Source organism: Salvelinus fontinalis, chromosome 18 (assembly GCF_029448725.1).
Source record: "Salvelinus fontinalis isolate EN_2023a chromosome 18, ASM2944872v1, whole genome shotgun sequence".
NCBI classification, from domain to species: Eukaryota; Metazoa; Chordata; class Actinopteri; order Salmoniformes; family Salmonidae; genus Salvelinus; species Salvelinus fontinalis.
This window is the reverse complement of record NC_074682.1, coordinates 15466476-15536685: the sequence shown is the minus strand read 5'-3', so window position 1 is coordinate 15536685 and position 70210 is coordinate 15466476. Positions and strand designations below refer to the sequence as shown.

The 70210-nt window shown below is 42.3% G+C and overlaps 6 protein-coding genes across 11 annotated transcripts; 3 read left to right on the top strand and 3 right to left on the bottom strand.

The window, feature by feature from the left end:
• Positions 1 to 10125: 10125 nt before the first annotated feature.
• Positions 10126 to 12185, bottom strand: LOC129815046 (transcription factor MafB-like). Its single transcript, XM_055868350.1, has one exon. It carries the CDS (start codon positions 11902 to 11904, stop codon positions 10912 to 10914), a length of 993 nt encoding a protein of 330 aa, XP_055724325.1. The 5' UTR covers positions 11905 to 12185; the 3' UTR covers positions 10126 to 10911.
• Positions 12186 to 12228: 43 nt separating this feature from the next.
• On the top strand, positions 12229 to 16679 carry LOC129815045 (DEP domain-containing mTOR-interacting protein-like). 2 transcript variants are annotated; one of them, XM_055868347.1, is made up of 9 exons: positions 12229 to 13532; positions 13925 to 14103; positions 14360 to 14483; positions 14734 to 14912; positions 15062 to 15274; positions 15418 to 15555; positions 15837 to 15907; positions 16016 to 16120; positions 16210 to 16679. In XM_055868347.1, the coding sequence occupies exons 1-9, from the start codon at positions 13447 to 13449 to the stop codon at positions 16336 to 16338; spliced, it is 1224 nt and encodes a 407-aa protein (XP_055724322.1). In that variant the 5' UTR covers positions 12229 to 13446; the 3' UTR covers positions 16339 to 16679. The 2 variants fall into 2 exon arrangements, with proteins under 2 accessions (XP_055724322.1, XP_055724321.1); XM_055868346.1 differs by having other exon boundaries at positions 15415 to 15555.
• A 3798-nt stretch (positions 16680 to 20477) lies between these two features.
• On the top strand, positions 20478 to 27394 carry LOC129815043 (activity-dependent neuroprotective protein a-like). The gene is made up of 4 exons (XM_055868344.1): positions 20478 to 20863; positions 23858 to 23974; positions 24189 to 24281; positions 24535 to 27394. Exons 2-4 carry the CDS (start codon positions 23867 to 23869, stop codon positions 26788 to 26790), a joined length of 2457 nt encoding a protein of 818 aa, XP_055724319.1. The 5' UTR covers positions 20478 to 20863; positions 23858 to 23866; the 3' UTR covers positions 26791 to 27394.
• Positions 27395 to 27721: 327 nt separating this feature from the next.
• On the top strand, positions 27722 to 31768 carry LOC129815044 (bcl-2-like protein 1). The gene is made up of 3 exons (XM_055868345.1): positions 27722 to 27880; positions 30061 to 30730; positions 30979 to 31768. Exons 2-3 carry the CDS (start codon positions 30215 to 30217, stop codon positions 31120 to 31122), a joined length of 660 nt encoding a protein of 219 aa, XP_055724320.1. The 5' UTR covers positions 27722 to 27880; positions 30061 to 30214; the 3' UTR covers positions 31123 to 31768.
• Positions 31769 to 41095: 9327 nt separating this feature from the next.
• On the bottom strand, positions 41096 to 46001 carry LOC129815042 (GATA-binding factor 2-like). The gene is made up of 6 exons (XM_055868343.1): positions 45611 to 46001; positions 43419 to 43655; positions 42766 to 43269; positions 42510 to 42655; positions 42218 to 42343; positions 41096 to 41922 (listed from the first exon to the last, which is right to left on the bottom strand). Exons 2-6 carry the CDS (start codon positions 43630 to 43632, stop codon positions 41635 to 41637), a joined length of 1278 nt encoding a protein of 425 aa, XP_055724318.1. The 5' UTR covers positions 43633 to 43655; positions 45611 to 46001; the 3' UTR covers positions 41096 to 41634.
• Positions 46002 to 52066: 6065 nt separating this feature from the next.
• On the bottom strand, positions 52067 to 65647 carry LOC129815041 (host cell factor 1-like). 5 transcript variants are annotated; one of them, XM_055868340.1, is made up of 28 exons: positions 65493 to 65646; positions 64137 to 64331; positions 63234 to 63382; positions 62927 to 63087; positions 62576 to 62784; positions 62380 to 62464; positions 62136 to 62242; positions 61741 to 61920; positions 61277 to 61603; positions 60944 to 61092; positions 60660 to 60839; positions 60285 to 60509; positions 59766 to 59873; positions 59443 to 59659; positions 59225 to 59355; positions 58720 to 58858; positions 58367 to 58578; positions 57876 to 58211; positions 57296 to 57728; positions 57075 to 57211; positions 56582 to 56843; positions 56138 to 56431; positions 55946 to 56034; positions 55711 to 55845; positions 55443 to 55628; positions 54994 to 55291; positions 54806 to 54869; positions 52067 to 54674 (listed from the first exon to the last, which is right to left on the bottom strand). In XM_055868340.1, the coding sequence occupies exons 2-28, from the start codon at positions 64324 to 64326 to the stop codon at positions 54635 to 54637; spliced, it is 5043 nt and encodes a 1680-aa protein (XP_055724315.1). In that variant the 5' UTR covers positions 64327 to 64331; positions 65493 to 65646; the 3' UTR covers positions 52067 to 54634. The 5 variants fall into 5 exon arrangements, with proteins under 5 accessions (XP_055724315.1, XP_055724316.1, XP_055724312.1 ...); XM_055868341.1 differs by having other exon boundaries at positions 61367 to 61603; XM_055868337.1 differs by having other exon boundaries at positions 57296 to 58211; positions 65493 to 65647.
• Positions 65648 to 70210: the final 4563 nt, after the last annotated feature.

Sequence of the window (70210 nt, the reverse complement as noted above, 5' to 3'; positions counted from 1 at the left end):
CAGTTCACACACTGCACAGAGGGTAAGGTCAACACTGTGAGGTCATATACTGTATGAGTGGAGGAGAAACAGTCAGCCAGGTTAAAGGTTAAAGCCATTAGTATAACACCTGCTCATCTGAACTCTTGAGGAAAAAAGTTAAAGGAAAAAAGAACACAACACTGAGGCAACACTTTTTTTCAATGTTCAATCTATTGAAAATCTCTCTCTTGGATGCTATTTTATTGTGTCTACTAAACAGCCCTCAGTGAGTAAATGTAAATATCTTACCAAAAACAACTACACATTTTTTATTACAAAGTTGAGCAAAAATGATACAAGCCTATTTAGGATAAATGTTAAATACATTGGCTAGTACGGTATGGGTACACATTGTTACGTAGTACTTACAAATGTTAAATATCTTTGCAACTTGCCCAATTTCAGAGATTTACAATAAAACTATTGTGATCAACATTGAGGGAAGTTTTAATACAATCAATTTAAGTTTGTTTACAAATCTAATGGATGTAAAAAACAACAACAACACCAACCATGTTGTACAAATGTGTATATAATGTGTAATTAAGCAGTCATATAACAGTACACTTGCTTACAGTTTGTAACTACAACATGTTTTAACAACACTTGATATAAAGTAAGACAATAGTCCACAATTTAAATGAAATGTAAAGCCATTAACATACATAAAGTATTCAGACCCCTTGACTTGTTCCACATTTTGTTACGTTACAGCCTTATTCTAAAATTGATTAAATAATGTTTTCCCCTCATCAATCTATACACAATAGCCCATAATGACAAAGCGAAAACAGGTTTAAGAAATGTTTTAATTTGAGACTCGAAATTGATTTCATGGAACACCAGGTTTCCATTGATCCTCCTTGCGAAGTTTATACAACTTGATTGGAGTCCACCTGTGGGAAATTCAATTGATTGAACATGATTTGGAAAGGCACACAGCTGTCTATATAAGGTCCCACAGTTGACAGCACATGTCAGAGCAAAAAACAAGCCATGAGGTCGAAAGAATTGTCTGTAGAGCTCCGAGACAGGATTGTGTCGATGCACAGATCAGGGGAAGGATACCAAAGCATTTCTGCAGCATTGAAGGTCCCCAAGAAAACAGTGGCCTCCATCATTCTTAACTGAGCAATCAGGGGGAGAATGGCCTTGGTCAGGGAGGTGACGAAGAACGCGATGGTCACTCTGACAGAGCTCCAGAGTTTCTCTTCTTCCAGAAGGCCAACCATCTCTGCAGCACTCCACCAATTAGGCCTTTATGTTAGAATGACCAGATGGAAGCCACTCCTCAGTAAATGGCACATGACAGCCCAATTTGAGTTTGCCAAAAGGCACCTAAAGGACTCTCAGACCATGAGAAACAAGATTCTCTGATCTGATGAAACCAAGATTGAACTCTATGGCCTAAATGCCAAGTGTCACGTCTGGAATAAAACTGGCGCCATCCCTACGGTGAAGCACCTTTGGCAGCGACTACAGCCTCGAGTCTTCTTGGGTATGACGCTACAACCTTGGTACACCTGTATTTGGGGAGTTTCTCCCATTCTTCTCTGCAGATCCTCTCAAGCTCTGTCAGGATGGATGGGAGCGTTGCTGCACAGCTGTTTTCAGGTCTCTCCAGAGATGATCGATCCGGTTTAAGTTCGGGCTCTGGCTGGGCCACTCAAGGACATTCAGAGACTAGTACCGAAGCCACTCCTGCATTGTCTTGGCTGTGTGCTTAGGGTCGTTGTCCTGTTGGAAGGCGAACCTTTGCCCCCAGTCTGAGGTCCTGAGAGCTCTGGAGCAGGTTTTCATCAAGTATCTCTCTGCACTTTGCCCCATTCATCTTTGCCTTGTTTCAGACTAGTCTCCTAGTTCCTGCCGCTGAAAAACATCCCCACAGCATGATTCTGCCACCACCATGCTTCACCATATGGTGTCAGGTTTCCTCCAGACGTGACGCTTGGCATTCAGGCCAAAGAGTTTTTCTCATGGTCTGAGAGTCTTTAAGTGTCTTTTGGCAAACTCCAAGCGGGCTTCATGTGCCTTTTACTGAGGTGTGGCTTTCGTCTGAAAACTCTACCATAAAGGCCTGATTGGTGGAGTGCTGCAGAGATGGTTGTCCTTCTGGAAAGTTCTCCTATCTCCACAGAGGAACTCTAGAGCACTGTCAGAGTGGCCATCGGGTTCTTGGTCACCTCCCTGACCAAGGCCCTTCTCCCCCGATTTCTCAGTTTGGCCGGGCGGTCAGCTTTAGGAAGAGTCTTGGTGGTTTCAAACTTCTTCCATTTAAGAATGATGGAGGCCACTGTGTTCTTGGGGACCTTCAAACGACCTTCAAACAACCACCCCTCATCACTGTCAAAAACGCTCCCTAAAGCACTTCTGCGAGCAGGCCTTTCTAATCGACCTGACCCGGGTATCCTGGAAGGATATTGACCGCATCCCGTCAGTTGAGGATGCCTGGTTGGTCTTTAAAATTAATTTCCTCACCCTCTTAAATAAGCATGCCCCTTTCAAAAAATGTAGAACTAATAACAGATATAGCCCTTGCTTCACTCCAGACCTGACTGCCCTTGACCAGCACAAAAACATTCTGTGGCGTACTGCACTAGCATCAAATAGTCCCTGCGATATGCACCTTTTCAGGGAAGTCAGGAATCAATACACACAGTCAGTTAGGAAAGCAAAGGCTAGCTTTTTCAAACAGACATTTGCATCCTGTAGCTCTAACTCCAAAAAGTTATGGGACACTGTAAAGTCCATGGAGAATAAGAGCACCTCCTCCCAGCTGCCAACTGCACTGACGCTAGGAAACACTGTCACCACCAATGAATCCATGATAATCGAGAATTTCAACAAGCATTTCTCTACGTCTGGCCATGCTTTCCTCCTGGCTACCCCAACCCCGGGCAACAGCTCTGCACCCCCCACAGCTACTTGCCCAAGCATCCCCAGCTTCTCCTTCACCCAAAGTCAGATAGCAGATGTTCTGAAAGAGCTGCAAAACCTTGACCCGTACAAATCAGCTGGGCTAGACAAACTGGACCCTCTCTTTCTAAAATGATCCACCGCCATTGTTGCAAACCCTATTACTAGTCTGTTCAACCTCTCTTTCGCATCGTCTGAGATTCCCAAAGACTGGAAAGCTGCCGCGGTCATCCCCCTCTTCAAAGGGGGAGACACTCTAGACCCAAACTGTTACAGACCTATATCCATCTTGCCCTGCCTTTCTAAAGTCTTCGAAAGCCAAGTTAAAAAACAAATCACTGACCATTTCGAATCCCACCGTACCTTCTCTGCTGTGCAATTTGGTTTCCGAGCTGGTCACGGGTGCACCTCAGCAACGCTCAAGGTACTAAACGATATCATAACCGCCATCGATAAAAGACAGCACTGTGCAGCCGTCTTCATCAACCTGGCCAAGGCTTTCGACTCTGTCAATCACCACATTCTTATCGGCAGACTCAACAGCCTTGGTTTCTCAAATGACTGTCTCGCCTGGTTCACCAACTACTTCTCAGATAGAGTTCAGTGTGTCAAATCAGAGGGCTTGTTGTCTGGACCTCTGGCAGTCTCTATGGGGGTACCACAGGGTTCAATTCTCAGGCCGACTCTTTTCTCTGTTAATATAAATGATGTCGCTCATGCTGCGGGTGTTTCCTTGATCCACCTCTACGCAGACGACACCATTCTGTACACATCTGACCCTTCTTTGGACACTGTGTTAACCTCTCTTGGGTAGGTGGCAGTATTTTCACGTCCGGATGAAAAGCGTGCCCAGAGTAAACTGCCTGCTACTCAGTCCCAGCTGCTAGGATATGCACATTATTGGTTTATTATTATTAGTTTGAATGATGTCTGTGAGTATAACAGAACTCATATGGCAGGCTAAAACCTGAGAAACAATCCAACCAGGAAGAGGGAAATCTGAGGTTTGTAGTTATTCAACTCTTTGCTTATCCAAGATACAGTGGAAATGGGGTCATATTGCACTTCCTAAGGCTTCCACTAGATGTCAACAGTCTTTAGAACCTTGTTTGAGGCTTCTACTGTGAAGTGGGTGCAAATGAGAGGGGAATGAGTCAGAGGTCTGCCAGAGAGCCACGAGCTGACCAGGCGCGTTCACGTGAGAGAGTTAGCTTGCGTTCCATTGCATTTCTGAAGACAAAGGAATTCTCCGGTTGGAACATTTTTGAAGATGTATGTTAAAAACATCCTAAAGATTGATTCTATACATCGTTTGACATGTTTCCACGGACTGTAACGGAACTTTTTGACTTTTCGTCTGCACCTAGTGATCACGCGTCATGAATTTTGATTACTGGTCTAAACGTGCTAACAAAAAGGAGGTATTTGGACATCAAACAAAACAAACATTTATTGTGGAACTGGAATTCCTGGGAGTGCATTCTGATGAAGATCATCAAAGGTAAGTGAATATTTATAATGCTATTCTGACATCTGTTGACTACACAACATGGCGGATATCTCTTTGGGTTGTGTTGGTCTCTGAGCGCTGTACTCAGATTATTGGATGGTGTGCTTTTTCCGTAAAGTTTTTTTTAAATCTGACACAGCGGTTGCATTAAGGAGAAGTGGATCTAAAATTCCATGCATAACAGTTGTATCTTTTAGCACTGTTTATTATGAGTATTTCTGTAAATTGATGTGGCTCTGCAAAATCACTGGATGTTTTGGAACTACTGCGAAAAGCAAAACATTACTGAACATAACGCGCCAATGTACACTCAGATTTTTGGATATAAATATGAACTTTCCCGAACAAAACATACATGTATTGGGTAACATGAAGTCCTATGAGTGTCATCTGATGAAGATCATCAAAGGTTAGTGATTAATTTTATCTCTTTCTGCTTTTTGTGACTCCTCTCTTTGGCTGGAAAAATGGCTCTGTTTTTCTGTGACTTGGCTCTGACTTAACATAATCGTTTGGTGTGCTTTCGTAGTAAAGCCTTTTTGAAATCGGACATTGTGGCTGGATTTACAAGTGTATCTTTAAAATGATGTAAAATACTTGTATGTTTGAGGAATTTTAATTATGGGATTTCTGTTGTTTTGGATTTGGCGCCCTGCAGTTTCACTGGCTGTTGACGAGGTGAGACGCTACCATCCCACATACCCTAGAGAGGTTAACAAACCCCCAAACGAGCTTCAATGCCATACACACTCCTTCCGTGGCCTCCAACTGCTCTTAAACGCTAGTAAAACTAAACACATGCTCTTCAACCGATCGCTGCCCGCACCCGCCTGGCCGACTAGCATCACTACTCTGGACGGTTCTGACAGAATATGTGGACAACTACAAATACTTACAGGGATGTGAATAAGTATTTGTCCTCTTCCTGATTTCTTTTTTTTTGCACCTTTGTCACACTTAAATGTTTCAGATCATCAAACAAATTTAAATATTACACAAAGATAACCCAAGTAAACACAAAATGCAGTTAAGTGATGATTTTATTTATTAAGGGGAAAAAGCTATCCGACCCTGCATGGCCCTATGTGAAAAAGTAATTGCGCCCTAAACCTAATAACTGGTTGTGCCACCCTCAGCAGCAACAACTGCAATCTAGCGTTTGCGATAACTGGCAATGAGTCTTTCACATCACTGTGGAGGAATTTTGGCCCACTCTTCTTTGCAGAATTGTTTTAATTCAACCACATTGGAGGGTTTTCGAGCATGAACCGCCTTTTTAAGGTCACACCACAGCATCTCAATCGGATTCAAGTCTGGACATTGACTGGGCCACTCCAAAACCTTCTTCTTTTTTTTTAAGCTATTCAGAGGTGGACTTGCTGGTGTGTTTTGGATCATTATCCTGCTGCAGAACCCAAGTACGCTTCAGCTTGAGGTCACGAAATGATGGCCGGACATTCTCCTTCAGGATTTTTTGGTAGAGAACAGAATTCATGGTTCCATCAATCACAGCAAGTCGTCCAGGTCCTGAAGCAGCAAAGCAGCTCCAGACCATCACACTACCACCACCATATTTGACTGTTGGTATGATGTTCTTTTTCTGAAATGCTGTGTTACTTTTACGCCAGATGTAACGTGACGTACACCTTCCAAAATGTTCAACTTTTGTCTCGTCAATCCACAGAATATTTTCCCAAAAGTCTTGGGGATCATCAAGATGTTTTTTTGCCAAAAGTGAGACGAGCTTTTATGTTCTTTTTGGTCAGCAGTGGTTTTCGCCTTGGAACTCTGCCATGGATGCCATTTTTGCCCAGTCTCTTTCTTACGGTTGAATCGTCAACACTGACCTTAACTGGGGCAAGTGACACCTGCAGTTCTTTAGATGTTGTTGTGGGTTCTTTTGTGAGCTATTGAATGAGTCGTCGCTGCACTCTTGGGGTAATTTTGGTAGGCCGGCCACTCCTGGGAAGGTTCACCACTGTTCCAAATTTTCTCCATTTGTGGATAATGGCTCTCACCGTGGTTCGCTGGAGTCCCAAAGCTTTAGAAATGGCTTTGTAACCCTTTCCAGACTGATAGATGTCAATTACTTTGTTTCTCATCTGTTCCTGAATTTCTTTGGATCGCGGCATGATGTCTTGCTTTTTGAGATTTTTTGGGCCTACTTCACTTTGTCAGACAGGTTCTATTTAAATGATTTCTTGATTCAGAAGGTCTGGCAGTAATCAGGCCTGGGTGTGGCTAGTGAAATTGAACTCAGCTTTCCAGAAAATGTGATTAACCACAGTAAATTCATGATTTAACAAGGGGGGGCAATTACTTTGTCACATAGGGCCATGAAGGTTCGGATATATTTTTATCCTTAATAAATAAAATTATCACTTAAAAACTGCATTTGTGTTTACTTGGGTTATCTTTGTGTAATATTAAAATTTGTTTGATGATCTGAAACATTTAAGTGTAACAAATGTGCAAAAAAATAAGAAATCAGGAAGGGGGAAAATACTTTTTCACAGCACTGTAGGTGTCTGGCTAGACTATAAACTCTCCTTCCAGACTCATATTAAGCATCTCCAATCCAAAATGAAATCTAGAATCGGCTTCCTATTTCGCAACAAAGCCTCCTTCACTCACGCTGCCAAACATACCCTCGTAAAACTGACTATCCTACCGATCCTCGACTTCGACGATGTCATTTACAAAATAGCCTCCAACACTCTACTTAGCAAACTGGATTCAGTCTATCACAGTGCCATCCGTTTTGTCACCAAAGCCCCATATACCACCCACCACTGCGACCTGTATGCTCTGGTTGTCACGCCCTGGCCTTAGTTGTCTTTGTTTTCTTTATTATTTTGGTTAGGTCAGGGTGTGACATGGGGGATGTATGTGTTTTGTCTTGTCTAGGGGTTTTGTATGTTTATGGGGTGTTTACTAGTCTAGGTGTTTGTATGTCTTTGGTTGCCTAGATTGGTTCTCAATTAGAGGCAGCTGTTTATCGTTGTCTCTGATTGGGAACCATATTTAGGCAGCCATATTCCGTTGGGTATTTCGTGGGTTATTGTCTATGTATTTGTTGCTTGTGTCTGCACTTTATATATATAGCTTCACGTTCGTTTTGTTGTTTTGATTAGTTTGTTTAAGTGTTCTTCGTTTCGTTATTAATAAATAGAAGAATGTATTCGTATCACGCTGCGCCTTGGTCCTCCTCTCTTCCTCCATACAACGAACGTGACACTCATAGGCTGGCCCTCGCTACATATTTATCGCCAGACCCACTAGCTCCAGGTCATCTATAAGTCTTTGCTAGGTAAAGCTCCGCCTTATCTCAGCTCATTGGTCACCATAACAACACCCACCCGTAGCACGCGGTCAAGCAGGTATATCTCACTGGTCATCCCCAAAACCAACACTTACTTTGGACGCCTTTCCTTCCAGTTCTCTGCTGCCAATGACTGGAACGAATTACAAAAATCACTGAAGTTGGAGACTTATATCTCCCTCACTAACTTTAAGCATCAGCTATCTGAGCAGCTTACCGATCGCTGCAGCTGTACATAGCCCATCTGTAAATAGCCCACCCAACTTCCTACCTCATCCCCCATATTGTTTTTATTTACTTTTTTGCTCTTTTGCACACCAATATTTCTACTTGCACATCATCATCTGCACATCTATCACTTCAGTGTTAATTTGCTAAATTGTAATTACTTCGCTACAATGGCCTATTTATTGCCTTACCTCCTTACTCCATTTGCACACACTGTATATAGATTTTTCTATTGTGTTATTGACTGTACTTTTGTTTATCCTATGTGTTAACTCTGTGTTGTTTTTTGTCGCACTGCTTTGCTTTATCTTGGCCAGGGTCGCAGTTGTAAATGAGAACTTGTTCTGAACTGGCCTACCTGGTTAAATACAGGTGAAATAAAGAAATAATAAAGAAATAAAAATGCTGCAGAATTCTTTTGGTACCCTTCCCCTGATCTGTGCTTCGACACAATCCGGTCTCAACGCTCTACGGACAATTCTTTCGAAAACCTCATGGCTTGCTTTTTGCTCTGACATGAACTGTCAACTGTGGGACCTTATATAGACAGGTGTGTGTCTTTCCAAATCATGTCCAATCAATTGAATTTACCACAGGTGGACTCCAATCAAGTTGTAGAAACATATCAAAGATGATCAATGCAAACAGGATGCACCTGAGCTCAATTTCCAGTCTCCTAGCAAAGGGTCTGAATATTTATGTGAATATGTTTTCTGTTTTTAATATTTTATACATTTGCAAATAATCCTAAAAACCTGTTTTCGCTTTGTCATTATGGGGTATTGTGTATAGAGTGCTGATCATTTAAATAAGGCTGTAATGTAAAAAAAAATGTGGAAAAAGTCAAGGGGTCTGAATACTTTCCGAAACCACTGTAATTTCATTAACACTTCCATTGTTTAACACCTCCCTACTTTGAACTGCAAACAGACACCATGGTTTAACTACTCCCCCACCCCTCCAATTTTGCCAGTTACCCACTGATATGTATAAAAGGGCTATGTATACCTGCAAGAAAGTGGTAAATAAGAGGCTGTTTGAAAGTGGGTCATATACACATGTTACAGGTAATATACCACATATTCTGTCTGAAATGGGCATTATCTCCACCACACAGCCCCAGCCAGTGAGTCTTCAGTGTCTTCACATCCAGTGGTCCCTCAGGAAGCAACCATCAATGGTCAAATGTCAGCATACAGAAAAAAGAGACACTCCACTTTCATTTGTCACAAGCCAAATTATTGCATTTGTATGCAAAAGTGTTTATTATTAGGCCTAAGTTTTGTATAATTTTTTTTCTATCAAGTCAGTTGACTGTGTGTAAAACATAAATAAATAAAATGTTATATTTTCATTATATAGCCAATAACCTTGATCCTGTTAAATCACAGTCCCAATAACCTGGAATGTTATAATGTACATTGGGGACTTTCACTGCTCTTTATTGCACACAGGTGAATGAGTAAAATGTTGAAGGAATATGTCATAGTTATCATAAATGCTGTATTAGGCATCATGAGCTGTTTGCGTGATTTAGTATATGCACAGACCAAACTTTTAAAAAGGCTTCCACAGCTTTCTTGGAGCCTGATGTACAATGCGTATACTCCAAGTGCAAAGTTCACACTTGTTTTCTCAGATGGAATGAATCCTAGACGTTATGGTATGGTGAAAGAAAGGAGTGTAAATGGAGAGACATTTGTTTTAATCAATCAATCACTCAATAACCTTTTTTATAAAAACACATTTGTCACAGCTTTGAATTTGGTGTTTTATGGAGCTCCTTCTTGTTGTAATGACTGTCCTTCTTTCCACATCAATAAGCCTAATTAAAAGTGAGCAAGATGACTTGCGTTCCTTTACATTTTGTCTGCCTGTCGCACTACACTTCTCCTTTATACAGACATGAGTAAAATAATAATCATACTGCTAAGTGTTAAAACAATATGGCCACATAAAGCAAACCTTTGTCTCTATAAAAAAAATATATATTCTGGAGAAAGGAAATATTACGAAATCTAAAGCCACTAGCTTCCATGATCTAGTCATGGAATCAATGAAAGAATACATAAGTGAGCCAGGAAAATGTTTATAAGTGGATCCAACAATTACTCAGACTAACACAAAGAAGTATTAATGGCTTTATTGATCTAAAGCAGATGACAAATGATTTCAATACAGCTGGATAGGTAACAAAAAAAATATGGTCATTTGCAGGCAATAACGCATCATAATAAAAAAAAAAATGAATCTAGCTCTTTTTCTTGAACAATTAACAAACATGTCTGTGAAAGAAAAACAACACAATTTTAAGCCACATCTGACCAGCAGAACCAGGTCCTCAAAATGCAATGTGAGTCAAAGGATGTCCAGCACAAGGAGACATCATCATCAACCATGTATGCATTATATTTGTTAGAATAGAATTATCACAGAAAAGCACTTGAGTGAAGATCTTAACACAAATAAGTAAAACCATTTCCAAGTGTTTTGATGGATGAATCAATTTAAGAGAAAATTGAGAGTCGGCCTAGTGGCCTACATGAAGCAAAAAATTAATATTGTAATTCTCGTATGTAATGTACTTTCATAAATCAGACTGGTTATTCAATTTAGCAAAAGTAAGAGGAACTATTTCAAGTATGTTCGTGAAGATGTGTGTGTGGCAAAGTAGCCTACAACAGCCAAGTTTAGGCCTACTAAATAGACAGTTCCATACATGTCCAGCATGCATGATTGATTATAGATTAATATTACAAATCTGACTTATTATCGTAATAATTTTAAAAGCTGAATTAGATGATAGGTTTGCATCAAGAACTAGTATGAAATCATTAATATTGTTCAAACAAATAAGCATATCAATAAAAAAAAATCAGTAAAATAGATTTTGTGGCTGTTACAAAGAATAAACTCACATAAAATACTCGGGCGAGGAAGGATTGTCACTGGTTGACCCAGTTTCATGGTAACCATTAGAACCAGTCAATTTCTCGCATTTGAGTTTATATGCGTCCCTCTCGCGTGCCAGCCGGTTGAGCTCGTTCTTTAACTGCTCCACCTGTGTGACAAGGCTGGTCTTCTCATGCTCCAGAACGTGCTTCAGCTGAACACGTTTGTAGCGGCAGGATTGTGCATAACCGCGGTTTTTCAGGGTTCGGCGCTTCTGCTTCAGACGCATCACGTCGTCCTTGGTCAGACCCCTCATGTGCCGATTGAGCTCCCTCACTGACATAGACACCAGCTGGTCGTCGGAGAAGCCGCTCTCCACGTTGAGTCGTCTGTCGTGGCGATTCTGCTGATGGAGGTGGTGCGCACTTAGCTGCGAGTCGGGTGAGTGCGGAGCCGAGTAGTCGAGGTCGTGCTTGTTGGGGTTATATTGATTTTGGCAGTGCATATCTTGCATATCAGGGGGACCCGAGAGGGCGTCGGGTTGACGGTTAAGTCCAGGGTACTGCTGAGCATGACCGTTGAGGTTATGTGCCGCCCCGTACCCTTCGAAATCCGATTGGAGAGCCTGTTGGTGACCGTGTGGAGAGGGTTGGTGCCCGTGGACTGTGGTACCGATGAGGGCCTCCACTGCGTCCTCAGGTGTCAGGCCAAAAGTGTTGGGATACATTTGCTGAGAATAACCTCCACTGCTGGGCGTCCAGTAAAGATCATCATCAGGGTTCCTCTGCTCACCCGGATTATAACTCGGTGATGAGGGCACCGAACTGCAAGGGGTGCTGACCGGGGTGGAGGAGACTGAGTCCGGTCTCTGGAGATCGCTGCACGGCCCAAAGAATGAGCGGTCGATCCCCTGCATTGTCTCCTTCTTCACATCGAACTTCATCAAGTCGAACGCACTGACATAACCCAAAGGGTTTTTCGGCAGACCCAGGTTTGTATGCGATTCGGCGGTCATTATTTTCTGGATCTATTTATCTTGGCCACATCCAAGGGTCACAAAACTCAATTCTTTCATGCAGTCTTTTGCAACAATTTCACTATTGGAAGACGTTTTATACAATCATAAGTCCGTCAAATGAAATCTACAGTGAAAATACGCGTGCGCAAAAATGGAAAGAAACCCGTCTTCTTCACTCAAAAGTTTAGAAACACATACAGTAGCCTATTAATCGGACAGAAGAAAAGTGCTCAGAGTCCACGGCGGGGCCAAGAGCTCTCTGCATGTGTGTAGCGCTACTGGTTTATGCTTGCGAGCGCACTTTCTTCATAAAGAACCGTTGCATGATGTCACACGATATAGACTACACCTCCATGCTCCTCTCCAATAAAAAGACGGCGAGAAGGGCAATTTGCATAATAGCTGATGTATGTGTTTTGACAATCCAGCAGAGGTTGAATGTAGAATGTAGCCCACATTTTTTTTTTTTTTTTACATAGACCTGCAGACAGACATATTGTACACGTTTTCTAGGCTACTGTGGCCTACTTCTTTATTTAATTTGTGCATTCGTTTTTCTTTCTTTCACACTTCTCCTCGCCAATTGATGTATTAAAAGTGTTTATTATGAAAGACCGTTTAGGAACTGATGCTGGAATGCAAAACATCTGAGGACTAAATAGGCTATGTTAATTCTGTGGGCTATATGTCCAGGGATATATATATATTGTAGTCAATAGGGCTAGTAAATAAACATTTAGTCGCCCTAAATGACCATTCGACTTTCCATATAAATAACATAAAAGCATCACGGTTTTAAAGTCACGGTTATATTTGGACTACGGTGCTTATATTTAAGGGGAAGTTCATTCTGCAAAAAGACAATTAAGAATTCTAATAGAGCTGTTGTGCTTTTTTGAATAATCCACCACCACCCATAATAAACAAATAGCCTATCCTATCTCTAATCCATGAGTACCTCATTGAAAATAAATGTTTATATTCCACTTGCATGTGTTCTATTTGATTTCTCCTTACATTATATGAAAACCACAAAGGGTTGATCATAGAGCTAGAAATAGGCTAATTCTAAATAACTGTATTTCTATGGGGTTTCTCCTGAGAGTGGGCAGCCAAATGTTATATTTATGGATCTATGCTGACCCCTTGAGGTGATATGAGGTAAAACATCATTCTTGCCCCTCAGTTTATACTGAACTGGGAATGAAAACTAGTTGTCTCATAGCTACCCCGTTCTTTTAAAATTAAAACAAAATGTGAATGTTGGCTTTTTTTATAATGACCTTGCCAAAAGAATGTAAAGAGCATGCACATTAGCCTATACCAGGTAAGTATGATAATGGTGGCTTGTGATTTTCTCAGCACATCACATATTGTACTTTCTTGTAGCCTTCTCTCCCTCTGTTTGTGTGTGTGTGTTTATACATAACATCTATCCAACATGGTCAGAGGGTGCTGCTGGGCACTAGTTATTTGGTAAACATACAGGCTTCTAATGAAATGAGTAGTTGTTTTTCAGACCAGTGACAGTAAAGGAACATGGAGAAAATGGGAAGCAGCATAAACAGAAAATCAATGGCCAGACTGCACAAGGCTAAAGTTATGATTGCTGGAGAACAACTGAGGTATGAGAGAGAAAGTGTGTGTGTGAGAGAGAGAGAGAGAGAGAGAGAGAGAGAGAGAGAGAGAGAGAGAGAGAGAGAGAGAGAGAGAGAGAGAGAGAGAGAGAGAGAGAGAGAGAGAGAAGAGAGAGATTGGCTTTCTTTATGGTTATGCTACCTGTTGAAACGTACTGTGTGGAAATCTGACAAGCTCCTTCCAGATATAGTAGTTTGCATATTTTCTTCAGCTGACCTTCCAATTTAATGTAAACATTTAATTATAAGAGATACAATATATCATATAAGAAATGTCAACTGAAACTGATTCAATTCATGTTTGAATATATTTCTTAAGGTGCCCTTGTCTACTTATAGTAGTTATAGCTGCTTTATTCAACATTTTACCTCACTGCAAGGTTGAGGCTGCATGATGGCAAACTGATCAAGGATCGACGGTACCATCTGCGCACTTACCCCAACTGCTTTGTAGCCCAAGAGCTTACAGACTGGTTGATCAGCAACAAGGAAGCTCCCGATCGGGCCACAGCAGTCTGCCTCATGCAACACCTGATGGACCATGACATTGTGCACCATGGTAGGGCACCACAATAACATTCCTCAGGGGATATAAAATGCATAGTAGCTTTTCCAAGAGCTTATAGCCCTGACACAGGACAAAGTGCATATCCAACTCCTATAATGCTGTTTCTCACAAGAGCATAAGAGCTTTGCCAAGATACTAACATTGATAATTGATATGGGAGATCCAAAATGCTGAACCATAAAGTAGGGCAATGTGAAGACACTCTCTAGACGTTTCCTTTGTCTCTCTTCCACTCTGATCTCTTTAGTTTGTGACAAGCACCCTATATTCAAGAATGCAAAATTGCTGTACCGTTTCCGTAAGGATGATGGCACATTTCCATTTAACACCGAGGTGAAGGTCTTCATCCGAGGACAACGATTGTATGAGCAGTAAGAACTACTTTGTTCACCCTGGGGGTCTCTATCTGGTAGGAACAAGTGTCCTTGCTGAGGTCAAACCTATCTTAGGGTAACCACATCATCTGTATTATGTTCTCAGTATGTGCTAGTTATAGTGATTATGGACTGAAACTTGAAACTTTACCAACTGGATACACAAGTTTGTGTGTAATTGTTCCATTCATTCTGTCTCTGGAGTGCAAAATGGATGTGACCTGATTTGTGTGTCTGTGTTTTGTAGTCTAATAACTGGCAGAGACTCCATTCTGCAACTAAGGGAGGAGCAGGGTGTTGCATACCAGCGCTCCATCCCTGGCTGCCAGTTGATGGACTGGTTGTTACAGAATGGAGAGACAGAGAGTAGGCGCCAGGGTTTGGAGTTCTGCCGTGCTTTGCTAGAGCATGGCATCATTCAGCATGGTGAGTTATGTTACCTTTTAACCTTTGGCTGATAACATTGGAGGTAATACTGTTTCCATAGCCTCTCACAGTTGATCGCCTACTCAAATTACTTCTATCAGAAAATTAGTATGATACTTTTCCTCTCTCCTCTTCCCAATTCCCATTAGTGTCAAAGAAGTACGACTTCTTTGACAGTAGATTACTGTATCAGTTCTGCATCAATTTTCGCCGCCGGCGCCACCTGTCTGAGCTCTTGAATGAAACTGAGCGAGACAAAAAGGAAGGTGCATCAGTGCATGCACTGGAGGACAACCATGCCGACAGCCCCTTTGTCCTGCCCAAGATCCCCCCACAAGAGGAACGCAGTGGGTTTCAATCTGGTAAATGCAAACATAAAAACAAAGCAAGAGCTCTAAAATACTTCATATGCACATTTCTTCCAAGGTTGCCTATAGTGTTGTGACACAGTGGATGAGTTGTTTATGCACACATGCATGCGTTTATGTCTGACCTTTCATAGCAGTGCAGCCCAATAAACCATTGAAGATGATACCCAATGTGCATCAGGCCATTTTGAACTCTCTGCAGCTACATGCTAGTGGATATTTACCCCCTGCCACACTCTCCTCTGCCCCAGTGGTGAGATGCAATCCAAAATCAGGTCAGATCGTCCCTCTGTTCTTTTTTGACATAATTAGTTCTGTTCAGGCTTACACAGATGTAGTCTCCCTAAGCAGTTAGTTTCTGATGAAGGCCATTAAGGGCAAAACATAATGTTTTTACCGAAAAGTATAACAACATTTAAAAATAGTTCATATTGAGCAAGAGCGCCTACTTTTTCTGACCTGCCAAGTCGCCCAGAGGGCAACATGGTTTAGCAATGCTATTGATAAAATCATGTATTTAAACACCGAAATGAAAACTCTACATTGGTTTTGACAGTACTTAAGAGGAATGTAACATGTGAGGAGCTACTGTCCCCTGGTGCACCCTTCATCAAGAGAGTGTTGACGGTGAGCTATAAGGCCAATATACTGTATGTCCTTCCTCTTTCTAGTCTTGTCTCTATTGGGGAAGTAAATATGTATTTAGCCCCCTCATACCAGTGTTTTGCATCTCAGGTGATGGGAGATGCAGTGGGCTGGGGCTTTGTGATCAGAGGTGTGGCTCCAGTTTACGTCCAGGCAGTCGATCCTGGAAGCCCTGCTGCTGCTGCAGGGGTTAAGGTAACACAAACTAAAATAGTTACACACACAGTAATATATTAATATGTGTTTATCATGACATTCTCCTGTACTTCTACTTCTATGCCTAGGTGTGTCAGTTTGTGTGCCAGGTGAATGGGCGGAGCGTTCTCCACCTGGATTACCTCCAGGTCACCAGGTTGGTGATGACCGGACCTCGCACTGTTGTGTTGGAGGTCATGGAACCACTGGGGTCTTGAAGTCCCTTCAAAATCTTCCAAAATCAGCCTCCAAAATCTCCTGAACTAATAACTCCACTATTGTGTGCTGTGTGCCAAATGGGAAAGTTGTGGTATCTTTGGCTGCATTTAGACAGGCAGCCCAATGATGATCGTATCCACTAATTGGTCTTTTGACCAGTAAAATCAGATCTTTTCACACCAGAGCTTTTTCAGCGCAGATCTGATTCGTCAAATGATCAATTACTTAAAAAGATTAGAAGTGGGATGCCTGTCTAAACCCCGCCCTTGTAGCCTACAAAAAGATCTGTAAACTACTTCCAATTTCTTAGTAGTCTTGAAATAAAAATTATCCCAGTGCATGGCTTTGTTGTTGAGCATCCATGGCTGTAGATAGCTGAGTTGTAGATTCAGCCTGTTAAATATTATTACGTCTATTCATGATGTAGCTACAGTAGCTAGCCTAGAGAGAAATTGGCAGTGCCTGCCAAAATTATACTGAAGAAAAATATAAACAAGGCTATATGAGCTGAAACAAAAGATCCCAGAAATGTTCCATATGCACAGAAAGCTTCTGTCTCTCAAAAAAAAAATACATCCTTGTTAGTGAGCATTTCTCCTTTGCCAATATAATCCATCCACCTGACAGGTGTAGCATATCAAGAAACTGATTCAACAGCATGATCATCACACAGGTGCACCTTGTGCTGGTGACAATAAAAGGTCAAACTAAAATGTGCAATTGAATGTTAATTTCTCTACCATAAGCCACCAACAACGTTGTTTTAGAGAATTTGGCAGGACGTCCAACTGGCCTCACATCCACAGACCATGTGTATGGCGTCTTGTGAGCAAGCCGTCTGCTGGAAACAGAGTTCCCCATGGTGCGGTGGGGTTATGGTATGGGCAGGCATATGCTACGGACAACAAATACAATTGCATTTTATCAATGGCAATTTGATGCACAGAGAACCATGACAAGATCCTGAGGCCCATTTTCGTGCCATTCATCCACCTCCATCACCTCATGTTTCAAATAAAATCAAACTTTATTTGTCACAAGCTCCGAATACAACAAGTGTAGACCTTACCGTAAAATACTTACTTACAAGCCCTTAACCAACAGTGCAGTTCAATAAAGAGTTAAGAAAATATTTAGCAAATAAACTAAAGTAAAAAATTTTTTTTAAAGTAACGCAATAAAATAACAATAACGAGGCTATATACAGGGGATACCGGTACCGAGTCAATGTGAGGGGGTACAGGTTAGTCGAGGTAATTTGTACATGGCGGTAGGGGTGAAGTGACAATGCATAGATAATAAACAGCAAGTAGCAGCAGTGTACAAAACAAATGGAGGGGGGAGTGTAAATAGTCCGTGGCCATTTGATTAATTGTTCAGCAGTGTTATGGCTTGGGGGTAGAAGCTGTTAAGGAGCCTTTTGGTCCTAGACTTAAAACAGTCTATGACTTGGGTGACTGGAGTCTCTGACTTGGGTGACTGGAGTCTCTGACAATTTTTTGGGCTTTCCTCTGACACCGCCTAGTATATAGGTCCTGGATGGCAGGAAGCTTGGCCCCAGTGATATACTAGGCCGTACACACTACCCTCTGTAGCGCCTTAAGGTCAAATTCCGAGCAGTTGCCATACTAAGCGGTGATGCAACTGGTCAGGATGCTCTCGATGGTGCAGCTGTAGAACTTTTTGAGGATCAGGGGAAACATGGCAAATCTTTTCAGTCTCTTGAGAGGGAAAAGGTGTTGTCATGCCCTCTTCACAACTGTCTTGGTGTGTTTGGACCATGATAGTTTGTTGGTGATGTGTACACCAAGGAACTTGAAGCTCTCGACCCGCTCCACTACAGCCCTGTCAATGTTAATGGGGGCCTGTTCGGCCCGCCTTTTCCTGTCGTCCATGATCAGCTCCTTTGTCTTGCTCACATTGAGGGAGAGGTTGTTGTCCTGGCACCACACTACCACTACCAGGTCTCTGACCTCATCCCTATAGGCTGTCTCAGCATGATAATGCACGGCACCATGTCGTAAGGATCTGTACACAATTCCTGGAAGCTGACATGGCCAGACATGTTTGGGATGTTAGCTGGTTGGTGTGTTTACAGACATATTTAATTCCCAGTCTGCTGTCCCCACATGCTTCAAGATGGCCACCATTGTTCCTGTACCCAAGAAGGCAAAGATAACTGAACTAAATGACTACCGCCCCGTAGCAATCACTTCTGTCATCATGAAGTGCTTTGAGAGTCTAAAATCATATCACCTCCACCTTACCGGTCACTCTAGACCCACTTCAGTTTGCATACCGCCCCAAACAGGTCAACAGACGATGCAATCGTCATCACACTGCACACTGCCCTATCCCATCTGGACAAGAGGAATACCTATGTAAGAATGCTGTTCATTGACAACAGCTCAGCATTCAACACCATAGTACCCCCCAAGCTCATCATCAGGCTGGAGGTCCTGGGTCTCATCCCCGCCCTGTGCAATTGGGTCCTGGACTTTCTGACGGGCCGCCCCCAGGTGGTGAAGGTAGGAAACAACATCTCCACTTCGCTGACCCTCAACACTAGGGCCCCACAAGGGTGCGTGCTCAGCCCCCTAATGTACTCCCTGTTCACCCGCGACTGCGTGGCTATGCATGCCTCCAACTCAATCATCAAGTTTGCAGGTGACACAACAGTAGTGGGCATGATTACCAACAACGACGAGACAGCCTACAGGGAGGAGGTGAGGGCACTCGGAGTGTGATGTCAGGAAAACAACCACTCACTCAACGTCAACAAAACAAAGGAAACAGTAGAGGGAGCACCCCCCTATTTACATCGAAGGGACAGCAGTGGAGAACGTGGAAAGTTTTAAGTTCTTCGGTGTACACATCACGGACAAACTGAAATGGTCCACCCACACAGAGAGTGTGGTGAAGAAGGCGCAACAGCGCCTCTTTACCCTCAGGAGGCTGAAGAAATGTGGCTTGTCACCCGAAATCCTGACAAACTTTTACGGATGCACAATCGAGAGCATCCTGTCGGCTGTATCACTGCCTGGTACGGCAACTGCACCGCCCTCAACCGCAAGGCTCTCCAGAGAGTCTGCACAACACATCACCGGGGGCAAACTACCTGCCCTCCATGACACCTACAGCACCAGCTCGGCCATCGCTCATCCATATATTTATATGTACATATGTAACAGTATAACTTAGTATAACCACGAAGCATCGTTACCCATCGCTCCACAAAGGCCACGGCCCTTGCAGAGCAAGGGGAAACCCTACATCTAGGTTTCAGAGCAAGTGACGTAACTGATTGAAACGCTACTAGCGCGTACCCGCTAACTAGCTAGCCATTTCACATCCGTTACACATAGTCTCATTCACCTCTTTAGATTTGTGTGTATTAGGTAGTTGTTGGGGAATTGTTAGATTACTTGTTAGATATTACCGCACTGTCGGAACTAGAAGCACAAGCATTTCGCTACACTTGCATTAACATCTGCTAACCATGTGTATGTGACCAATACATTTTGATTTGATGTGGATGCTCTGGATCAACGTGTATGACAGCGTGTTCCAGTGCATGACAATATCCAGCAACTTCGCACAGCCATTGAAGAGGGGTGGGACAGCGTTCCACAGGTCACAATCAACAGCCAGATCAATTCTATGCAAAGGAGATGTGTGGCACTGCATGAGGCAAATGGTGGTCACACCAGATACTGACTGGTTTTCTGATCCACGCGTCGCCCCTACTTTTTTTTTTATACATCTGTGACCAACAGATGCATATCTGTATTCCCAGTCATGTGAAATCCTTAGATTGGGGCCTAATGGATTTATTTCAATTGACTGATTTCCTTATATGAACTGTAACTCAGTAAAATCTTTGAAATTGTTGCATGTTGAGTTTATATTTTTGTTCAGTATATGTAAAAAAGGCAGAAGTATTCCATGGGCCCACATATCCTGAATTATGTGGGTGGGTCCAGATCAAGTAAAACATACTTGTAATGAAACTTTCCTTAATTATACACGCAAGAATCATTGTTGTGACTTTTTAAACAATTACATACTCAGTGCTAAAGAAAGCACGTATCTCAAAAAAAAATCGTAATTTAAAAACTTCTCATCCCCAAACATTCACTTCCGTCTTTTTCTCCTCGCCATTTTGGATTGTATTGTTGATTTGGTTGGGGGTTAGTTGGGAACATTCAGGAGAGAAGGATTGATTGACGATTATCAGAGTCTATTGTAACAGTCCAATGTATCTTATCTAATATGCACTAGCATGTATCACAAATATTTTGCCTGTTAGAAATTAATCTAACATATTGCAGATGGCACAGAGATTCGGCTAGCTAGCAAAGCAGCAACACCGGCTTGGCGAAGACGAACAACAACTGCATCATTGAGTTGGATTCAATCGTTGGCCAGCTAGCGAGCTAACGTTACTTGTAAACTAGCATACTATCTCAGTAAACCAGATTTGGGCTCCCAGTTTTTTTGTGGTCGGGTTCGGAGACATACCAGGTAAGATTGGTTGGAGGAAAGACGCACCATTTGTTTTATAATTAGCTAGCTAACATTAGCTAGCTACATTGTGAGGCAACTGTCGTTAACTAGCTGACAAACATGCATGGCTACGCTAGCTAACTGGTCGGCTGGACGTTGGCTAACTACTGCATGCTAGCCAGCTCGCGTTATACTAAGCTTAACCCCAGACGTCAACTAGCAATTAAGTTAAATAGTAACTAGCATCCATTATGTGTATTTCTTATTTTCTTGTATTTAACAACGTTTTCTAAATAACCAACGTTGTGGTTATCAAGCTTACCAACATCAGATCTAACGTTAGCTGAGTTCTTTAACGCGCGTTAGTTAGCTGGCTTCTATGCTTGCTAAAAACGATGCCCTTTCACGGTAACAATAGCTAACGTTAGCTATATACTACCCAGGCTTTTCAGGGCACTGACATTTGGAAATAGTCTCTAGTTTTACTGTTAACAATGTATCTAAGTAGCTAGTTTAGGTACCGTAAGTTCAAAAGCCTAACTTGCAGGCACAACTAAGCCAAGTTAGCTAGCTAATTTAAAGTTAGCTAGATAGTCGTCTCAAAATCGTGGACTGAACGCTACCATTATTACCACGTTTAGCTTGCTGTAGTCACGACATCACAACCTAGCTAACTAGGCCAAAAGATCTGTTGAAAATAAATCAGGTTGTGCCAGAACTGAAGTCCCATCACTTCTGTGCCATTCATGCGGCTTGTGATTTAGCTATGATTTTCAACCGCAAAGAATCATAACTAACTTCCTAGCTAAGGCATCAGAGTGATTTTATACGAAACATGGGCATACATTTTTTTTGAGGATTTTCACTAAATGTAATCCATAGAATGGTCCTTTTTGGAGGAACGATTGTTGACATATATTTGACATTGGCTCTAAAAGCTTAATTGCGAATTAATTAGTTGGTATGTTTGACATTTTGGCCTTACCCAGGCCTCCTTTAAACCAGTTAAAGGTAACTAAATATAATCGAAATGTCCACTACAATATCCCCAAAACCAATTCTTTATCACGAGAGTGCCAGAAACAATAACTAGTAATGCTGCATACTCAAAGGTTAAAATCTCACCTTAATGGTAAAAAATAGTAACGGTATACATTTACTGAGGTGTAGTCACTTTTGAGGACAAAAGCTCAAGTATCCAGTACAAGTATGATATATTTAATTCCTATTCAACAAAACTGTATGAGTAAGGCTTAAAATGACCTGTATGCTTTCTAAATAATGTATATTCAAATTCTAAAATGACTAAAAAGATTTCACCTTCCTACTGTAAAATGCATATTTGTATGTTTAGTGTTAAACAAAATGTGCATATTTTCTAAAGGTCTCTTAATCAAAATGTCTTCCCCCGATAGTTGTGAACGATTCAAAGAGCTCTAACTTGTCTTCCTGAACTTTTTAGGAACTCGACTTTCATCTCATTAATCTTGTCCGTCTATGACAATGTTTTTTTGTTTAACATGTATGAATTATTTTAGAGTAATGGCTATAAATTAATTTCTGAATGTGCTACTGTGATGAAATCACACTCTCCTGCTGCGCTACGATGTAAGGATTGCAGGCATATGCTTTGTTGGTGATGTAGGATTCAGCCAGGAGTTGAAAAGAAAATGATATGGTAGGAGGGACATCCCAGCTTCAAGTGGTTTCAGGTTTCACAGGCTAAAAAGGGGAGCTTACATCTAAGAGGTTTTAAAAACTCCATGTTTAATCTATAGGCAGGGCCGGTTCTAGCTTTTTGGGTGCCCTAAGTGGGCCCTTTATTTTATTTTAAACAGTGGCCCCCCTCTTGACAGCGGAGACAGAAATGTACATTTTAACGTTCATTTCCTGCAATTTAACACATTTCGTCATGGGATGGATCATTTTTACATGTTATAACAAATTTCAAGCAATTCTACTCAACTTTAATCCTTAACAAGCTGACTACACTGCGAGCGTTGCAAAATACATTTAGAAATCTATATTATTCAATTATTGCATCCACACTGCTCGTGCGTGCCAACGAGCGCCTGCGTTGCCAAGGACTAAAATAGGAGTCAGTTTTATTTCTGACGCAGATCGCACTGCAAGTCCTGCCTCTCCCATCTCCTCGTTGGTTTATAGAAGCAGGTACCCAGTCGAGGGTGGCCAAGCTTCTTCTCACAGAAATGTCTGTAGCGTCCGAACGGTTTGGCCGACAAACTTTTTTAAGCACTCTATGGAAAGGGGAGACTGACAATCACAATGGTGTTATCTGTTTTGCTCTATGACCCCCCCCCCCCCCTTCCCACCTAGTAAGTCAAGTGTCACGGGACTACACATTTTGCCATGACTTATGTTATGTTAATGATATCTAAGAGAGGGTGACTATCAAAATCAATGGGGGCCCCCAGGAGGTCAGAGCCCATGGACACGTGTTGTGCGTGTCTGGTTGGTATTCGCCCATGATTACTACAAGTTTAGATAACTCGCTAGACTAACCAATCTAAAACTTGGATTGCCTACTATGTGTGCCATAAGTTATAATTTTTAACTAGCTGAGATCCCACTCTGCAACTTTGATATGCCCGTAGACTTGAGTCTATTATGTTCAACAATTTATAGAAAAATGTGCCAAATCAACAAACAAAATATTAATAAATTAATGTAAGAAAACTGTTATAGATTGGTTATCTGACAACGTCACAAACGATGCGTGCTATTCAATGTGGCAAAAGTCTGTGTGTTGTGATTCTGGGTGGCCAGATAGCTAGCAACAATGACAAGAAGCTGCCATGCGAGGAATCGTAGGTAGCTCATTTCAGCTATTTTTATCTTATTCTTGATACCATGTCTTGTTTTGACTGATGTCATGACTATGCGAATATGGCTAAAATTCGCTAGCTAGCTAACCATCAACTGTAACGATGTAGGCCATATAGATTTGACAGTAGTACTAATAGAATTCTCCCTGATTTATTCTTCTTGCAGACTGGAAAGATGTATCAACTCCCTGTGAACAACCTCACTAGCATACGGAGAGCAAGGAAACAGGTGAAGAAGGCACTTAGTGACATTGGACTGGAGTACTGCAAGGAGCAAGCGGAGGTGAGCTTAAATGTTTATTTTTCATAGCTTTTACCTATCACTAGGGTTTTGGTTGAAGTGTGTCTGACTTCTGTGAGTTTCATTCATAATGTTGTAGTCACTTGTGCTCTCAAACATTGTGGTGGTAGAAATGAATAGGCATATATTCCAATTTGACAAGATCCAGCATACAGTTCTGTGATTTCTGATCAAAATGCTCTTCCCTCTCACATAGGACCTCAAAGAATTTTGCCCAGATGAGAACTATGTGAAGAATACTGTCTGCCTGGAACTTTGTTCATGGGATCCGTCATTCTCCAAAACACAGGTAAATCACTCGCACTAGTCAATTTAAAAGATTGGTTATTCAATTACCACTTATTTTGGGGTTCGTAATGATTATAGTGCTTCTTTGTTTGTCACAATCATAACTAAAACTAGTTTTGGATGAAGGAGCAATCATTAACATTTTCAAAATGTTGTGATAAAAGTAAAACAATTAATTAAAAAAACAATTAATAAAAAAAAATGTTAGTGCAGTGTCCCATTCTTAAACTCTCCTGGGTATTTGTGTCTTACAGGAGTACCGGTCAAAGCCTTTCTGCTGCACAGAGTGCCATTTCTCTTCCAAGTACTACTCAGGCTACAAGAACCACTTTCGAAATGTTCACAGGAACAACTTTGAGAGCCGCATCCTGCTCAACTGCCCTTACTGCACATTCACTGCAAGCAAGAAGACTATGGAAACGCATGTCAAGGTCTTCCACATATCCAGTGCGGTGCGTCAGGGTCTGGGCGCCTACCAGGGGGCTGCTGTGGGTGCAAATAACAAGGTGGAGAGGGCAATGTACTATTGCAAGAAGTGTACCTACCGGGACCCTCTGTACAATGTTGTGCGAAGGCACATCTACAGGGAGCACTTCCAGCATGTGGTCTCACCCTATGTTGCCATGGTCTCAGAAACATCAGTCAAAAATGGAGCCAATGCTGTCAATGGTAACAACATCCTCTGTAAGCGCTGTCAGTTCTCCACCCGTAGCTATGAGGCGTTAGTGCAGCATGTCATTGAATATCATGAGCGCATTGGCTCTCAGGTGACAACCATGATTGGACATGCTAATGTTGTGGTGTCTAGACCCCAAAGCTATGGGATGACCCAGAAGGGTTCTGTTGTGACTGGGGGTCGTACTCTGACGTCTGAACAGGTTAGCCATATGGTGGGGGCCCATCAAAAGCAGGGGCCTTCTGGACTGAAGAATATGACCAGTCAGTCCTCTATTGCTGGCCAGCGTTTGACCATTCCTGGCCATAGTGGGTTGGGAGAAGGCAGAGCCTCCTTATCCAATAACTTAACATCACCCTCAGGAAAGCAGGTTTCTGGTGCTAACGCTAGTCTTACATCCCAAACACAGAAGTGGAAGATATGCACTGTCTGCAATGAGCTCTTCCCTGAAAACCTCTACAGTGCTCATTTTGAGAAGGCACACAAGGCTAAGAAGGTATGGGCAATTGCGAAGTTCATCATGAAGATCCACAACTTCACCAGTAAGTGTTTGCTTTGCAACCGTTATCTGCCAAGTGACACGTTGCTTAACCACATGCTGATCCATGGGCTCACCTGCCCACAGTGTCATGCCAGCTTCAATAATGTGGAGAAAATGCTGGATCATGTGGGTCAGGCTCACCCAGATGACTTTGTTGGTCCTCCAGCTGCCTCCCCGCTTACCTTTGACCTCACAATTGGGCAGGCTAAGAACAAGATCATACAGCTTATTGTTATAACCTATAACATGAAGGAACCTGTAGCTGCCCAGGAGCAGTCTATGGCTTCCCATGCTCAGAACAGCTTCCATGCTCCAGTGAAAAGTCTGCATTCAAAGATGCCAGAAAGAAAGAATGACATGCTTGCCAGAAGTCAAGCCACTGTATCTGGCAGCAATGAGGTTGGCAAGACCCTATGCCCACTGTGTTTCACCATCCTCAAGGGTCCCATCTCTGATGCATTGGCACAGCATCTGAGGGAACGACACCAAGTGCTTCAGACGATGCACCCTGTGGAGAAAAAGTTGACGTACAAGTGCATCCACTGTTTGGGTGTCTACACCAGCAACATGGTGGCCTCCACGATCACTCTGCATCTTGTGCAGTGCCGAGCTGTGGGCAGGGCCCAGAAGGGCCCGGGACCAAAGTCTGCCTTAACACTCAACTCCTCTGGTGCAGGGTTCTTAAAGCGTCAGCTACCCACCCAAACCATGTCTGACTCCAAGAGGATGAAGATTAACAATGATGTTGGGTATTACCCCATGGACAAGCCAGGGGAGGCTGTGGATCTAGTGTTGGACCCCAGAAGCTATGAGCACAAGACCTATGAGGCACGAAAAGCCTTCCTCTCAGCCTATTTCAATCGTCGCCCCTATCTAACCTCACAGGAAGAAGAGAAGCTGTCTGCAAGCCTGTGGCTCTGGAAGTCTGACATTGCCAGTCACTTCGCTCACCGACGGAGGTCATGTGAGAGGGACTGTGAGACCAGGAAATTGAAAGTGCTACTTGGCTTTGACATGCAGGCACTCAAGGGACTGAAGCATGACATGGACTTTGAGGAGAAAACCAAGTTCCCTGTCACCTCAGTGGAGAAAGCCTTTAAGTCTAGGCCGACACTTAACACAGACCAAAGCAAACGATGCGAAACAATTAACTGTACCCTCAAGCTAAGTACTTACACAGAAGTGACAGAACCCATATCAATTGACTCGTCTGATAGTGAGTCAGAACAAGAGGACTGTTCTGTTAAGAATGGGGAAGTTGACACACACAAATCTGTGGATGTCACATCTTAAGAGAAATCAAACCTGCCCGAAGAGAGAACTCCAAGCATTGATGGGCCTTCAAGAGAGAAGGTGCCTTGGTTTGAGAACATGAGACATCAAAATGAGAGCAGTTTAAAAGACCTGCGGTACACAAAGTATAACGAGGGTTTTGTGCAGGTAATCATTGCACACTACAATTATTCGGTTATAGGAAAGTATGAGAGACTGACAGGACAAATGAAGACTTCATAAAGTCAGTGGGATGTGCAGTTTAAGTAAAGAACAATGACTTATGAATTAGGAACTACACAAGTATAGAAACAAACTTAACTTCTGGCTCCAGATAAAAGTTTGCTGAAGTGAGCTAAACAATGGTGCAAAATAAAATGTATGGCGTCTGTAACTAATATTGGCTGTAACATTGTACATATTTAGTAGGCCTACATTAGATTATGCATACATCCAGACTAATGTCACAATTTTAAGTGTAATAAAAAAATGTTCACTCTTCATATAGGCATATGGATTGTCCACCCATATGATGTATTATTGTCATTTACATTTTAGAGATAGCAGGGTAATATGTATGCCTATGTTCACTTTTGTTTAATAAAGCTGTTTGCAATTAACCTTCTCATTTGACCAATACTAGTATCATGTCATTGTGCCCCTCTGTTATGCAAATATATTCCATTGCACAAGTCATTTATTAAAATAAAAATGTTTGTTACATTTTCTTTAAATGTTTGGTAAATTGAAAAGGTCAACTCAGAGTAATATATCCTCAATGAAAGGGTAAGTAAATTATTTATAAAGATAAATATTTGTCCAAAATCTGAGGGAATACATTGATATATCAGAACACGGAATATCTGCCCTGTGACATTTTGAACACAGGTCTCAACTTCCGTTGTGCCTAGTCTGATTGGTTGTTAATTTAGTGAAAAGGCGGAACATCCGATCTACTTGAGAGAACTGGCCAATGGCCAACGTGCATTAATGGCCTTTTCGCTGCTGCAAATATGTCGATATTCTATATGCTTTTATGCACAAAAAGGAATCCACCTTTGAAAAAATCGATACCTCTCCCTTGAAAGGTACTTCAGTCTTAGTTGCAATTGTAAGTATGACAGACCATGGTATTTTTAATGATTGGGTTATAAAATATTACTATGGAGATCGGAAGCTTGTACAGTGTGTAGCTAAGCAATATATGAAGCTGTCATTTCTAGCTTGCTAGCAACGATGCTAATTTGATACGTATAACTCAGCTACATACATTCACTTATTTTATGCATACCGTATTGAGAAATTATTGCTTGGTTGTCACTTTTACTCCAGGTGATATTAACTTTATCTCAATACGTTTGTTTTTGAGCTGTGAAATCCATTTATATGGCTATTGCGCAGCAGGAAAGCAAACACATTTTGACAATTTGTTACTAGGAGCTAGGTTATGCACTCTTGTCAAACGTGCCATAATGTAAACAATAGCTATATTAGCCGTTTCATTTTATCTAGCGAAGAAAGCGCATTGTTTGGTGGAAATTAAACGCTTTAGGTCTGTGGCGGTCGGTGCCGTTTTAAAATTAGTATGGCCTTATTACTATTACAGCATATTGGACGACTGCCATTCGTATTCCATTCACCCAGCTCAATGTAACATCGATAGGTTTCGGCTACTACATGATACTCGAATTTTCCCTATACCCATCATGCGGTTGCTACAACCTAGCCTATGAACGAAAGTTTACAACGCAACAACAGGTTGAGAGAAAAATGTGAGTAATCAAGGTGACAGTGACACGTTCAATACTGTCTTACACACGTGCCTGCATTTAGCTGATCTAGGGTGTAATCATTAGTCCAGTTGCAAACGAGAGTTTCTATTCGACAAATGCAGTGACGTTTATTACCGTTTTGTTCCGTTTGCTTCCGTTTAAGAAACGTTTTTCAACAGAATCGGCTAAATCAATACACCTCTGATCAAACACAGTTCACTTTAATAGCAGCCACACCCTCCTCTCACATTTTCTCTTCATGTGTGGACTTCAGTGCACATCAGCTGCCTGTGACCACTCGAAAAAAACTTCATATCATAACTGCAAACCGCTACACACAGCCTACATTGTTGTCACCATATTAGCGAATGTCATAGTCAACATAGCTAATAGAACTAACATGTTAGTAAACCCACTACAATCATGCAGTACAGTGAGTGTAAAGTCAGGAAGCAGTTTAGCTAGCAGTTACACCAGTGGGCCCCGGTAGCAATAAATAAACAAAACCAAAAGTTTACCATGACTTGAAAGAGTTCCAGTGTTGGATAGACACAGCGAGCAAACATAGCATTCCTCTGTTTGGGTAGGCTAAACTATCTAGCTGCATTTGCTAGCTAAGTAAGTTAAAGTGAAAAAAATATAACAAAATGTATAGCGCTCTCTCTCTTGCTTCTCATTCAGTTTTGAAGAAATTAATTTAACTTTTAAACTATTGTCTTTCTCTCTATTTCAGTCAACTACTCACCACATTTCATGCACTGCAGTGCTAGCTAGCTGTAGCTTATGCTTTCACTATTAGATTCATTATCTTATTCTTTGATTGGTTGGACAAGATGTCAGGTCATGGTGCAAGAGCTCTGATAGGTTGGAGGACGTCCTCCGTAAGGTCTCATAATTACTTTGTAAGTTTATGGAAGGGGGTGAGAACCATGAGCCTCCTAAGGTTTGTATTGAAGTCAGTGTAGCCAGAGGATGATGGAAACTAGCTGTCCTCTGTGTACACCATGATGCCTCCCTACATAGTGCTTTTGAGGCTACTGTAGTCCATCATAGTGAAACAGTGTGTTTTATTCAATTATTTGGTGACATGTAAATATATTTAGTATAGTTTGGTCAAAAAAATGTAGATTTTGATTTTAAACACTGAGGAGGCTGATCCTCCCCTTCTTCCTCTAAGGAACCTCCACTGCATTTAGTTAGCAAAGACAGCTAGCTTGCTACCTGACGTCAATGGTATTAATTGCGTAATTAGTTTCATACATGTGTCAGCGGCTTATTTGGCGATGCATGATTTTTTTTTCTACCTTACCCAACAGATCTGGATTTAGCAAGACTTTCTATATTGGTTTATGTAAGGACTAGTAGATCATAACATTGAATTACATTATTTCTAGGTGATCGTGATGCTGCTGGGGCAGAGAGTTTCATTCTTAATGACAATGACCAATAGAATCCACAGTGTTTTCATGTGTTCTGCATCTGAGAATTTGTGTGTGTGTCTGTGTTTTTTTTCTTCCAGGGTGTGATTACTTGTTGCAGCCCAGAGGAAACTGCCAGACGGCAAGTCTTCATTCTAGACATCCCAGTTACAGTGTTAGGTATGGCAGGAGAGCCCAGCGAATCCAAATAGTGTAGAGTCAATGGATAAAGAGGGTGCATAGAAGGTGGAAAATATGTCTTACAGTAACAGGGAACTGGTGGTGTTTTTTATAAGCTATAAACTGTCCCAGAGAAATTATCCATGTTGTCAGTTGGTGCTGGAGGGTGCAAGTGGACGGACCGAGGGGGATGAAGCCATTGCAAATGGGTCTTTGGGGAACAACAGGAACGGCAGAAGCAATTTGGGTAAGCCTTCCTCTCCACAGGGGGGAATTGAGGCAGTGAAAGCAGCACTACGGGACTCAGTGGATGAGTTTGAGCTGCGTTACACCCGCGCCTTCAGTGACCTCTCCTCCCAGCTCCACATCACACCTGCCACAGCCTACCACAGCTTTGAGAGCGTGATGGACGAAGTGTTCAGGGACGGGGTCAACTGGGGTCGTGTGGTGGGCCTGTTTGCTTTCGGTGGGGCCTTGTGTGTTGAGTGTGTTGAGAAGGATATGAGCCACCTGGTGACGCGCATCGCAGACTGGATGGCCACCTACCTGGACAACCATATCCAGCCCTGGATCCAGAGCCAAGGAGGATGGGTAGGTTATAGCTGATACTATACATCCACACATTCTATATCCTTGTTATGGAAATTAGAAATACATTCTCATTGTCAACACTATGGTGTGTGTGTGCCTCGTTTGCTGCACCCACTCTCTCTAAGAAATTGAGGATACTATGATCGACTACCCTAAAAGGAGAAGCTACAGAGGGGTATTGAGGTACACTGATGGGTTGCTAACACATAGTTCACTGTATTTATCTTCCTCTCTCTGTTCCCTGAAAGGACCGTTTTGCGGAGATCTTCGGCAGAGATGCAGCTGCAGATGTCCGACGGTCCCAGGAGAGCTTAAGAAAATGGCTGCTAGTTGGGGTGATGCTGCTTTCAGGAGTACTGGTCGGCACTCTCATCATGAAGAAATGCCAGTGAGTGGTGGAATAGAAGCTACATCTACTTTACCCCCAGCACATATAAACCCAGCACATATAAACGCAAAATCAATGAAAATAGAACTTAATAGTTTGTTTACATAAGCCCAGTCTGCTTGTGCACTGACAGAAACCTGATTAGTAGCCCTGGATATTGCAGTTTTTGGGCAATCAATATGTAGCTTGGTGAGCTGTTTTACTACTCACGTCTCCTGTCCTGCGCCCTTCTTTTTACATTTTAAAAGTGATACGTATCATATCGTTTTATGATATTTTTCATATTATTGGTTTTATTTTTTTTTAATTTTAAGTTTTTAAGGGTGTTGCATTCAAGACTAGAGATGCTTTAAATGGACCTGATAAGCTAAGAGTGAATGGGAAAAATACAGCTTGTGTGATAGATTGTTTTCGTGTTTTTAGGTTTGTGTGTTACCCTGTATACCTTAGGACCAACTACAGACATTCTTTCCAAATGAACATTTGACCGATACCATTGAAGATTCTAAAATATTGTTTTTATTTAGTTTGCTCCAAGAAGTTAAACCAAACCTGTTTTCATTTGACATTTTCTTTAAGTGTTCCGTTCCTTCCTTGCTGTGCTGAAGTTTCAGGCATGCACTAAATAATAAAACATATTCATGTTTTAAGTGTTTTTGTTTTATGTGATTTACTGACAATAGTACAACACAGAGAGTGAGAACACTGAGTAAGTAATCAATTCAGATTGCAGCGTGGCCATTCTCATATGCCATTAGGGGGTGCATGTGCTCAACAAATACAGTTTCTGGAGTGACTATTTTTCAGCCTCAACTCTGTGCAACATATCAGGAATACCTTGTCCTGTTTCCCAGAGAGTGTTGATCTGAAGAGTGTATCTCTAATATACTGCTAATGTCACATTGTCTCTCGAAGCTCTTCGCTAGGAGAGTTTGGAAATGGCTTACAACACTGATGGCAGTGAAACATCCAACTTGGCTTGGAATCAAATTCCTGCTACCTTTGCACAATTAAAAGAAGCTATTGTAATCCCTTTGAATTTCATTTTGAATATATAGTATGTAGTTGTAAATAATGTATATTTCATGTTCTCATCCTACACAATGTAGTTGACTTTTTTTTCTTTTTCAACATTTTTATTCTAGAGCACATACAGAATAGTTTGATGTATTAATCTGAAGAAGAATCACATAGGTTGATAAACTTGTAGGTATTTCCAGATAATAACATACTACTGGATCTATTCATTGGCGCCTACGATATTCAAAATACACGAAGAGATGACTTCTCAAAGAAGAAGGCTGAAAGTCTGAATGGAATAGACATGGCAGATATGGAAGGACTATATCGAGCAGGCTGGACCGAGTCTGTGGTTGCTAATCTCTCCCTGTCATTTGTTGCCTTTTCCGCAAACCATAGCTAGGCACACCAGCGGATAAAGCCAGTTAAGGAAATAAATTATGGAAACTCACCAGCTTCTCAGAGAATCTAACTCTTACTTGTCATATTCTCATCCTCTGCATCTTGCTTCTTTTTGAAAGCTCACAAAACTGTGAGCGGAATTAGCCCGAAGCAGAGTTTTGTATTCAAAACTATATTATTATAGAGAATATGTGTCGGGAATATACTGTATATAATGAGTGATATTTATGGGAAATAAAGGCCTCTTCTCTATACATCAGGCTTGGCCTCAATTCAGAATTTTGGAATTGACTCCCATTCAACTCATGAGTTGAAATTTGAATTTAATTAGTCACACCCCACAGGATGTACAATTTGAGTTTTAGTAACAGGAAGAATCATTTAATTTAGTGAAGTTCAAAGATATTCAGTCATAGCACATGAGAGTTTCATTGAATCTGACAGGTCACACTTCCATACACCAAAGAATATATCACTTTTCTCTGGAAACAATGTTGATATACTCTTTTAACCTTAGTGCTTAGAATGGATCATTATATTTCCACCAACCCTTTCATTTGTTTGGCTTATTGTTTAAGTCCTGAGGATCAACCTGAGGGTGAAACTAATGCATTCTGGTAAATTTAGTATTTTTCCCATGTTGAAAAAAATGTGATTAATGAAATATAATAACTAAGAATAGTCACATACAGGTTTTTATTTCCTTGATCATTCATTAAGAGTTTGTCCTGAAAATCAATTGTTTCAGCAATATTTATATGCATATACAGTACCAGTCAAAAGTTTAGACACACCTACTCATTAAGGGTTTTTCTTTATTTTTACTATTTTCTACATTGTGGAATAACAGTGAAAACATCAAAACTATGAAATAACATGGAATCAGTAACCAAAAAAGTGTTAAATCAAAATATATTTTATATTTGAGATAATTCAAAGTAGACCCCCTTTGCCTTGATGACACCTTGCACACGCTTAGTATTCTCTCAACCGGCTTCACCTGGAATGCTTTTCCAAAAGTCTTGAAGGAATTCCCACATATGCTGAGTACTTGTTGGCTTCTTTTCCTTCACTCTGCGGTCAAACTCATCCCATTTGGGTTGAGGTTGGGGGATTGTGGAGGCCAGGTCATCTGATGTAGCACTCTATCACTCTCCTCCTTCTTGGTCAAATAGCTCTTACACAGCCAGGAGGTGGGTTGGGTCATTGTCCTGTTGAAAAACAAACGATAGTCCCACTAAGTGCAAACCAGATGGGATGGCATATCGCTGCAGAATGCAGTGGTAGCCATGCTAGTTAAGTGTGCCTTAATTTCTAAATAAATCACCAGCAAAGCACCATCACACCTCCTCCTCCATGCTTCACATTGGGAACCACACATGCAGAGATCATCCGTTTATCTACTCTGCGTCTCACAAAGACATGGCGGTTGGAACCAAAATCTCAAGTTCGGACTCATCAGACCAAAGGACAGATTTCCACCGGTCTAATGTTCATTGCTCGTGTTTCTTGGCCCAGGCAAGTCTCTTCTTATTGGTGTCCTTTAGTGGTGGTTTCTTTGCAGCAATTCGACCATGAAGGCCTGATTCACGCATTCTCCTCTGAACAGTTGATGTTGAGATGTGTCTGTTACTTGAACTCTGAAGCGTTTATTTGGGCTGCAATTTGAAGCAGTTAACTCTAATGAACTTATCCTCTGCAGCAGAGGTAACCCTGGGTCTTCCTTTCTTGTGGCAGTCCTCATGAAAGCCAGTTTTATCATAGTGCTTGATGGTTTTTGCAGCTGCACTTGAAAAAACTTTCAAAGTTCTTGAAATTTTCCAGATTGACTGACCTTCATGTCTTAAAGTAATGATGGACTGTCAATTCTCTTTGCTTATTTGAGCTGTTCTTGCCATAATATGGACTTCGTATTTTACCTAATAGGGCTATCTTCTGTATACCATCCCTACCTTTTTTTTAAATTTTTTTTTTAAAATTTTTATCCCATTTTCTCCCCAATTTTTCGTGGTATCCAATCGCTAGTAATTACTACCTTGTCTCATCGCTACAACTCCCGTACGGGCTCGGGAGAGACGAAGGTCGAAAGCCATGCGTCCTCCGAAGCACAACCCAACCAGCCGTACTGCTTCTTTAACACAGCGCGCCTCCAACCCGGAAGCCAGCCGCACCAATGTGTCGGAGGAAACACCGTGTACCTGGCCCCCTTGGGTGGCGCACACTGCGCCCGGCCCGCCACAGGAGTCGCTGGAGCGCGATGAGACAAGGATATCCCTACCGGCCAAACCCTCCCTACCCCGGACGACGCTATGCCAATCGTGCGTCGCCCCACGGACCTCCCGGTCGCGGCCGGCTGCGACAGAGCCTGGGCGCGAACCCAGAGACTCTGGTGGCTCAGTTAGCACTGCGATGCAGTGCCCTAGACCACTGCGCCACCCGGGAGGCCCTACCATCCCTACCTTGTCACAACACAACTTATTGGTTCAAATGCATTAAGGAAAGAAATTCAAGGCACACCTGTTAATTTAAATGCATTCCAGGTGACTACTTCATGAAGCTGGTTGAGAGAATGCCAAGAGTGTGCAAAGCTGTCAAGGCAATGTAATGAACACAATGGAAGACAGGGAGCTGTTTTCAAGCGCAGGGTGCAGCAGGTGTTTATTGTAAAGGACCACTGGAGGAGGCAGGTAGCTGCGTCCAGGGGCAGGCAGAAGGTCATACAAAGGGGGTCCAAAAAGGCAACACTATAGGCAGAGAAAAGGCAAGTAACATCGTTGGGGAGATGAGGCAATAGGTTGATAACAGGAAATCCGATAGGCTAAGGTACAGGCGTCGTTAGTGAGGCAGGCAAAAACTATCATACACGGGAGGATAACTTACAGGAAGCCCAGCGCTCCAAATAGAAGTGTGTCACAAAACAAACAATACCTCACAATGATGGGGTGCAAAAAGACTGAACTAAATAGTGTGTGAAAATGACATACAGGTGTGTGAACAGGTGATCAGAATTCAGGTGATTGGGATCTGGAGAGTGAGCTGCGTTCAGGGGATCTATGTGTTTCTGAGTGTGAGCTGGAAAGTGAGCTGCTTTCAGGGGATCTATGTGTTTGAGAGTGTGAGCTGGAAAGTGAGCTGCGTTCAGGGGATCTATGTGTTTGAGAGTGTGAGCTGGAAAGTGAGCTGCGTTCAGGGGATCTAAGTGTTTAAGAGTGTGAGTTGGAAGCAGACGTTACATGCAAAGGGTGACTACTTTGAAGAATCTCAAATATAAATTCTATTTTGATTTGTTTAACACTTTTTTGCATACTACATGATTCCATATATGTTATTTAATAGTTTTGATGTCTTCAGTATTATTTTACATTATTCTAGAAAATAGTGAGAATTAAGAAAAACCCTTGAATGTGTAGGTGTGTCCAAACCTTTGACTGGTGCTGTATATAACGACATGTTTGATGTTTTGTGTACAATATGTATATTTGTATAGACTACACCTAGAAGAGACATTTGAATTGAATTGAATTTCACTGAATTAAATTCAATTTCCTTTTATTCAAATTAAAATTGCTATTCTGTATCCTGTTGACTACTTCAATTCAAATTCAATCATTTAATTAGAATTTATGAGGCATTCTCAATTCAATTCTGAATTGAGCCCAACGCTGCTACACATGATCTTGACACTATGGTCAGAGAGCCCAGGACATCAGAGTCCTGGAAGTCATACTGAATGAAGTTCGTTTTTTGGATATGTAAAAGCAGGCTAAAGATGATTATGACCCCTCTCATAATGAAAGTGGATGTAAGCTTGAGCCTAGGTGGCATGTCCAGATGTTCACTGGTTCTCCTTGCAACAGGGTGGTGTGCTGACAAGGCTGAAACAGGATGTTGCATAAATAAAGACACAACTATGCAAATTAATGTTTACATCTAGATCTGGTCCATTGAATCTATTTGTGTGGATTTGTGTCCACAGCTTGTGTAGGTTGAAAGCATGACATGTAGTGTGAAGTGCAAGAAATATACAGCAATAGTGAAGTAAGAAAACTTCTATGCAGAGTGATGCTCACAACTGTAGCTTTCTTTATGGTCATGCCTCATGAATAGCTTGATTTAGTTTTTGATTTAAAAGTGACTGCTATCTTACTACCATTTATTAGCTTTATATTATCATTAGATCATTATTACTGTAATAATCATTATTGCTCAATTGATTGGTCTGTTTAGATTGATTAGTCTGTTTATTGTTAGATCAGTCCTCAGCATGCATGGGCATTGGGCTTAGTACCTGTGTGCTCTGCAGAGCCTCTGAGTGAGTAACTGCGGGGGGAGTGTGTATGAGTGGCTTTTGGCAGCAGGTGGGTGGTTTACAGTGTGTGGCTTCAATGATAAGGTATCAGTAGTCAGACAGCCACTGTACTGAACAACCCCAACCCTACTCCCCACCACGGACTGAAAAATACACTTTCGAGGTCACAACTTCTACATTATATTGGGCTATACTTGTCCATACCAATATGTATAATTTAGTCTAGTTCAGCTATGTTACACAAAAAAAGGTTTTACATTTGAGTCATTTAGCAGACACTTTTATCCAGAGCAACTTACAGTTAGATATTAGCACATGATATTGATTTTGCCTTTGGCTACATCTGTAAGCAAATTTTAATCAGTATATACAACTTTAATATCATATTTGTCCCTGATTCATTACAAAGCACATTATGATTGTTGTTTAAACATTACCTTTTTGCATTCAATGTTTTGAAAATGTATTAAAAATAAAAAACAAAAATACCTTATTTTCACAAGTATTCAGACCCTTTTCTATGAGACTCAAAATTGAGCTCAGGTGCATCCTGTTTCCATTGATCATCCTTGAGATGTTTCTACAACTTGACTGGAGTCCCCCTGTAGTAAATTCCATTGATTGGACACGATTTGGAAAGGCACACACCTGTCTATTTAAGGTCCCACAGTTGACAGTGCATATCAGAGCAAAAACCAAGCCACGAGGTCAAAGGAATTTTCCGTAGAGCTCCGAGACAGGATTGTGTCGAGGCACAGATCTTAGGAAGTGTACATCATTCTTAAATGGAAGAAGTTTGGAATCACCAAGACTCTTCCTAGACGTGACCGCCCGGTCAGCACTCCATCAATCAAGCCAAACTGAGCAATCAGGGGAGAAGGGCCTTGGTCAGGGAGGTGACCAAGAACCCGATGGTCACTCTGACAGAGCTCCAGAATTCCTCTTTGGAGATGGGAGAACCTTCAAGAAGGAGAACCATCTCTGCAGCACTCCACCAAGACACTCCTCAGTAAAAGGCACGACAGCCTACTTGGAGTTTTCCAAAAGGCACCTAAAGGACTCTGACCATGAGAAACAAGATTCTCTGGTCTGATGAAACCAAGACTGATGTCTTTGGCCTGAATGCCCTAGCGTCTCGTCTGGAGGAAACCTGGCATCATCCCTACGGTGAAGCATGGTGGTGGCAGCATCATGCTTTGGGATGTTTTTCAGCGGCAGGGACTGGGAGACTAATCAGGATTTAGGCAAAGATGAATGGAGCAATGTACAGAGAGATCCTTGATGAAAACCTACTCCAGACTGGGGCGAAATGTTCACCTCAGGCTGGGACGAAGATTCACCTTCCAACAGGACAACGACCCTAAGCACACAGCCAAGAAAACACAGGAGTGGATCGGGAAAAGTCTCTGAATGTCCTTGAGTGGCCCAGCCAGAGCCTGGACTTGAACCCGATCGAACATCTCTGGAGAGACCTGAAAATAGCTGTGCAGCGGCACTCCCCATCCAACGTGACAGAGCTTTAGCGGATCTGCGGAGAAGAATGGGAGAAACTCCCCAAATACAGGTGTGCCAAACTTGTAGCTTCATACCCAAGAATACTCAAGGCTGTAATCGCTGCCAAAAGTGCTTCAACAAAGTACTGAGTAAGGGTCTGAGTACTTATGTAACTGAAATATCATATTTTCAAAAATATATAAATTAGCAAACATTTCTTAAAACCTGTTTTTGCTTTGTCATTATGGGGTATTGTGTGTAGATTGATGAGGTAAAAAAATAAAAATAATAATAACATAACAAAGTGGAAAAAGTCAACGGGTCTGTATGCACTGTACATATAGGTAGGGGTAAAATTACTAGGCAATAGGATAGATAATAAACAGTATCAGCAACTTATGTGATGAGTCAAAAGAGTGCAAAAAGTGTCAATGCAGATAGTCCGGGTAGCTATTTGGTTAACTATTTAGCAGTCTCATGGCATAGGGATAGAAGCTGTTCAGGGTGCTGTTCGTTCCAATGTTGGTGCATCGGTACGGCTTGCTGTGCGGTAGCAGAGAGAATAGTCTATGACTTGGGTGGCTGGAGTGTTTAACCATTTTTAAGGCCTTCCTATGACACCACCTGGTATAGAGGTCCTGGATGGCAGGGAGCTCGGCCCCAGTGATGTACTTTGCATTATGCACTACCCTCTGTAGCGTCTTGCAGTCAAATGCCAAGCAGTTGCCATATCAAGCGGTGATGCAGCCAGTCAAGATGCTCTCAGTGGTGCAGCTGTATAACGTTTTGAGAATCTGAGGCCCGTGGCAAATCTTTCCAGCCTCCTGTGGGGGAAGAGGCATTGTTATGCCTTCTTCACGACTGTGTTGGTGTTTGTGGACCATGTTAATTCCTTAGTGATGTGGACACTGAGGAACTTGAAGCTCTCAACCTGCTCCACTACAGCCCCTGGTACCACATTGCCAGGTCACTGATCTCCCTATAGGCTGTCTCTTTGTCATCGGTGATCAGGCCTACCACCGTCAAGTCGTCAGAAAACTTAATGATGGTGTTGAAGATGGAGAACAGTAGGGGACTAAGCACATTAACGCTGAGGGGCCCCCATGTTGAGGGTCAGCATGGCAGATGTGTTGATGCCTACTCTCATAACCTAGAGGCGGCCCGTGAGGGGGTCCGGTATCGAGTTACAAAGGGAGGTGTTCAGTCCCAGGGTCCTGAGATTAGTGATGATCTTTGAGGGCACTATAGTGTTGAACGCTAAGCTGTAGTCGATGAACAGCATTCTCACATATGTGTTCCTCTTGTCCATGTGGGAGAGGGCAGTGTGGAGTGCAATAAAGATTGCATCACCTGTGGATTTGTGGGGCGATATGCAAATTGGTCTGGGTCTAGGGTGTCTGGGATGATGGTGTTGATGTGAGCCATGACCAGCCTTTCAAAGCATTTCATGGCAACAGATGTAAGTGCTACGGGGCGATAGTCATTTAGACAGGTTACCTTGGCGTTCTGGGGCACAGGGACTATGGTGATCTACTTGAAACATGTAGGTTTTACAAAATGTTAGTGAAGACACTTGCCAGCTGGTCAGCGCGTGTTCTGAGTACGCGTCCTGGTAATCTGTCCCTGCGGCTTTGTGAATGTTAACCTGTTTAAGGTCTTACTCACATTGGCAACGGAGAGCAAGATCACAAAGTCGTCTGGAACAGCTGGTGCTTTCTCATGCATGGTTCAGTGTTGCTTGCCTCAGAGCGAGCATAGAAGGCATTAAGCTCGTCAGTGGGCAGTTCGCGACTGGGTTTCCCTTTGTAATCCGAGATAGTTTGCAAGCCCTGCAACATCCGATGAGCATTAGAGCCGGCATAGTAGGATTCGATCTTAGTCCTGTATTTATGCTTTGCCTGTTTGATGGCTCGTCGGAGGTCGTTGCAGGATTTCTTATAATCTTCTGGATTAGTGTCTTGCATGAAAGCGGCAGCTCTAGCCGTTAGCTCAGTGCGGATGTTGCCTGTAATCCATGGCTTCTGGGTGGGATATGTACGTACGATGTTGTCGAAGCACTTATCAATGAAGCCGGTAATTGATGTGGTAAACTCCTCAATGTTATTGGATGAATCCCGGAACATATTCCAGTCTGTGCTATCGAAACAGTCCTGTAGTTTAGCATCCACTCGAGACTTCCTTAACATTAGAGATCACGCACCAGCTTTTCTTAACAAAGAGACACACCCCTCCCCCTCATCTTACCCGAGGCTGCCGACCAGTCTTGACGATGCATGGAAAAGCCAGCGATATGTATATTATCCATGTCCTTGTTCAGCCACGACTCCGTAAAATATAGAATATTACACTTCTTCATATAGTTATTTTTAGTTGTGTGTGTGTGTGTACCAGCTTGTGTGTCAATTTTTGTTGACCTAACGGTAGGTAATGCCACATCAATCTAAATGTAGAACCTGGCACACCTTTCTCACTTGAGTTGAATGTTTTGTCACTTTACCGCTGCTTAATGGAAAACAGAGGATTTGCATGTCCGGTGCTCCCAATACAATTCCACTGTCAGTCCTTACTTCCAACAGAGCCTGGACAAAGACACCATTATACCTCAGTGAGTGAAAGTACAATGCCACTATAGTGACTCACCACAGCACCTGAAAGAGTGCAGAAAATTTAAATACCATTTACACATTGAAAACGATAAACGTGTGTCTCAAACCCAGGTATTTGTATAGTAAATAATCAGAAACAGTTTTCTTAATTTTACCATTCATGTTTTATTGTTTATGAGGAGCTTGTAAGAAATTACAAATATAGAAATGTAGCAAATACAAAACAATTCACATTTTAATGCCCATTCACCTTCAACTAAAATCATAAACATTTGAAAAGGGATATGGTAACTTTAGTCGACACAATTCGGTACGTATTTACGAAATACAGATACAAGTTCATACCAGTGTTACCCGTATCAATGATTACAGTGGGAAGTTTAAACTTTACTTTTAAAGTTTTAGTTTTCATAAAAATAGAATATGCCTTTAACAAAATACAATCAAATCCTTCCATAAAAGTTTTTATTTTTTGATCTTGTAAAATGTGCATTATTATGTCCAGTGTTAAGACAAGATCAACTTCACACATAAAATTGGAAGGAAAAAAGTATAAATGCATTTATGTACAAGGCATCCATTGCTACAAAGAAGCTATTCCTCAGTAGGCGAGTTTGTGTCTGTACTGTATGTGCTGTATGTGCTGTATGTTGCCTTTATGGGTCTGCATATGCCTAGGTCTGTTTCACACCAGTGTGGGCACCATGCCAGTGTTTGGGTGATGGGTGTAAGACAGGCTGGCAGACGGGTGCAGGCCGGAGGGTGGGGAGAGGAAGTGAGGGGTGTGGCTGTAGGAGAGCTGTGACCCTGGACCCAGGGAGTAGGGGCCCCCGTGGTCATCGAGGGGGGGACCCTGTGATAGGTCAGGGTATTGCTCCAACATGGCGCTCTTCTTGCCCTTCTTGTTCTTGTTGGACGCTTTACGGTTTCGTGTTTGGATACCATCTTTCTTCATAGTAAGGGGTCTGTTGACCTGTCAAAAGAGAAGTGTGCCTTCATTTCACATACATAAATTAGTACATTCTCTTTCTCCAGTATTAACCTGATACCACTATACTACAGGAGATAGATAAAAAAAACATCTCTATTGAGGTTAAAATGTAGAGTTTCAGTTCAAGTTTATGTTCAATGACTTGGGTTCAGAATCAGTAGCTTGGGGTTGTGTGGCATTTTACTGTTTCAATCACTGATGAAGTGCTAGCTACAAATGGTAATAGTAGTTCTCTAGCTAATTGAGAACAGTCAATGTATCTTGTTCATTGACTCACGTTGTGCAGCTTGAAGTAGAGTCCACAGGCGTTGCACACAGGCTCACCCCTGGCGTTCCGTCTCCACAGCGTGGTGGTGCTGGTGTGACAGTTGGCACATTGAGTCCCGGCCCGCTTGCTGACAATCTGAAACAGAGAGAGAGAAAGATAAGTCAATTCTGTAGATTAAAGATGAGCTCCAATGTTTATTTGGATTCATTGTGTTTTTCGATCAATTGATTGGCATGTCAACACCATGGAATTTACAACTGATTATTATCATATCTTATCCGGTCCTTATGCCATATCATACCAGTCTTTTCTTTGGTCGGATCAGGGGACGATTTTGGCCATTCATCTTGTGGTAAAGCCCACAGGCGTTACACAGGTAGTGTCCTGTTCCATCTCGACGCCATAGAGGAGTGGCAGTGGCTCCACAGTTGACACACTCTCTGGCCTCTGCCACAAACACAGACACACAAATAGTTATCTGGAATCCCACAGGACGTTCAGAGGACAGAGTAAAATTACTTAGATGGGATAGCATGGATATGATGCATGATGCTCACCTGGTGGAGACAGCCTCATCTTATTACGTAGTTTGGGGGAGTAGGAGGAGGGGCTCATCCATGCCCCTGGGGAGGAGTAGAGGCCTGCCATTGTGTAGTCCTGTGGAGAGGTCATGTACGAGCTGTAGGGGCCCAGCATGTGTGAATGGGAGTGGGGAGATGGTGTGCACACACTCCCAGCAGCAGAAGTCAGATTCAGAAAACTGCTTCCACCACTTCCACCCAAAGGACTCAAGCGCTCGGCCTTCAGGGCCTCCTGAAGCCTGGGACTCTCCTTGCCATCCCTACCTGGAGAGGAGTACCCATCTCTGGAGGTGAACGAGGATGTGGCGCTGGAGGCATAAAGGGAGGTTGGGGTGTACGGGTGCAGAGGAGTCTTAGTGAAAGGGTTGCTGGTCCAGGTAGAGGATGATGGGTTGTATGGAGAGGTCAGAGAGTGGCTGCCAGGGCCATCCAGCCATTGAAGGTTGCTCAGGAGAGAGGGCGAGGAGTACACCTGGCGAACTGTATGATAGAGAAACAGTAGAAGGGAACAGTTGTCAGGGGAGTCCCTGATTACAGAAACTGTGCATTATTTTAAATTCAATATTAATTTACACTATGAAAGGTCAACATAAATGTTTTAAAGTTATGTTATGTTCCTCGCTTCTGACCTGAGCTCTGTCTGTAGACTGATGGAGCCCTGCTGTGGCTGGGGTTGGAGAAGTAGGAGGGAAGGCTGGTGAAGTCAGTCTCAGGGTTGGAGAAGAAGGGCTCTCCCTCCTCTCCTGGAGATAGTAAGCCAGGCTCTGAGGAGAAGCTGGCCAGGGGATCAGAGCTGAGCAGAGCCGGAGACACCCAGTGAGACTGTTCAGAGGAATCCTCCATGCTTACAGAGATAACCACTAACTCTGAAACAACAGAAAGGATTAGGAGAAACCTAGGGAGTCACAGTGAATAGATCCTAGTTGGAACCTGATTAGGAGCTATAGCAACAACCAGACAGTACCAGCATCTCAGTAGGCTGATGTGAAGTGTTTACAAATACTGTTTTTTGTGAGGCTGCCATTTTCAAGAAACACATGTAACTTCAAGACATGAAGGTCACTCAACAGCAGCAGGTTTTCAAACTTCCCTTTCAAGGATCCTCATTTGACTGTGGCTGAAAGTAGACCCTAAAAATAAATAGGCCTATCTGTAACTACAAACAGTGAACAAACGTTTTCTTACAACCAATGACCTTTATAGGAATTCCTATTTAGGGCTCACAAGTGGCGCAGCGGCCTAAGGCACTGCATCTCTGTGCTAGAGTTGTCACTACAGACACCCTTGTTTGAATCCAGGCTGTATCACAACCGGCCGTGATTGGGAGTCCCATAGGGCGGCGCACAATTGGCCCAGCGTCGTCCGGGTTTGGCCGGTGTAGGCCGTCATTGTAAATAAGAATTTGTTCTTAACTGACTTTCCTAGTTAAATAAAGGTTAAATGTCAAAACAGAATGTGAGTTCTAAGGAAAGCAAATACAAATGTAATAATGAAATTGAAAACAGTTCATTAGATGGCAATAATCTAGATGTTCAGCATCTAGATAATTTGATGTAGTTCAGTGACAATTTAGCATAATATAAAGTGCATAAGCCTAGTATAAATGAGTTTATTGTGTAGTGGAGGGTAAACTCAAATAAACACAGTTAACCCCCCTTACAGTTTCCACACTTTTTGCAGAAAAATACATTTAAAGTATTGGAAGCATTACTTTTTTCACCATGACCGGCGATCACAGTTGTTTGCCCACCTATTTCTACGTCATTATCACATTCACTGTCGTGGCTAATTGATTATATAATGTAACAGAGAGTGCTTCTAACCAAAACAAATGATACATCTCTGGAAATAACAGAAGTAGTGTCTGCTCTGGAACACACAGTGCATGTTGTTAGTAGTAGAGACAATGTTGACCCATATCTTTATTAACTTGTGATAAGAGGAAAGAGGAGCCTGATAGAGTCTGAGAAAATCAGATAGAGCACATTATTGTCATACTAAATATACCCAGCACCAGTGATACGACGGAACACCAACCCTAATCTCATCTGATTAATAGAAATATGTTGTCGCACAATTACTGCTGACTACTACCCAGCGGACCATAGAAAACCACCGTCATGGAACTTCTCTTAATAACAAACAGTGCAGAATAAATCAATGCTATCACTGCAACAACAACATAACTATTTCCTTAATAACGTCAAAGTTGTAAAGTAACATTTTTTTAATTAAAAAGTCAATTCATTAAATGATAATGCTTGATAAATTCACATCCATTAACATCCATGCACCATTACTCCACAACACATGTTGATAAGTATACACTTGTCTGTGTAGAAATAATTCAACCATCTAGTCATTGACTATAACTGTAGGATTACAGCTGTAGTTACCAAAATGTAAAATTATCTAAAGAGGTCATTCACCACTACTATCTCACATATGGTTGCAGCCAATCAAACAACTAATGGTCTGGAGTAATACAGAAGGCTAACTTCCACAGGTTTCAGGTAGACACCATTACACTTGTGATCATCCACTATCATTCAGGCTGATATTGTGAACACTATTATAAAAAAAAGGTGCTATCTAGAACCTTTAAGGGTTCTTCAGCTGTCCCCAGAGGAGAACCCTTTGAATAACCCCTTCCTACACATGGTTCTACATGGAACCCAAAAGGGTTATATATGGAACCCAAAAGGGTTCTACATGGAATCAAAAGGGGTTCACCTATGGGGACAGGCGAAGAACCCTTTTAGAACCCTTCTTTGTAAGAGTGTACAGTGGCACTGTAATGTGACAGAAAGGCTGCACCTACCTGAGGTCCTTGTGAGGAGTGGATGTCAAAGGAGAGTAGAGTATGGCCGCAGTACAGGATACCCAGCTAGGTGAGAGATTGAGAGAACACACTGCCCTGAGGTTCCAGCGTCTGGATCTATGTCTGTGTGGGCAAATCGCCAGAAGAATAACTGAGGTCTTGTACCCCTCGAAAAAATGACTGAGGTTAACGTTAGAAAGGGAGCGATGGGAGGGGTTAGGAAGAACTCTTTTGAATGACACACCTCCTGGTCCTGCCATACCAAGAGACATCTAATTTGTCTGCTTGGGTAGACTCACTATAGTCAGTCACAACTACAAATTGTCAGTAAATATATACCCAGAAACTCCTTACAATCATTATTTACCTCTATGTTATTGACAGGAATGGTAAACATGAACTTTTTAACATTATTTGTATACGATTTATGTGATGGAACTGTTGTATAAAAATGGGGGAGTTGACGGGTATTAAAATGACAGGTGTGTATTAATGTGACTTGTTTCAGTTATATCTAGACCAATATCTTAGACTAGTAAGATGTCCAAGTCAGAATTTCACTGCCTCTATTAGACTTTTGCGCTTTGGAATCTCATCTCAGTATTTGCTCCTGAATTACAATCTTTATTGAGTCATGCAGCCAGCTTACAGCAGGGACTGTTTTTGTCTGTTGATGGATATGCATACAACGCTGATAAGACCAGACACACATGGAAAAAGGAGAGACGGGCATTTACACAAAGCAAATGAAAAATGCAAAGAATACATTTCTCTGTGGTTCTGCACAGCTTAGAGTGGAGGACAGTAATGCAAATCGGGAGAGGTGCTGCAATCATGGAGAGAGATATGGTCTGGACACAGGCAGGCTTCAGACAGGCCTCACTCTGTCACAGTCATTTGGTAGTCAAAGCATCCCCCACTTTCCTCCTCCTTTGTTCATTTCCAGTTTTCAGGGAAATTAGGAGAGAGTTAGAGAGAAGTGAACCTTTTAATTGCACAAGAAACACGTCCTACTGTAGCTCACTGCCTGTAACTGTCTTTTTGAAGTAGAACAGACTTTACCTGAACAACTGCTGTATAGTCCCTGTTCCTATAACGGTGAAAGAGAGCATTCAAATGCACAATATTCAAATTCGAACAATACTGAGGAAATATACAGTATTGATTGATGAATGAAGCATTACATCCAAAGTCATAGAGATCATTTTCAGCCTTATGGCTCACTCAAAGAAAGAGAGAAACAATGAAGATGAGAGAGAGAGGCTGAGGTCCTCCTGACTGTGTACAGCTGGGTTTGTGTGAGGAAAGGAGAGTGGTGGAGAGCGGTGGCGAGGGATGTGGCTGGTGGCAATCTGTCAGCGAGCTGCTTGTCTCTGATAAGAGGTTATCAAGATGAAAGGGGGAGGCCAGGAATTACACTGTCACCCAGCAAACACAGAGGAATAAAAGCACCCTGCAAAGCCATGCCACTCCTAATACACATGTGTATGAGCAAAAAAAAACAAAAAAAACATTTACACACACAAATATACATCTCTGTCTTTGCACTGGCATGTGCAGTAAAACACACACACACACACACACACACACACATAAATATATCTGAAACTGAAAAAGTATAACCTAAATTATACAGTTCAGCAATTTTATCATAATAGAATTGGTTATACCATGATGATGGGGGGTGCAGGGGACACAGCGGGTGGCCATTGAGGTCAAACCTCCAATTCCTAAGAAACAGTCTTCTTTGTATGCAGTAGTCTTATCTTTACCACACAGAGGCTGCTGAGCCATTCTCAGACACTGGTATACACCCGGGACTACTGTGCCCCCCCCCCCCTTCTCACTTGCTAACTCTCCGACATGCTGTGTCTCTGTGTACATGAAGTGTGCGCTGTCAGAGAAAAATTGTCTAGGGCATCTACACTGTTATAACAGTAAAAACTGGGATTATTACACAAATCATTTAAATGATTACTAATGAAATATTTACTCAATAATGGTCAATCACAAATTATAGGCTGGTACCACACCCCAACTGCCATTTGTGTGTAAAGAACTCTTGAGCAAGGCTAATGTCAGCGCTTCATCTGATAAATACAAGATATGTGTTTTACACAGGCCCTGGAAGAGAAGGGCACATTTTAGCAACAGCCATATTCACAGAGCTTTGTTTTTAAGATATTTTATTGCGATACAAAAAAATAACATAAATATGTGATTAAAATGTTTCACTGCCATCTTTGATTTTTTGTTGTTGTAGTTCTCCAATTTGTCATTGTTATTCTAAATATAAAAAAACAGAACAACAAATATTTGTTCTACTGTTGCAAGTGCTTGAAACACCATAACATACCGTTGCTGTCTTATTTTATCTTTCCTATTGGAAAAGATAAGATCTTTCCTATTTGATACTCTGATAGCCCCTTCTTTTATATATATTGTGATAATGATATCAAATGATGAATGTATTTATCAAAGTAAGATCAAATATATGATATGATATACAATCTTGATTAATCATGGCATGGTGACGATGGTGACACCTTGGAACAGTGAGAGCTGATAGAACTCTAGCAGGATTCCAGAAATCATTGTGTCGGCCCATATATAACATCATATGACTGACCACCCTCTGGTGGAGGAACTGTTTCAGTGGCTGCGGGTCTTTCATTTCAAGTCGTCTTCAATCAATGGTTAATTGGCTTCATTCACCTTCATGTAATTGGCGCCGTCGTTGAAGCACTTGCCAAGGCGCCAGGCTTCTAGCAGCTTTCTGCACTGGGGTGGGATTGTGTGCACCTCAGTGAATGCAAGATTTAAATCTCTGGAATTTCACCCCAAAAATGTAACGTCCATTGAAAGAAACTTCAGTACAAATTGTTCAAGTCAATAACCAGGTGAATAAATGTGGGCAAAAAAGGAGGAAAATTGTTTCGAATTGGGGTTGTGCGCACTGCCAGGAATAGGTTTTACTTCGCGTTGCCCTCTGATAAGAACCAAAGACAAACGGCGTTGAACTCTGATAAGAACCAAAGACACACGTGAGATAAAATCTATAACATAAATATATAATTATCTCAGATATTCGATTTTTTAAAGTCCTTTAACCAAAGTTGTTGCCATTGTTGAATATGTTTACAGAAATTGATGGGACATAACATAGCAGGTAAATTGAAGACAGGGAAAGGGTGCACGCAGACAGTCTGTTTTCATATCAGATCGGCTACGACACGTCTGAACTCGTGACGGAATTGGGCAAACCTAAACCTCGGCAATTCTGTATAAGGCCGAAAAATAATATTAGACAATGCTGGCCAATGTACGTTTGTCATTACTTATAGTTGCCATATGTGCCCCTTAATTTAATGCTATTTTTCTCTGGAAAGGAGCTTGGAAAGGGTAGATCACTTTCTCTTTGGGAATCCCTTCCTTTTTTCTGAGACGCAACATTGGGTCAAATTATGCTACTGTAAAAAAAACGGTGTCAAATTACTATAAAGTTCATAGTTATTCTACAATGTATTGTTTGTGATAGCAAAGTATCAAATAACGTTCATATCATAAATGTAATTAATCAATGATAATTGCATCCATATCACTGTTGTGTAAAGTGAACTGTCATACAATTTTGTGTGTGACACAGTCCCAAAATGAGATGAAAGGGGAACTCAGTGTGTGCTCAGGGTGGGGAAATCCTTCTTCATGAACAGATACAGTATGTAAATTATTGCTTCACTGACATGTACCTAGCAACCATTGGGCTTGACTTTCTCACCAAAGAAGTGAGCCTAGAGGGAAGTGCAGTCATTCTGCAGGTGAGTACTTGTTTGTGCGACTTATTATCTTAATTATGTCCAATCTGTCCCAGCACATTAAATAATTGAACAACTGTCGACAGTGGCTGCTACTGTCTTTTCTCAGCTCATAACCAGACTCATATTAGTCTCTCCCTTCATTCAGATCTGGGACACTGCTGTGGCAGAGAGTTTCCAGTCTCTGGGTATGCCACTGTATAGGGGCTTTCACTGTTGCCTAACTATGTTTAACATCACGTCAGAGACCTCTTTCTCTGCTCTGGAGGTTTGGAGAAAAGAGTGACCTGACTGACTTTCCATTCATTGTGATACATAACAAGACTGAGCTGAGCAACAAATGTGATGTTAGTCACTAAACATTAGGGTACATCTTAATGATTTTCAGTGTTTTTTCCTAATTTTCTCCACTCCTGTATCGACACTGATCTGAAAACACAAGATAGGTGAAAGCATAGTAGCGGAGGCCCTGACCCAAGGCTAACCTACCAGATATTTGCCTTCACTATACACACGCACACTGAAGAAGGTTGACACTGAAACGTGTCTGACTTCACTAGAAATTACTTGAGTTATTTCACAATAGTGGAGGTGAAGGAAGATGAGAGGAAGCTACTGAAATGCATTGTTAGTGGAAATGTCCTCAGCCTGATCTCTGTAACCATTAAAAAGAGCTATCTGTCCAGAACAAGCTAGCCAATTGGGTTTTCCTTTCTTGCAGGTGTGCCGGAAGCAAGCTGTGCTGTGAAGAGATACAGTTGAAGTCGGAAGTTTACATACACTTAGGTTGGAGTCATTAAAACGAATTTTTCAACTACTCTACAAATTTCTTGTAAACAAACTATAGTTTTCGCAAGTCGGTTAGGACATCTACTTTGTGCATGACAGAAGTAATTTTTCCAACAATCGTTTACAGACAGATTATTTCACTTATAATTCACTGTATCACAATTCCAGTGGGTCAGAAGTTTACATACACTAAGTTGACTGTGCCTTTAAACAGCTTGGAAAATTCCAGAAAATGACGTCATGGCTTTAGAAGCTTCTGATAGGCTAATTGACATCATTTGAGTAAATTGGAGGTGTACCTGTGGGTGTATTTCAAGGCCTATCTTTGAACTTCGTACCTCCTTGCTTGACATCATGGGAAAATCAAAAGAAATCAGCCAAGACCTCCACAAGTCTGGTTCATCCTTGGGAGAAATTTCCAAATGCCTGAAGGTACCACATTCATCTGTACAAACAATAGTACACAAGTATAAACACCGTGGGACCACGCAGCTGTCATACTGCTCAGGAAGGAAACGCTTTCTGTCTCCTAGAGATTAACATACTTTGGTGCAAAAAGTGCAAATCAATCCCAGAACAACAGCAAAGGACCTTGTAAAGATGCTGGAGGAAACAGGTACAAAATAAGCTATATCCACATTAAAACGAGTCCTATATCGACATAACCTGAAAGGCTGCTCAGCAAGGAAGAAGCCACCGCTCCATAAACCGCCATAAAAAAGCCAGACTGGGACATGGGGACAAAGATCCTACTTTTTGGAGAAATGTCCTCTGGTCTGATGAAACGAAAATAGAACAGTTTGGCCATAATAACCATTGTTATGTTTGGAGGAAAAAGGGGTATGCTTGCAAGCTGAAGAACACCATCCCAACCCGTGAAGCATGGAGGTGGCAGTATCATGTTGTGGGGGTGCTTTGCTACAGGAGGGACTGGTGTACTTCATCAAATTGGATGGCATCATGAGGAGGAAAATTACGTGGATATATTGAAGCAACAGCTCAAGACATCAGTCAGGAAGTTAAAGCTTGGTCGCAAATGGGTCTTCCAAATGGATAATGACCCCAAGCATACTTCCAAAGTTGTGACAAAGTGGCTTAAGGACAACAAAGTCAAGGTATTGGAGTGGCCATCACAAAGCCCTGACCTCAATCCTAGAAAATGTGTGGGCAGAACTGAAAAAGCGTGTGCGAGCAAGGAGGCCTACAAACCTGACTCAGTTACACCAGCTCTGTCAGCAGGAATGGGCCAAAATTCACCCAACTTATTGTGGGAAGCTTGTGGAAGGCTACCCAAAACATTTGACCAAAGTTAAACAATTTAAAGGCAATGTTACCAAATACTAATTGAGTGTATGTAAACTTCTAACCCACTGGGAATGTGATGAAAGAAATAAAAGCTGAAATAAATCATTCCCTCTACTATTATTCTGACATTTCACATTCTTAAAATAAAGTGGTGATCCTAACTGACCTAAAACAGGGAATTTTTACTTGGATTAAATGTCAGGAATTGTGAAAAACTGAGTTTAAATGTATTTGGCTAAGGTGTATGTAAACTTCCGACTTCAACTGTAGGTGCACAGTACTGTGAGGGAAGAGCCAAGGGGGACATTGATGTGGCAACGCCCTTTTCAAATGCAGCCAGGACAGCTTTTACAACAGGTGAGCGAGTCAGCGTTAGGTCTCTTTGGGGCTTGTAGTTGTGAAAGTGATGATGACTGCAACCACTAAGACTGATGTTTATTCAGTAGTTTATTATCCAAACTATGGCATAAAAAATGTATCCAACTTGGAATCACTGTGCATTATAGTGCTAGTGTATCAAACTATCCCATAATGACTGGAAATAATGTGATGTTTAACATGTTTATTTTGATGTTAAAAGATACATTACTCCCTACAGTACAAAAAACACACATCGGAAAATACAGGACAATTCCAGATAACCTGGAAACAGCCGGAAGAAATACACAAGTGTCAGTGCTAAGACCAGCACCTGCCCCAGTGTGGGAGGTAAAGTTCTGATAGACCTCGGCACTGTGCAAAAATAGTGACCCGGTAAAGGTACGGTGGAAGAAAAGGACACATTTGTATACCACATGGAAAGGAACAAACTCATTAAATGTCTTTTAGTTTTTTTTAGATCCTTCAGCTTATGGTCAAATTTAAGGCATTACTACTAAAATACACTGGTTGCATGCATTTCTAGTTTTGCTCAACAGACACTGACACGTACAAAATCATGGATGTATATGAAACAGGGGTTTCATTATAGAAATAAATCAAGACTATCTGGAGACTAAGGTGATGCCCAGAGAAGAAATTAAACCAAGGTGCAAGTACTACAATCTCAAGAGGTAACACATTCTCCCTTGACTTCACTTCTTCTCTGGTCATTTCCATTCTGAAAACTCTTTATTTCACCAACTACTGAATACAGTCATGTTCACTCCAAGATTTCCCTCTTTATAAACTCTGTGATTTATCCTGAAGACAAATGTTTCAGTAATGAACCTTGCTGTGTTTCAGACTTGCAAATCTGTTTAATAAATGCAAGTCATAGCAATTGAATCAGGGAGTTTTTTTTTTTTTACAAGTCAAGACACAAAAGGCAATTGAAAGATGACCAACATGTAAAAACATTTTGGTACAGGTAATTATAAAAAAATGCCCAGATGTTATTTTATTCTTGCTCTGGAAGAACTAATTAACAAGCGAGTCCAAACTCTGCCTATGCTTCTTCCTTCCCACCAAGACATCCCAATTTAAAAGGTATACCTTTCACAATTAACTTGCACACCTCACCTCTATAGTTGTTAAAAAAAAAAAAAATAAGAGCCTAAAAAAAGACATTTTAATTGGATTTGGTGGTTCCTTAACAGTATAAGGAAAGGAAATCTACCACTATCATTTTTCTGTCTAACACAGGGATCACCAACTCGATTAAGCCGCAGGCTGACTTTTTCTTGAGTGGATGGTCGGGAGGCCGGAATATAATTACAAAAAAATGTGTAGCCTGCAAATTGACCGAAAGAAGCCCAACCAGATATGACTAAAACAATAATTTCAAACCTTGCTTACATGTGTATACAATCACGTCTCTATTATGCATGGAAATACTTTGGAACAGATTTCCTAAATTAAAAGTCACTTAGAGCTGATTTCCTGATGTTTTTACAGCATTATGTCCAACAACAAAAATATATATTTTTTTTTGGGCGGGGGGCTAAACGTGGGCCGCCAGTTAGGGACACCTGTTCTAAAATAAATGTGCGGGGAAAGAGGGAAGGAATATGAGAACTGCTCAGATTTTTCTTCATTATTTTTCCATGTTTGGCATACACACAGTGATACAAGCATTGAAAGATGTAGTAAACAAAGTAAAAGCACTCCTCTCCCTGGGTCTGTTTCAAATTCCCTTCAGTCCTATTACATCTGGGGTCATAGTCAGAACAAATACAAAAGTCTTTATTTTTCATACCCTCTGATACAGCATACAACTGATCGAACCAGGATTTAAAAATATAGTGGCTACTTCAGCACTGCCACCCGTCTTCCCACCAACACTTGAAAACAATGGAGACGAACAATAGTAAACAAAACAAAAAAAGTAGTTGACGTTTTAAAAATGCAGTGACAAGGAAAAGCTTAAAAAAATACAAAAATAAACTACACAAATATCTTCTGCATCAGTGTTTGCTAATTTCTGGGGAAGATGTTTGCAAGATGTGTGTATGCTGCAAGTTTCAGTCCTAGAAAAGTCGGTCTCTCACTACAAATGTTTTCCTTCGATTCGTTGTCCTCTTCATAGCATCAGCCCTCAGTTCTCATCTCAGGGGAAAAGCACACTGATGAGATTACGAGGAGACTGGAGTCCAGTATGATATCTGAATCGATTGGTTTCTTAAATTAAGCACATTTCTCATTGAGGGAAAAATAACCCCTTTTGTTTGTTTTCCCATTTTGATTGTTCCTCCCATCTAAACTAACACCACCACTGCCTCCTGTTCAGCACATCCTCAAACTGTACATCAGCTCATGTAGTCTCTATACACTTCCCCCACCAAAAAAAATAACATTAAGCTCAGGCAGGCTCACAGCTTGCGAAGCTGTTAATGTTTCTCTACAATTGCTCAACTACTGAAAGTAGCCAAAAAGATGTAGAATAAAAGTAGCTATGGGGAAAAAAAGTTATGAAGTAAAAGCTATAATGTGCTTTTTTAAATTTGTGTTGCTCTAGAAATAGTGGGACAAATAGAAAAAGGGGTCTTGCCTACAGAACCATCTCTCTTATTGACTTCCATCTAGGGTTTCTGCTGCCATTTTGTTTATGTTGCTGGCTGGATGTAGGTTAACTTGAGGATGGAGGGATCAGTCTTCCTGGTCAAAAAGGACAGCGGGGGGTGTCATCTGTGTGATCTCACTGGTCCGTTCTTGCTTTCTTTTGACCAGCAACCTTACTGCAGGGGCAGACAGAAAGCAAAACATTTATTTAAGATAACTTGCCATTGTTGAGGAAATATTCATCCACAACCAGTTAGTGATGATAATGTGTGTGTGGAATGTAGGCTAGATGGAACCAGGTACTTACGCATCAGGCGAGGAAACTGGTCTTTTTGGGGCAGGTTTTGCCGAGGCTCCATCTTTGCTGGACTCTAAAAAGGGGAAAATCCATTAAAGAGAAACCGCACTTAAACACTTAAAAACAAGTACAACCATAATTATAGAGACGCTGCTCCATTTTGCTGAACAGCAGAATTTAAATTAAAGTTTACCCACCTTGCAGCCATCGGACTTGTGTGGCAGGGCCGTAGCCCTTCTCGTTGCGCGCAGCTATGCGGAAAATGATGGCGGGCTTGGTGGTGTAGTCTATGTGGGCATTGGAGAGGCTGGAGGACTGCACCAAGCAGGAGGGGTTGGGCCCACAGTACACCCGCATGAAGGCCAGCTGGGCTGGGGTGGAGGCCTTGGGCTCAGCTGTCTGGGTGCTCTGGATGGCTAGGTACACAGAGTACTCAATGATCTTCCCTGATGTCACCGAGGGAGGCTCCCAGGTGAGGTGGGCACCATCTGGGCTCTGAGAGGGAAAAGATAGAACCGTTGTTTTAACGCAAAAGCAGCAGAAAAACAATCCACATTCCATCAAGACTAGAAAAACTACAACCTCTGATTATTTGTCAAGGGTGCCCTAAAATAGTAATTGTTCTGTGACTAGTTTGCAGTTTTACCTTGCTGATTTTGATGGCACAAGGTGCTCCAGGGAAGCCTGGTAAACAAGTCTTAAAAGCAGATATCTCTGAGAAGGAACCACGACCACAAGCGTTGATGCCAGCGACACGGAACTTGTAGGCTGTGCCAGGCTGCAGCTCCATTTTCTTCATCTGGTTATAGTCTGGGATGGCGCCCGAGTCATCCTACAACACACACAGCGTTAGTGCTGCACTGAACTCTGATCTCGAAGCCATAAAAAGGCATGAATCCAGCTTTAAGGCTTACCTCTACTTGAGAATCGTCCTCTGGGATGAAGAAGTGCGTAACCACCATGTTTGTCACCTTGACGATGCCAACGTCAAACCACTGGTTCTCTTTTTTGACAAGAGTCTTGATAGGGGCTGGTTGAGGGTTTAGCTTCTGTATATGACCGTGACATAAAAGGGAGTTGAATGGCACAACATGCTTTAACATTCCTCTCAAATTCTGATCAAACAGGCAGGACATTATGGGTACTCACCCCACCCTCAATGCCATTGGCCACCTCTGCTACAGCAGCTTGCAGCTTGGCTGGACTGGCAACAGCCAATGTGCTTGAGGGGGCCAGGGCTGCAAGGGGACAAGAGGGAGAAGTCAATTTAAGACCTGGTGAAACACTATTAGTAAGAACAAAGAATTATACTCCTAAAAGAGAATTTAAAGAAATACTTACTCTCAGTGGATGTCCTCGGCAGCGGTGATGCCACAGCGCTGGAGACAGCTGCAGCCATCTCGGGGTGCCCGTTGCTCTCAGACGCAGGGTCGTTGAGGCTGTCTGCGGGGGCAAGGCCCTCAGTGGGTAGGGCCTGGGCGTTTCCTTGCTGCTGGGCCTGAGCCTGGGCCTGGGCCTGAGCCTGGGCCTCCTGGAGTTGGTGCTGCTGCTGGACCAAGGCTGCCAACTCCTGCTGGGTCAGGACGATGGGGATTGTGATGGCCTGCTGTCCGGTCGAGCCAGAATCACCCTCGTCTATGCATGCAGGGAAACGCAGTTTGATTGTGAGATTGTTGCAGTTGGGGAGCGGTTGTCTTCACACACATTTAAAGTCTTGAGATGAATCCATTATCATTTACCAACAATTGGCTGGTAATACACTGCCAATCTGAGGGCCAAACTTACTCATGACTGCCTGCTGTGCTGCCTGGAGGACTGCCTGAATGGCCAGGGCCTGGGCCTCCTCTGTGGCTGCAGCCTGCGCCGCTGCCTCCACCGCTGCGGTCACAGCCAGCTCCTCTGCAGACAAACCTGTCCCCATCTGTCCCTCTGCCACCTCCGGGGACAGCCCAGTCTCCATAGCTGTCTCTCCCCCCTCCGTGGCCGCGTCTGTCTGCATAGGCTCTTCTGTGGAACCTGCTGCACCCTCAGTGATCGACAAAATGGACTGGAGATAAGGGTAGAAATGAATGAGTGCAAATTCTCAAAATGGACAAGATGCATGAATTATTTCCATATACATTCTATTGATTTTGGGCATTAGTTGCTGATAATTTGCCTAACCATGCCAGTGAGTCATTTTGAACTAAACTCTTAGCATAACAATTGTGGAATTGCTAGTGTATCAGTAGAGTATAGACTGGCAAAGCATTGTTAGTTCAGTTAGGGGTTTCTTTACAGGTACTGAGGGCCCCGGGGCTGGTGTGGACTGGGTCACAGTAGTGATGGCTCTGCTCTGGATGGTGGCTGGGGTTGTTTCTGATGCAGTGGTGGAAGGAGTCTCTGTACTGCTGGTGGCACTGTCTGCTCCATCTGCTGTAGGACACACATGGCATGAAATATAGCCTTAAACATCAAAATAAAACCATTTAAAAAAAAGTTTGTATTCTAACGCTATACCTGTGGCAGTAGTTGCTGTGTTGGTGGTGCCAGTCTCGTGGGTTTCACAGGGGGGGTTGGAACACACCCTCTGCACCGTCCCTGTCTGGTTCCCGGCCATGTTTGAGCTGGCCTGGGACGGGGTGTTGGTGGTCCCAGTTTCGTGGGTCTCGCAGGGTGGGTTTGAGCACACCCTCTGCACAGTGCCAGTCTGCCCATTACCCATGCTGGACAAGGACTGAGTGGCAGTGTTGGTTGTGCCTGTTTCATGTGTCTCGCAGGGTGGGTTTAAGCACACCGTAGAGCCCACGGCTGGCTTGGGACTCTGCACAGTTCCGGTCTGGGCTGAGCCCATATTGGAGCATGCCGTGGTGGGGGTGAATGTGGTGTCGGTGCTCAGGTTCTCTGGTCCCTGGTTGCCTGTGGCGGTTCCGGAGGAAGAAGAGGTGGACGTCTGAGGGGGAGAGGACAGAGATGGGGGATGAGAGGATGAGCTACTCTGGACAGTGCCCACTTGGTTAGACCCCATGATGGAGTGGGCGATGGTTGAGGTGTTAGTGGTGCCCGTCTCGTGGGTCTCTGATGGAGGGCTTGTACACACCCTCATTGCCCCGCCCATGTCAGTGGAGGCGGTCGTTGCAGTGTTGGTGGTGCCCGTCTCGTGGGTCTCACAAGGGGGGTTGGAGCAGACCCTCTGCACCCCACCTATATCGGAGGAGGCTGTGGTTGCGGTGTTGGTGGTTCCTGTTTCGTGGGTCTCACAGGGGGGGTTGGAGCAGACCATGGTGACAGTGCCAGGGGCATCCCCAACCTCAGTGGAAGAGGGCTGCTCAGAGGTGGGGGAGGCCAGGAAGGACACAGGCAGGTCCTGCACTGGCTGGGCCTCAACCCCACTGGGGGTGGTGATGAGAGTCACCTGGGTTGGCTGGTTTGCCGACTGCAACGAGAGCACATCCGGTATTGATTATGACGGAGAAAACTCAATCAAAAAGTTCTCCACATTGTGCAGCATGACATTTCATGTTCCAATTCTCAAGAACATAAATCGGAGCTATAGCTACATATCTGTATTAAGAATAGCAGTCGACTTACCATGGTGGAAGTGGAAAGGGTAGTAGCTGTGGTCAGACTGGTCTGGGCTGCTGACACAGTGATGGCAGTGGGGTTGATAACTTGGCTGGACAGGGTGGCGATGGTTCCCAGGGTGGTGATTGGAGTTGCCAGAGAAGCATTGGCACTGGCTACAATGCTCCCTGCCAGACTGGAGGAGACTGTCCCTGTGACAGTCCCCAGGGTGGTGACACCTAGGGGAACGAACAAAGCACTAACTCAACAAGGGGCAGACAGCTGGAACTATGCTAAAAAAAAAAAAAAAAAAAAGTAACCGCATACTTATGAATTGAACAGATGGCACCTGCTTGTAATTATGAAAATGTTATCCATACCAGTTGTTCCCTTGACGACCAGTGTAGTTATATTGGGCTTGACAGAAGACATCGTGACCGGGGTGACGAGTCGGACTCCACCCATGGGTACAGTGCGCAGAATGGTGCCAGGTTGGCCCGGAGCTCCCTTCAAAACCACCTACAAAAACCAAGAAGGAGGTAAAATAATATAATTGAGAAGCTAGGGGGCACTATTACACTCATCCACTGGGGCAAGACATTTGATACAGCCAAATGTACAGTATTAGTAGCACTAATCAACAGAGAAGATTCAAATATAGTCCCCAGAGGTATGCATGCATTTCAACTGCTCCAAACACTGCTGTACTTAGCTGTATGGTATTTATCAAATATAAAATGCCATGTGACATTTAAAAGTTAAGGCACCAATGTCAAAACTGAAACATCTCAAATTGTTTCACATAGCCTATAAATACTATGCATAAACATATCATATATGCATTTTCTACAAGAGGTTGTAAGGGTCATCATTTCTGTTAGGTACCTGTGTCAGCCCTTGCTGGCCAGTTGCAGTGCCAAGCTTGGGCATGGTAGTGATGATTTTGCCTGGAGTGCCAGTGGTCATCATCTTGGTGGTGATGATGGTATAGGGCGTCTTCCCTGTGCTGCTGGTCACTGTTAGCAAAAAAACAAACTGTCAACATATGGTCCTCTTGTATTGTGCTGAATTGTCCCTGAAACATGAAGCCAGTGGGTTCTGACCTGTTGCTCCAGGCTGGGTCATAATAGCAGACATAGGGATGGTCTTGATGATGGTGGTGCCCTGTTTGGTTGTGGTGGGCGACATGCCGCTGATGTTCAGGATGGTCGGTTTGTTCCCTGTTCCTCCCGCCTGGGATGTGGTGATGATGGTGGTGGGCTTGCCATCTGCTGAAGTCACCAGCTTCAGTATGGTGCCGGCAGGGAGAGAACCCTTGGTCTATGGGAGACAAAGTGGATTATGAACATGATCAACTGAAAGCAGGCTGAGCCTGTCCGTGGAGTTTTAGCTACCTCCTTTTCCTGCTCTCATGCAGATAGCTGACCTGTATGAGCTGTGTGAGAGGGTTAGTGGAAGCCTGGCCTGTAACAGCCGATGTCTGCACTGGCTTGGTTTGTACCACAGACATCATCTTGCCAAGGTTGGAGATCTGCTGACATAGGAGAGAGACTCAAGTTTATGAGTCATCAGAAAACATCACAGTATTTGGCGTCAGGAGATCAGTGTCATGTGGACAACTGAACTGAGTACGGCTGAACTGTGAGTACAGCCAATCTAACTGACCCTGACAGTCATGCAGATCTATGAACTCAAGCTGTTCCTTATCTTGGAGGTTTCCACAGCCACATCTTCTATCACGGGTTCATGCCTAGGCCATATAAGATTCATCTGATACGGGTGGGGGACAAACAAAAAAACTGCCCAAAGTGGGAAACTATTTCTCAGTTCACAGCATGCATATCAAATTCTTAAGTGGGATCTTGTATAAGGAGAGACATTTCTCACAAACTTCTGCCTGTATTCCCTCCCCTCCATGTCCTGTAAGACTGTCTAGTTCTCTCACCAAAGTGCCGCTGCCTCCCATTGTGAGGGGGCTCTTGACCAGGGTGATGGTCTTGGTGACTCCTCCCACCATGGTGGTAACCACCTGGTGTTGCTGGGCTACGGTAACCGTGCCCGACTTGTGCACAGTGATGATGGGTCTGTTGGGCGAGTTGGGTGACGATACGGTCGCTGTGCCCAACTGAGCTGCAGCTGTCTTCAGCATGCGAGTGGCTGGGTTACTAACCTGGAAGTAGAAAATACAAAATGTGTTAAGGGTGTAAATTCTAAACTGGGCCATGACAGCAACTACCTGACAAACCCATACATTCTGCCATTGAGTTTCATTTTTTTTTTTTTTTTTACAGACTGATATTGTACCACGAGAGGGCCTTACCATGAGAGGAGATGCCATTTTGACTGTGGTGGAGCCAGGGGAGACAGCCATGGTTTTGACAAGGGTGGCACCTGCTGGAATGTTGAGTACAGTGCTTGAAGAGGGTGGGATCTTTTGTGTGGCTGCTGCAGCTGCAGCCAAAGCTGCCATGCCACTCATCTGAGGGCTGCTGCCGACTGGCTAAAAGGAAAACAAACAGTCCTGAGTGAGACAATACTCTTGGCATTACTCTCGAGACAACTTTTTATCCTTAAATAACAAAACCATTTCACAATTGTCCCTACTGTTCCTTGGGCGGTCTGAGCAGGAACAACCATGCGAACTCCTGGAAGAAGTGATGTCACAGTGACAGGGGATTTCCCAGCCTGGTTGGGTCGCACAGTGACAAGGGAGGTACCCGTGCCAGACGGAGGCGCTGCAACCTTCAAGATAGCTGTCAAAACAACAGAAAATCTGCTCAGTATATAGAGCCTTCGAGGTCTGCTTTTTACATACCATTTGGTATACGGTTATCGAAATACAAAGGACTGTAAAAATGAACAATGAAAACTGTGACAATAGTACATAAAATGGTACAAACAACCTCCACTGAACAAGTAGGACATACATGGTTTTACCTGGCCCACAAGCTGTGGAGGCAGCCAGTGGGCTTCTGGACATGTTGGGAAGGATAGTAGGGGAGGAAGCCTGGGGCACAATAGTGATACCTGTGTGTGGTAGGTTCTGAGCAGAGGGAGCAGCTGTGGCTGGGCTCTTAGGCAAGTTCCCTTGCAGAGAGGTGGCGGCATTGAGGGCCTGCGAGGTCACAGCAGTGGCAGCTGGAATGTCGTACTTTTGTAGCTGCAGCAGATAGGTGTCTGCGGTGGACACAGCGCCCCAGCTTACCTCCAGGGAGTTGGTGTTGGCACGGACTAGCTGCACTCTCGAGGGAGCGTGTGGCCTTTCTGTAACCAAAACATAAAATGGTCACATTTCTTATAAGCAATCAACAGAAGCAAAGAAAGCCTCGCCAAGAGCACAGTTGAGCAAATACTGTGGGCTTGCTTTACCAGAGTAAATGAGCAAATAGGAGTTGACTCACCTGTTTCAAGGTACCAGAGGTCTTTACAGCAGACTTGGTTGTTCCATGCTTTACGGTAACCGTCACGGCCACTCCAGACATACAATCTAGAGTTGATGGCCACAGAGCAATGTCCTGCCCGGGCCCTTGGGATATTGTCCTCCAGAGTATCCATCACCACTGATTCCCAGGCCATGGAGTCTGGGGAAAAAGAAACATGAGGTTTACATTTTATTTTTTGACAGTAATATAACTTGACCACCAGGTGACACTGCCATTTACCAATGAATGTTCACTCAGACTGAGTTTGTTGGAGTCGATCAATTCATAATACACAAATCAAATCTAGAGAAACAATCAGTGTGTAAGGTTTAATGCAAGTAGCAGCACCAATAACAGAAAACGGAGAGACGAACCGAGATTTAGGCAGGCCAGTGTGTTTGTGCACTTCCATTCCTTCTCATGTGTGGCCACCTTCACATCATCCATAACCAGGGGAACCCATCCCCCAAACACAAACATCCTACAATGAGGTAGACAAAGAGATGAGAATCAAGCAGTCATCATAAATAGGCTACTGCTAAGAGATTTAACCGATTGTTATTCCAGAGATCTAAATGATCATAATAGAATTTTAACAGGTATTCAGGGAGATCTCACTTGTTTGTGATGGTGGTGGCAGAGTGAAGACTCCTGGGCAGAGGTGCTGTGCCATTCACTGATGGCTTAGTCCAGGTCAGGGTGTCTGCAGACAAAGCAAGATATTTAGATAAGACCGACTACTGATTTATGCGAATAAAAGACAAAGAGTGATTATATACAATAATATGGTAATACTGTTAACTCAGGAGCCTACCGATGTCAAGGGTCCATAGATCTCCCAGACGACAGCCACTCATCCCTCCATAGATGATCAGGCGAGATTTCTTGCTGTCCTTTTCTGTGTACACTACGGCAGTGTGGCTCTCGCGAGGAGGCGGCAAAACACCATAAGTAATTGGTATATCCCAGCCCACAACACTGGAGCCAGCACGAAGCTCCAGGGTGTACAGATCATTTAGGTATCTAGTTACAAAATAGAGATTTCAGTCAGAAAGTATTTCTATGTTGCTTACTACAAACTATCTGTTTGCTTCCATTCCACAGCATCATTTATCCCGTTACCCCACTGGTCACATTTCACGTCTCCTTCTTAAGGCATCTGTACCTGGGGATGTTGTTTTTGGGGTCCTCGCTGTCATTAGCCAGTCCTCCAAACAAGTAGCACTTGTTACCCACCAGCGAGAAACTGTGACCAAGTCGAGGACATGGAGGTGGGCCGTTTTTGGGAGTCTTAGCTTTCAACTTTTTCCATTCCCATCTACTGGCCTGAACAAAAAAAGCATATGCAAAAGATGATAGCATGCTGTAATCCATTAATCATAATCTATTTATAAGTACTTAAGCTGCCATTTTACCCCTGGCTTTAGCTCTACCGATGTTATAGCAAGAATGTGGTGTGAGCATTCCATTACCTGTAGCTCATAGAGATCATTGCTGTATTTTCCATATTCCACCATTCCACCAAACACCAGAAGCCGGGTGCCATCACAAACAAAACCATATGCAGCACATCCAGGGGGAATATCACCACGAACCGCAGGGATAAACCATTGGTTTGTTGCTAGATTAAATAAATAGAGGTTAGTCTGTGTATAGACAGGTAGACAGTGTTGGGTGCTCAAGTGCTAGGTAGGCCTATGATGTGAAGCAAATGCTCTTTTGAGTAAACATTTACTCAAGCATGTTCCAAGTATCCGACAAATGTAGCCTGCATCTTCTTGTTTGAAAGTGTCACATGAGAAGTGTATGTTCTATGCATTGTACTTATATGTGCATAACCCAAAGTTTAAAAACATCAACTGAAATTTCAACTATAACGTCATTGCACTCCCATAAAAAAGTAACATAAAATAATAATAATTTAACACTTATAACTGTGCATGTTGACTACATAAGTCTTTCTTAGGACCACATGTTGAAAGAACTACATTTGTAACTCGGGACAATATCAGTACAGTGAACAGAAATTGAGTGCATCCAATAATTGAGTGTTCAAAACAGTGCTCCTGTCTTCCATTTTATTTTAGCGCGCCATTTTCATTTGTACGCTTTCAGTTCTTTGCCACCAGGCGGCGACAGTTTGTCAGGTAATGTCAGACTACATTTCTCTAAATCTGATCTCCAGCACACTACACAAAACAGGCTGCTAATCGTGACAACAGCGGGCGAATGCACCATATAGAGGGGCCATCGGATTAGAAGTCAAAAAGTATAGTAGAATGACGCATCTCCTACAGCAATTGCTAATATCAAATAAATTCGTGTATGGAGAGTTGGCAATATGCAGATTCGGCTGCATGGTGAAGTTATCTTACCTGTGTTGTAGACATGCAACTCATCCACAATTCCTTCATTTCCTCCTCCAAAAACAACCATCAATTCCTTTATAGCAACGGCTCTGTGACCATGTCTGGGCCGAGGGACAGGGCCAGACCATCCCAGTACCCGCTTCCATCGTGGCTGTAGAGTTGAACCAGTGGTCCCAGACACCATGGAACCAGTCATGTCCTCTTCAAAAAAAGAAAGATGGGTTGTTTAAACAAAAAAATGAGCGTTCCAAAGCAAGATTGATGACAAGTTATGATCAAGTCTATTGATACTTGCGAATTGAGGATAAAACTATGACAAATTGTGCAGAGTGAAAACTGCAGGTGCAATCGAATGTTGGGCCCAAACCCGATGCATTGAGAGCGTGCATTTGAAAAAAATAATATTGTATTTGTAAACTCCAGGGAAGTCGCCATTTTACTGACGTTTCGCAAAAAGGTAAAAAGCCGGCAATTATAATAATGAATTATGATACACCTAATAGCTACTCACTCTAAAAATAAAATGTATTCGACATCACAACTCAAAGCATAAAAGTTATATTGCACGTCCTTTGATTTTTTGGTACGTTTGCATCTTGCAGTTAAAGTTTTGAAGCAACCCTAAAGTGCCACTATGGGAGCCGCCATCTTGTATAACAGCCAAACAAACCTCCGCCAGTCTGAAAAATGGCGGAAGAGAAGACAAATGAAAGACATAACTTACGTGTGTTAAATTAATCTTTAACCTACTGCTTCAAGTATACTAGCCATATCCTACTACAGTCCTATTACTAAATATGTGGATGAAGTGTACCACTAATAATACACGCAAAGCATTTGCAATTAGACCCGTTTGTGGATTGCTATTTTCACGCTTCTCTGGGAGTCGCCATATTTGTCACATTCATTCAATCTATCGCCGCTTCTGCTTTCCATTACAATTGTATACATCTTTCAAGTGGGATCTAATGTAATTTCTCAGATGCACAATACCACGTGAAATCTGAAACTTTCACAACACATCAACTAGAAACCAGCGCATGCACTACAGAGTTATGGCTAATAGACTATCGTAGCCAGCAAACTCACAATGTTAGCATGGCAGGCTTATTAGCACCCCGTCATTTACCAAGTACATACAATAGTTAGATAAATATAAATGCATTATATAGCCAGTGTAATGTAATTCAATATGTAGCATTTCAAATAAAGTGTTGTTATTTATCATGCCGTCTCTGGAATCAGCCATCTTTTCGAAAATCGGCCTACTTTTAAGCTCCCTCAAGAAAAATGGCCGTACAGTTCGCCACAACAAAACACCTATATTTACCAAATCTGACGTCCATAATACATATTACTTACTTCTTTCGATGTACTATTTCCAATAAGACAATTTGGGTGTCTACTCATGAATCACTAGCCCAAATTCATTCGATTTGTGAAGAAGTATTCCCTCTCATGCCTGCCTGGAAGCTGCCATCTTCTTGATACCAAAAGGGGAGGAAAACAGCGATTTGGCGTCACCCAAAACAAACATGGCGACTGGTATAGAACCGCAATCAATTAATGCATATTGGACTTAGTTAAACGTGCGTTTTGACTTCAAAACAACCTACACAATTTAGTGTAATATCTTTGAAATGGGCATTTACATTTGGACATCAAATATTTAATTTAGTTCGTTGGAAGTTATCATAATTGCACGGGCTACATTGTCCCTTAATAAAGATGGCGATGCACACATATTTCAGTTTAGTACACGATTAAGCATATATAAGAGTTGTGCAATTTATGTTATCTAAATGACTTAAATAACAAAGTACATAATAAACTGGAATTATGAACATTTTGTTTTGGGGGACTTTACAGTCCCATTCAACACCCACTGCTAATTGCCACGCCCCCACTTTTAATAAAGCGACAGTGCGGTACCGAATTAAACGTGTTTTGGCATATCTGAATGTCGCATTGGTAAATAGCCTGCCCTACAGGTACGCAGTAAGCCATATGAAGACAGTCACTCGAATATTGCAAAAAGGCAATTCACACTTATTGTCTGTATGCAAAGTAACATATGAGGGGGGTACAGGATAGGCTATACATGCACATGCTGCATGGGAAAATTCCAGACCCAAAGCCCAAGACTGGCCAATGGACATGACTCTTTAGCTTCAAATGGCTTAAAGGTACTGAACATTCATTCTGAAAAGTACTTTTTATCTCATTGCTAACTACCAGGACGTTTGAAAACACAGGCTGATGCCTCCCGAGTGGCGCAGCGGTTTAAGGTACTGCATCGCAGTGTTGTGGCGTCTATCCCAAGCTGTGTTATTACCAGCCGTGACCGGGAGTTCCATAGGGCGGCGCACAATTGATCCAGTGTCGTCCGGGTTAGGGGAGGATTTGGCCGGGGTGATTTACTTGGCTCATCGCGCTCTAGCAACTCCTTGTGGCGGGCTGGGTGCCTGCAGGCTGCCTCGGTTGTCAGTTGAACGGCGTTTCCTTCGGCACATTGGTGCAGCTGGCTTCCCGGTTAAGCGAGCAGGTGTTAAGCGTGGTTTGATGGGTCATGTTTCGGAGGACACATGACTCAGCTTTCGCCAATCCCAAGCCTGTTGGGGAGTTGCAGCAATGAGACAAGATGGTAATCATGAAATTGGGGAGGAAAAGGACATAAAAATCATCAAGATAATTTATTTGATGTGGTTTTCATCAAATATCATCCGATTTAATGAAAAGCATGATTTTGACTGTTCATGCCCTTTAATGGGTTATTGCAAAGGATAAGCATTTATCTGTAGTTTTTTATGTTTTATTTTCTTACAGTAAAACACAATTCCAACAAAAATGCTGAGGAACATTGACAAAACATGTCTACATTCAAAAAGCCAGCCTAAGGGGTAGGACTATTTTAGGTTATTCTGTCAGTAGGCTATTCAGGTAGCATTTTTGTAGGTAGGTAGGCCTGGCTATGAACAGCATACATTTTATGTAGGGTAAATTTAAAGTGAATTGAAATTCAATCTCAAGAATTTTAAAATTAATTACTTTTTAATTATTGAATTGAAATTGAATTTCAATGGTATAAGTAAAGCATGTTGGATGCCTAACAGGGATTCAATTTAACATTTCATAAATGTAGATGAAGGAACGGAGAGGAGAAAAAAAAGCACTCACAGTAGGCCTTTACACCTGAGACATTTTGCTACTATTTTCACTGTTGCTCTTTTGGTTGATGGTGGGACATAGGCCTATAGTCTGACCATCTGCCGGATGCGGGCGCTTTCCTCTATGGAACAGAACTGCATTTTCTCTTGTCCTTGCAAAAGGTTGGCAGGGGGCAGTCTAACATAGCAAAATGTCTCACGTGCTTACTGAGAGTTCTTTATTTAATCCTCTCTGTGCCTTCATCTACATTAAATGTGAAAACAAATCCCTGTTAGGCATCCAGCATGCTTTAATTATACCATGACGCTTTGCACTAAATTGCAATTTGAGGGCAGAGCAAATGAGTCTACCTCTTCACATTGCCTGTCCAGTTCTGAATGGGAAATGTATAGGTAGTTAGAACAGGGATTTGTTTTCTCCTGTTAAGTTAATTCACATAATGTAGCTGAAGGAGCGTTACAGAGCAACATTTCAGCCTGCCAACCCACTCACCTTCTTCTTTATAGCAAGCAGATACTCCTCCTTTCTCTGCATTTGATTCCTCTGTTCTCACTTCAGTGTTCAAAGTCCTCATCTGACCTGGTCCTCTTTGTCTCAGGATATATGATTACGGTAAACCCATTTTTAAATTCAGTCATTTTTTGACAACATCCCTTTTGATTTAAACAAACCTTTCCATATATGTTTGCTCATGGAAGAACGGGTCAGAAAGTGATTTTGGACCTGAATGCCAAAACATCCAGGAGATAAAGGTGCTCAAATTTGACTTGTTTTGCATGCCCCATACCATGACACATCCATGTCTTCATCCCTGGAAAAGATAAATGGTTGAGTTTGATATTATTTAAAAGCTTTCAAACTATTTTATAATTTATTTAAAAAATATATACTGAACAAAAATATAACATGCAACAATTTCAAAGATTTTATAGTTACAGTTCATATAAGGAAATCGGTCCATTTTTAAATAAATAAATTAGGCCCTAATGTATGGATTTCACATGACTGGGCAGGGGTGCAGCCCCCCCCCCCCCCCCCCCCCCCTCGTGGTCTGCGTTTGTGAGGCCTGTTGGACACACTACCAAATGCCTCAGTTTATGGTAGAGAAATTAACATAAAATGATCTGTCAATAGCGCTGGTGGAAATTCCTGCAGTCAGCATGCCAATTGTACGCTCCCTCAACATGAGACATCTGTGGCATTGTGTTGTGACAAAACTGCACATTTTAAAGTGGCCTATTGTCCCCAGCACAAGGTGCACCTGTGTAATGATCATGCTGTTTAATCAGCTTCTTGATATGCCACACCTGTCAGGTGGATGGATTATATTGGCAATGGAGAAAGTCTCACTAACAGGGATGTAAAGAAATTTGTGCTCAACATGTATTTGAGAGAGAAGCCTTTTGTGCATATGGAACATTGTGATATATATTTTTTAATCTCATGAAACACGGGACTAACACATTATATGTTGCGTTTATATTTTTGTTCAATGTAGTTTTATAAAAATTATGACTTTTTTTTAACCTTCAACATCAATTGTCTAAAAACATGTAAACTCATATGTTTTAAATATTTGCATGTTGTATTTTAGACCCTACTTTACATCTGAGGTTTTTGTGTTGTGCCTGCCATCAGTTGAGACACAACATGCTCTTGAATACAGTGTGGGTGTTATGTCAATCATAGAAATAGAATTCTTAGAATTGACATATCCCTTCAGACTACTGCAATTTAGCTGGTACACCATTGAAATGTAAATTGAATTTCAATTTTTATCTTCTAATTACTATCACAAAGATGGCCTCCGGCCCACCCACCGTCGGATGTCAACCTAATTGGGCGTGTCTATTCTATTATCGATATTTCTACGATTTCTATGGAGGATTGACAGTATAATTTAAAACAACAGTCCCATTCTCTGATGTGGACCTCCAACCACATTTATGCTACCATTTGAAAGTTGATCCCACCCTCTTCAAGAGCATGTTGTGTCTCAACTGATGGCGAGCACAACACAACCTCAGATGATGTAAAATAGGGTATAACATAACATATGTGAATATGAAGAAGAAAAAAAATTATACAATTGGTCCAAAAATTCACTTTCAGAGCACCTACAATGGGCAGATATGTAAAAGAGATTGAATTGTTTGATTGTTTTGTCTGATTGTTTTTCTATTAGCCTAAATTTGTCCTTTCGTCTATCATATAAACTAAGATGTGAAACAACATGCATTTGCAATATACATTTGCACTTATGTGAATTGTTGTATATTACTCGTAGTATATGCATGGTATTTTTAAAGAGTGCATGGCACAAGAGAAATGTAAAATTACTTTGCATTAAAAAATGACTAGTAAAACATGACTTCTAATCTCAAGAAAAATAAGTAAACCTGTCTGATGCCAGTTGCTTTTTAAATATGTCCAACATGTCATGATGACAGAACATTTTGTGACAGGCATCTGAACAAAAACGATTCTGACTTGGAACATGTCAGCATGTTTTTCAGTAATGGAGGGTAGTCTTAGCTTTAGAATATATGTTTTAATTTGGTGGACTTGTGTTATGCATTGACGGGTTCGGGATCGCAATGGATTTAGTGACGGAAGATCAATTCGACTGGATAAGATTAGCAGTGATAGCTGATAGTTTGTCAGGAACAGCGGGTAAAAGTTTTGAGAATGACAAATATTAATTTTCAAAGTTTGCTGCTTCAGTGTCTTTTAATATTTTTGTTAGATGTTACTATGGAATACTGAAGTATAATTACAAGCATTTGATAAGTGTCAAAGGCTTTTTTGGACAATTACATGAAGTTGATGCAAAGAGTCAATATTTGCAGGTTTGACCCTTCTTTTTCAAGACCTCTGCAATCCGCCCTGGCATGCTGTCAATTAATTACATA

Coding starts and splice junctions, on each gene's coding strand:
- LOC129815046 (XM_055868350.1), bottom strand. CDS start 11,904: ATGACCGCCGAATCGCATACAAACCTGGGTCTGCCGAAAAACCCTTTG.
- LOC129815045 (XM_055868346.1), top strand. CDS start 13,447: ATGGAGAAAATGGGAAGCAGCATAAACAGAAAATCAATGGCCAGACTG. Junction 14,104..14,359: donor CCATGACATTGTGCACCATG/GTAGGGCACCAC, acceptor TGATCTCTTTAG/TTTGTGACAAGCACCCTATA. Junction 15,556..15,836: donor GAGATGCAATCCAAAATCAG/GTCAGATCGTCC, acceptor TGGTTTTGACAG/TACTTAAGAGGAATGTAACA.
- LOC129815043 (XM_055868344.1), top strand. CDS start 23,867: ATGTATCAACTCCCTGTGAACAACCTCACTAGCATACGGAGAGCAAGG. Junction 23,975..24,188: donor ACTGCAAGGAGCAAGCGGAG/GTGAGCTTAAAT, acceptor CCTCTCACATAG/GACCTCAAAGAATTTTGCCC. Junction 24,282..24,534: donor CGTCATTCTCCAAAACACAG/GTAAATCACTCG, acceptor TGTGTCTTACAG/GAGTACCGGTCAAAGCCTTT.
- LOC129815044 (XM_055868345.1), top strand. CDS start 30,215: ATGTCTTACAGTAACAGGGAACTGGTGGTGTTTTTTATAAGCTATAAA. Junction 30,731..30,978: donor TCCAGAGCCAAGGAGGATGG/GTAGGTTATAGC, acceptor GTTCCCTGAAAG/GACCGTTTTGCGGAGATCTT.
- LOC129815042 (XM_055868343.1), bottom strand. CDS start 43,632: ATGGAGGATTCCTCTGAACAGTCTCACTGGGTGTCTCCGGCTCTGCTC. Junction 43,270..43,418: donor AGTCTACAGACAGAGCTCAG/GTCAGAAGCGAG, acceptor TCTATCATACAG/TTCGCCAGGTGTACTCCTCG. Junction 41,923..42,217: donor TCTACTTCAAGCTGCACAAC/GTGAGTCAATGA, acceptor CTCTTTTGACAG/GTCAACAGACCCCTTACTAT.
- LOC129815041 (XM_055868337.1), bottom strand. CDS start 64,326: ATGACTGGTTCCATGGTGTCTGGGACCACTGGTTCAACTCTACAGCCA. Junction 59,874..60,284: donor TGGGAGGCAGCGGCACTTTG/GTGAGAGAACTA, acceptor CTCCTATGTCAG/CAGATCTCCAACCTTGGCAA. Junction 58,212..58,366: donor CCCTTTCCACTTCCACCATG/GTAAGTCGACTG, acceptor CTCTCGTTGCAG/TCGGCAAACCAGCCAACCCA.